The sequence below is a fragment of the Pelecanus crispus genome, chromosome 2, assembly GCF_030463565.1.
Source record: "Pelecanus crispus isolate bPelCri1 chromosome 2, bPelCri1.pri, whole genome shotgun sequence".
NCBI classification, from domain to species: Eukaryota; Metazoa; Chordata; class Aves; order Pelecaniformes; family Pelecanidae; genus Pelecanus; species Pelecanus crispus.
Genome location: NC_134644.1, coordinates 121,527,395 through 121,588,620, shown reverse-complemented (window position 1 = coordinate 121,588,620; position 61,226 = coordinate 121,527,395). Strand labels below are relative to the sequence as shown.

General features: G+C 40.1%; 1 protein-coding gene across 1 annotated transcript; it reads right to left on the bottom strand.

The window, feature by feature from the left end:
- Window positions 1–9,657: 9,657 nt before the first annotated feature.
- YES1 (YES proto-oncogene 1, Src family tyrosine kinase) lies at window positions 9,658–25,222 on the bottom strand. The gene is made up of 11 exons (XM_009480676.2): window positions 24,958–25,222; window positions 20,437–20,536; window positions 19,217–19,315; window positions 16,039–16,142; window positions 15,695–15,844; window positions 15,320–15,475; window positions 14,869–15,048; window positions 11,882–11,958; window positions 11,376–11,529; window positions 10,670–10,801; window positions 9,658–9,866 (listed from the first exon to the last, which is right to left on the bottom strand). The coding sequence occupies exons 1-11, from the start codon at window positions 25,220–25,222 to the stop codon at window positions 9,658–9,660; spliced, it is 1,626 nt and encodes a 541-aa protein (XP_009478951.1).
- Between the last annotated feature and the right edge of the window lie 36,004 nt (window positions 25,223–61,226).

The window sequence follows — 61,226 nt, the reverse complement described above, 5'->3', positions numbered from 1 at the left end:
TAACAGAATGACTGTGGGCTCTTTCCTCAGCTGATACGTTGAGAAGTAACCTTTTCCGACAGTCTATGAATTTGAAGTACGGCATGGAACCATTCACTTTGCACCCAGACCTGGGTGGCCACTGTCAATTTAGTTGCATGGCCATGTTTCATCTTATACTTGCATGTTTCCAGATGCTGATCCCTTCCTCCAAAAAATTATTACAAAGGGCTTTCAAGATGAAAAGTTGCTCCTGTATCACCTCCCACTCCACAGAGGAAGAAAACAGACCGACAGCCCAGAACACTGTTAAGGAGACAGAGGCCATCACATCACATCTCCTCTGAGGAAAACAGCATTCCTATAAACAAGACAGCCTTTACATAACATCCCCTTCAAGCAACTGCTGCATCTCTCAGAGTTGTTTTGGTACTTGCAGTCACATTCAAGTTCTCATTTCCTCATAAGGCATTCTGTTTCTGACAGTGAGATAATGGCAGTTGTGGTCCAGCTGTTTCAAGTCCCCAAGACTCAGAGCTGAGGCTGAATTCTGGTTTTTTTCCAGTCCCACATACCACTACTCAACATCAACATATATTCCTAGCAAGGGTTTTTATTAGGGTAAACCACACACAAATCATATCTAGCAAACTGCAGAGTGTCAGAGAAATGACAGACACAGTTTGAAGCCTCATGCCAAGCATCATTTTCTTTAGCAGCATGGAATAAAGAGAGTTTTAAGAAATATGAGACCATGAGTCCAATTCTGTGAGGTCTCCCCTGTTCAGGGTATTTGCTTGAGATCTGAGAAACCAGCGTCTGAACCTCAGTTTTGTAAGAACCTTTTTGTGTGATTCTGGGTAAGACACTTTATTTGCCTGTGCCTCAGTTCCTCTGCTGTTCCTACCTGCACTGTGGGAAGAACATCCCATCCCACTTTCCTTGGATGTGATAAATCATGTACTACAGTGGCTGAGACCATTTATGTATCTAGGCAGGTTGTACCAAGCACATTTCACTCATGACGACAGAAGGGTGTCCAGCATCTACTATTATAACAGACCAGGTGATACACAGACTCCAGTCTTAGGCTGACTAAAGATAATGATTTATCCTTAAAGAAGCTTAAAATGAGTATGTACTTGCCAGATTGCTAAGTGATTTTTTTAAAAAAGTAGATGTTTCTGTAAGAAACTATTGCAAAGGTAGATCGAAGGAGGAAAAGGCATGATATCATCATATCACAGGTTTTGTGGGTGTTCAGCTGATTGCTTAGAGGGTTTTGACACGTTCAGCAGTGTCAGTGAAACACCACACTTGAGTGGCAAAGAAGGAATTACTCATTCTATGGTCTAGGGCACAGACTGGCTGAAAGGGCACTAGAAAGCCCTTCTAAAGCACTGCTGCAAACCAGTTACATATGGAAGTTACATCCGGCACTAGAAAGCCCTTCTAAAGCACTGTTGCAAACCAATTATGTACGGAAGTTACATCTGGTACGAGAAGGGAGCAACGAGAACTGCAGAGGAACTCGCGTGTGTGCTCAACTGGGCACTGCCCGTAGAACACCATCGCAGCCGCATCCTGTCTTAGCAAACTGCTTTGCCTAACAAAAGCCTCCTGCCCACCTGCCTGTGGGTACCACGGTGTCCCAGGTGCGGCAGCCCAGCGAGCTGGGAAGGCGGATGCTGCTGACAGTCACTGCCATCCTCAGAGGCCGGGGTCAAGCACTTACCCACATGTGGGCTGTCTGTGTGGTGGCTAGCAGCACCCCAGGGCCACCTGGGCTAGCCCCGGGCTGAGCATGCCAGGGGCTAGCAGGGTTCCCCAGCTCAAACTCCACACTGTCTGCACATAATGATTGACACGCTGGCTTTTTGGCAGCCAAATGGCTGCGTGGAGCCCACAGGTTTTACCCAGTTTTTTACTTTTTTTTTTGAGTTGCTCAGGTGTCCATTGTGGGGCTGTCCTGGTTTCAGCTGGGATAGAGTTAATTTTCTTCCTAGTAGCAGGCACAGTGCTGTGTTCTGGATTTAGTAGGAGAAGAATGTTGATAACACGCTGATGTTTTAGTTGTTGCTAAGTACTGCTTATGCTAGTCAAGGACTTTTCAGTTTCCCATGCTCTGCCAGGTGCACAAGAAACTGGGAGAGGGCACAGCCAGAAGAGTTGATCCAAACTGCCCAAAGGGCTATTCCATACCATATGACGTCATGCTCAGTATACAAGCTGCAGGGAGTTGGCTGGGGGGCAGCAATCGCTGCTCAGGAACTGTCTGGGTATCGGTTGGTGGGTGGTGAGCAATTGCATTGTGCATCACTTGCTTTGTATATCATTATTATTATTATTATTATTATTTTGTTATTATTATCATTACTATTTTACTTTATTTCAATTATTAAACTGTTCTTATCTCAACCCAGGAGTTTTCTCACTCCTACTCCTCCGATTCTCTCCCCCATCCAACAGGGGCAAGGGGAGTGAGCGAGCGGCTGCATGGTGCTTAGTTGTTGGCTGGGGTTAAACCACAACAGGGGCATAATGGGAAATTATTCCAGGATTTGCTCAGGAAATCAGCTTTCCAAGCTCAAGGCCAGGAGTTGAGGTTGGTAGGTGATGCTAAAAGCTGCCCATCTGAAAGGAAATTCCCAGTAGACCAAACGCTAGATTCTGGCTGCTGCTTGGTCACAGCCTTCAACTTGATCCTGGATGAGTCAAAATACCTCTTCTCCCTCTGCCTTTATTTGCCATCCAGAGATAATGAAACTGAACTCATTAGTGAAGTGTTTGAGAGTGAGAAATGCTATCTATTAGGTAATAGGCTTGTTGGGTACGATGGCAGATGCCTTGGAAACCCCGAAGAGAGATGCTGCATATCAGTAGGTTTCTGCCTATCGCCTGGCATAACAGTGTCTGTCTTGGGATGAAGAACAAATGAGGGTTGTGCTATTTTGTCGATAAATCAAGAACATTTGCACAAGGCAGTCTGGCCTGTCAAAGTGGATGTGTATCCTGCTATCTTCCTGAATGCCATTTGTCATCCCCAAGCTGCAGAGAGGGTCATTCCTTCTTACCTTAATGATCAGTTGAACTCAGGGAGCATATCTATTGCTAAGTATACACAGACTTGCTCTTCAAAACACTTAGTAGCAGTCTGAAAAGGCTGGGGCCGTTCTAAGGACAGTGGCACCAGAGATTATATTTCACCTATTAGTAATCTACTTATTATAACCTTAAACACTGAAGCTATTGATTGAACTTCAGTTTCATATGGAAAAAAAATCTCTCCTTGCAAATGGCAGTCCTTTGATAAAGGTGGCAAAAAGATTAAATGCACAGATTTTGATGCAGTCACCTTAACAAATAACACTAAATTAAAATGTAAATGTGGAAACTATTTTGATTGTACTTGCAGTCTTTTAGCACAAAGGAAAGAATATACATTTAAGCTAGTCATAAGCCAATTTGAAACGCAGAGCCATTCCAGAAGTGAAAAAGGGTAATATAGAATGAAATAAAAACTCCAGTGAAAGTGATACAGACCTGACCTTGCTCTAATTTGCCAGACACCTTCCATTTAAAAAAGAAAAAAAAAAAAAAAAAAAAGATGGTACATAAGGCTGCTAAAGGCTTCTAATCTTTAACTGTGTGAATTGTCACAGGTGTTCATGCTATTACTGCACAGCCACATGATGGAGAAATAAAAACTGGTCAGTTGTGGTGACGAGTGAGCACCTAAGCTAGATCTGAGAGGAGAGGAAGGTGGGTAGGGGGATGTAAGGGATCTAAGTCATCTAGTCAGCAGCTTCCACTCTTAGAAATATGAGCCAACACTCTTGCCTTGTCTTGGGAACTCTTCAGGGCAGAACCACAGACTTGGCCTCCTTGCCAGGACTGAACAGAGGCTGCAATCTAGCATGGTCATTCACTGTTCAACAACACACCTTGAGCATCTCCGTGAGTGGCTTATTCCACAGTTGCTGGAAGAGCAGGGAGCCATCCTCGCTGTTTTCATGATGAAGTAGTCAAATGATTAGATGTTCTCCTTATTTGTGGTACTTTTATCATAGGAGTCATGCTGAACTGAGATTTATCCTTTTTTGTTTTCGAAAAAGCAGGAAAGCTTCCTTACCTAGCAAATACAACCCTGGTGCTTCCAAACATGGAAGCTGAGAGAAGGATCATCAGCCATGGAGCCCCTGGAAGGCTGCCCCAAATGTGTGGGTATTGAGTGAATGGTGAATGCAGCAGCTGGCACCCGTTGAGGTCCGGGAAAAAAGTTAATTGTTAGCATGCATGGGCTGGATTTTCAGGGCCAAGTGTAAGACGCAGATCTATCCATTTCCCCGTATGCACTTACCAGTAGCCTCAGCTAGAGGCTCAATAACCTAGCAGCAGGGCACAAAGGAGAGGGGTGAAGTGCTCCTACTGGGAGTAGCTTTTTGATAAAAAAAGGAATGCTTTCACAGCAGTCAGCCTCAGTGTTGGTGCATGACTGTTTCATCAAGAGCGTTTGTATTCAGGTTTCCCTTTTAAATTTCCAGTCTGTTCCTCAGACCCTGCTGAGTTTACCTACGTAACTGTCCTCTCTCCTTTAAGAAGAACAAATCAAAAGCAACACGATAGCTAACACATGTTTCTACTCACTTAAAGTAAATGAAATACTAAGGAGAGATGGGCAATGTTCTGTAAAAGTACACAGTGCTATGAATACTTTGATCCCCCAACAACAGCAGCTATTACAATTTGACAAAAAATATGCTTTTAAATTAAAAGAAAATGTTAAAAAAAAAATAACCAGTGTGCTACCTACAAGAAGCACATGTTTGCATGCAGAACTAACAAGGAAAATGAGCTCAAAGAGTAGGACCGGTAAAGAACATGGGTCCCATGGGTAATGCCTGAACTATGTTAAGTTCCTAGGCACGCTGTACCCACATGGAGAGGAAGGAAACCTGACACGAAATCCTACATCCACATACATCCACTAGGAAAGAAATGCTAAGCTACTTGCCAGTGTCTGAAATGCCATCACCCTGGGACTGAGCTCCAGAGGCAAGCATCCCTGCCAGTTTGGGATTCAGGGACCAGTATCTCTCTGGTTACAATCTCTGTATCATTTTTTTTTTTCTTAAGAGCTGATCAAGGTTCATTCTTACAAATGACAGCAGAACGATGCTTGGGACTCCCCAGGTAATATGAACGGGCTCTGCTAGGAACCAGGCAGGGTGAGCTGACCAGAACCACCACAGAGAACAGAAGCAGCATTAGCCTTGCTCCATTTCCACTGCGCACAAGGAACAGATGTTCCTCAGTTCCCCTGCATTTCTGCCTCCGTTTCAAAATAGGACAGAGAACAGATGACACCTGCTATACTGCACCCCTCAACCTGCTTCCCTCTGCCCTGTGAAGGAGAGCAGAACTTGGTACCTCAGCTGCTCACCTCTGTCCTTCTGTCTTGCTCTCTCCCTTTCCCTCCCCTATGCTAAAGGAGAAGCAGGGAAGCTGTTGATGTTTCTCCGGCTAACACTCTCCCTGTAAGCATCAGTAGGGAAGAATGCAAAGGAAAAAAGGAACCTGGCCCTTGAGCAAATAAGCATGTGGCTGTGGGTGAAGTCCTGCAGTGGGTTCTGCTCCCCACGAGCAACCTCTTAACAACCTCTCACACCTAACAACCGCCTGTGTAAGATACAGCAGCAATCGGGGATTCTGGGTCACAGCCCAGGTTTTCCACTGTAGGCCATTATATCAAAAATAGATAAAACCATCCCATTCCAATCTACCATCTCTTCCCACCCTGTCTTGAAAAGGTGTCCGTCACAGATGCACATGATAAGGGTTCCCAGCCCTTCACTGCCTGCCAGCCTCCTGCCGTGCCTGGAAGGTCAGTGGCAGCTTTGCTGCTGCATTAGGATCAGGCTGAGATCGGAAGGAGTAAAATGTGCTGCTGTGAAGGCACCTGCACTTCTAGGCATCTGCACAAATAGAGTCCAAGTACCTACTGCACAAGACAATAGCTATTGGATGAATCACAATTCTGGACTTTAGCAGTTATGCACCCAGACCTCCTTATGGTCCCCAAATCAGTTACTCAAATTTAGTCCTAAATTCCTTAGCAAGGTGTGAGAATTTGAGTCTCCTGTTTGCAATGTACTGCTTAGCTTAAGTGAGTGCTCCTGTGGTTTAAACCCAACATCACTGCACAGCTCTATGAAGTCTTGTGCGTCGGGGGAAAGTTGGCACAAATACAAACATCTACAGCATCTTCACAGAAAACTTAAAACCTGAGAAGTTTATTGGATTGAACAAGTCAAAATAAATAACAAAAGTGGGGGCTCATGAAGTTTAGTTGTTTATATTAATTTATACTCATTTTGGCTGTGGATAACGTGTTTTAGAATAAACAGTACTGTAGATGACTATGGGTAAGATAGCATTACAGCTTGTTTCTACCTATCAGGTAGGGGACTTTTTTTAAAAACAAAAACAAAACCAACCCCCCCACCTCCCCCAAAGTTCCAAACCTTTCCAAGGCTACTTTTCAGTGGCAAGAGCTACTCACAAGCCTAGTGAAACGACAATTCAGTGGTTGCAAGGATAAGAACAGATAAGGTTCTTTTCATAATGCTTTATGCTAAAATAGGGATGTATTTTATCTAAACAGTAGGATCATACACATTGTTATGTTTGGAACTTTACTCAAAAATAGTATGAAAATATTCTTAAAATACTACAGCTTGAAACAACGCATGACAGAAACAATCTGCAGGCCTAGCATGCAGAATAGGTATCACAAGGTTCTGATAGACAACAGGGAGAGTACAGGTTACCGGAAATTACATGATTGTTGTCATTAAAAACAGTAAAACATTAATTGCATTACAGGAAATACTAAAAATACAGTAAACTTTGCAGTTTGTAGGTTCTGTAAGAAGAATGGTTTTAGTGCTGTATTAGTTATTATTGAAACTCAAACAGTACTAGCTCCTTAACCTACAGTGGCACTGTATATACATGTCAGGATTTGCAGTTTGAGTTGTACCGGTCATTCAGACAGGCAACATTCAATGAAGCTGAGATAAAACATCAGCTATTGCAAGAACAAATGTATAAAATTCCCTGAAAAACTGCACAGAAGTCAACAGTGGCTGCTAATACCACAAAGCAAGAGAGAGGAAATGTCTTTGCCCTACAGCGTGGCAGTGACCGCCAGCTGAGAGTCTACGTTGGACTTACTCTCACAAGAATCCCAAGTCAGTCAGTCTGTCTGTCACAGGGGTTAGTTTTAAGTCCAGACAGAATTGTTCTAGCCCATTGCTGCCAAGGACTTCTGAACTGCTCTAGAAAATGTCTCCCTTTTCACAGCAATAATGCACACCATGAACTCAGCATCCTGTATGAAAGTACATTAAAATAGTTCACAGAGGATAAAAATACACCCAAAACTCATGAAGGTTTTATTCCCCTCCTTTTCCCCTCAATATGACAGCTACTCTGCTTTCGTCCCCCTCCCTCCTTGCCCCCCCCCCCCCAAATAAGCAGATGCAATCAAGGAGAAATTTATTTTTAACCAATTCTGCAAAACAGTTCAACAATGCCATACTTTATAAAAATACTTAGTTACATAATTAAACTTATTACTATTTATATAAAAAGTGTGAATGTGAATTTTAAACTCTGTTAGGGTAAGAACCACATCAAGGTCTTCAGGTGAAACAAATAAATTTTCATAAACATACAAACTCTTTTGGAGAAGTCTTATAATACACAACCATTTACAATGAACACGTTCATTAAGTTAGTGTTTTATTCCTTTACTATACAAGTGTTACTACAATGAACTGTTCCATTCAGTAATTAAAAATCCAAACAATGCCAGTGTCATTATTGGCATTTTTTATTATAACTGTATTAATACATAAACTCATATGATTGTGTTATTAATTTTAAAATATTTAGAAAAATTAAAATTCCATTGTATTTTGGGGGGTTTTGATTATTTTTGTGTGGGGTTTTTTTTGTTTTATTTTTGTTTTTCTTACATAAAGCCCTTTTAAAATTTGATAACCACAGATGTACAGGTCATGAGCGATGATGAGGGAAAATGAAAAACGATGGCACTGTTCTTACAAAGATATGTTTGGTAGTTGGATTCAATGTAGTGTAAACCTATGAAGAATGTTAAGTTTAGTACCAGAACTATATTACCAGCTTTGCTGAAATTCATTTGTTGGATAGCTTTACAAGGATAATATGAATTCCAACCTGGTAGCTCAGTAAGAGTTTCGTGTTTTGAAATTAAAGTACAGAAGCTTGATCAGAAATTCAAGAACCTCATGCAAATTATTGAGTAAAAGACATGATGTTATTGCTTGATATGTCAGTAGCCAAAGAAAATAAATCTAGATGTAGTGTCAGCTGGGCTGAACGCCAGCAAATTTCAATGTCACTATATTTGGACAATATTAAATATATTCTATCCCTTTAGTTTTTAAAATTTCACATTTTCTTTTGTTTATTTTTAGTTAAATAATCCTGTAGAAAGGGCAGAAGTGAGAAGAGCAACTGCGTGTAAGTGTGTCTTAATAGTCAAGAAAAGCAAAAGTGCAATCAAATCCCTGATCTAGTGACAGCTAGCATTTGTGGCACCCACCCTTGTTAACGCATATAAGCCACATACAACAGTACCAAACCTGTCTCTGAAAAAGGACTAAAAAGTGGCCATTTACCAGCTTCAGTCTCGCTTTCCTGGTGAGCTTTGTTCAGGTAGTCTTCCCATACAAAAGCTCGCTGTTGGATTGGAGCTTAAAAGATTAAAGGCTTTCCCCCCTTGATTGTATTACATAGCTTCAAGTTCAAATATCATCATACTTTATCAACACAATTTTATAAAATATTACCTCATTTTCTAATTACCTTCATTACTCTTAATTAGCTATGCAGAAAGAAAAAAAGAAAAATCTCTCATGCTACTTTCCAGTTATATTAATACAAGTATTAACACAGTGCATTATGCTCCCTAATTTCACTATTGAGGTCTACCATTTAAGATCAAGTTTGTCATTCACTGTTCCAATTTCTCTTTTCACCTGCCTACCCTAATTAAGTCCATGCAAGAGGAAGCTTAAAGATCAAGACTATCTATCAAATACAGTTGTACCATCTTTTTTTTTTTGGCAGGGGGGCGGGGGGGTGGGAGGTGGGGGGCACATACATCATTTTGAACACAGGGAGTTTTACAGAACTGGAATAGAATTGCTTGGTCCCACAAAGTTCTTCTGCTTCAAAAATGTCTTACCCCAAGATCACTAATTCCAGACAATTCCCTCTTCAGCAGAATGATTATCAAATGTTGGGAAAATAAAGGATTTGAGACATTGGTTTTTCTGCTATTGTTCACACCAACACTCATTTTTCTACCCTGTATTTTCAGTAAGCTTCCTTTGGACCCTGAAAATAAGTTGGGAAAGAGGAAAAAAATAAAAACATGTCATTGGTAAATTAGATTATAACACTTTAAAAGTGGTTTTGTGCAACTGCATTATGAAATTCCAGTTTGCCATTAAGAGCATGCAAAGTAGCGAAGATTTTCTTTCCTTTGATTCCTTATAGATGTCAGGAATTCTTTGCAAGTCTTTTACATTTGGCAGATTTGTGCATGTTATATAGACTGGTGGCTTATAAATTGTCTCCAGGCTGGTACTGTGGTTCTGTAGCAGTAAAGTAGTCCTCCAAGAAAGACTGTATATATTCAAATGTTGGTCTCTCGTCAGGGTCCTTCTTCCAACACAGTTTCATTAACTCATGGAGAGACTCTGGGCAGCCTTGTGGGCAAGGCATCCTATATCCACGCTCCACTTGTTCCAGAACCTCCCGATTCACCATCCCTAAAAGGAAAGCATGTTAGCTCTGAATGACATTATGCAAAGAACAATTTCCCAAAGTTTTTCAAGCGTCTCTCCAGCTGCAATGCACGTGAATCTACCATAACAGAGCCTTTAATGTACGCACTTTATAATGAATGAATTTTTTACATTTTGCATTAAATACATTTTCTGAAAATTATTTCATTACAGTGGTAATTCCTCAATACCTCGTCCTTCTTCCATTTGTACACTTCCTCATTTGTATACTTTCCCACTGCCTTGGCCCTGTCCTTTCAAAAAGGAGACTCGAGCACAAATACCTTCTGCCTGCCTTAGGTTCCATTCAAGGACCACTTAATTTGAAATCAGGCCAAGAAGATGGCATTTTATACCTTACAGAACTGCCTTACAAATTCCAGTCACAGCAAAATATCTGACAAAATATGTTACATACGTTTAGTTTCAAAAACTGGTCGAGCAGGTTCACTCTACTGATGCTCACTCTAGCGTGGGAAAACGTCAAAAGTAGAAATTTCAGGAACAGACAGATAGGAAAACATAAGGATACCCACTAATCTAAAATGAACAATCAGTCACATTTACAAATGCTATTCTCTTAAACCACTTTAAAAGTATATAATAGCTAATCTGTAAATAAAACAAAGTAGCTTTTTGAACAAAGGAACCCAGTGAAGTGTGACTAAGGTTTTGTCTCTGCTTGTCAACTGTGGGCTCTGAATGAAGGCAAAACGTACAAAAGGTAACTTCAGAAACACAGAATACAACAAAAAGAAAAAGAATAATCTATTACATTTTCCTCTTACCTGGATATGGCACTCTCCCCTTTGTTACCAGCTCTGTCAGTAAAATTCCAAATGACCACACATCTGACTTGATTGTAAACCGACCATACAATGCTGCTTCTGGAGCGGTCCATTTAATTGGAAATTTAGCTCCTACAAACATTGGAAAGACAGATACTCTATTTTCCCTTGCTTATGCATCATTTGCTTACAATTAAAAATATTTTAAAAAGAATACTGCCCTCAAAAAATTTTACATTTTGCTTTGGTGACAAAATTCAAGGTGGTTTAGTATTTTAATATTTCAAACTAGAAAGCAGTTTCAAACTAGGGCAGCAGCTACTGGCTACAATTTTTGGAAGCACTTAAGACATCTGGGACTCTTAATTAAATATGTTTCAAAAAGTGGGATGATCTTCAGAATCTGATGAGCAACCTTTCCTGAATCTCAGCTCTCTTCAAACTGTAGCAGGTTTTACCTGAAAAAAATAACTAAAAACATTTTTTTAAAACATAAGCAAGCTGCCAGATAATTTTGAACATTAAGAAGTTTACTAAAATTGCACTTCGGCGAGGGGGACACCTAAACGTAGCTGTGAAAGCACACTTATATGCATGATCTTTATTCATGCAGACAGAATACACAGACACATTCTACTAGATGTAATAGTTCTAAGTAATTTGAATTTAACTGGTCTTATTTGTTTAGTAAATAAATTGGTCTTACCTTGTCTTGCAGTGTACTCATTGTCTTCTATTAACCTTGCTAAACCAAAGTCTGCTATTTTACACACAAGATTGTCTCCTACAAGAATGTTAGCTGCCCGGAGATCCCTGTGGATGTAGTTCATTCTTTCAATGTAAGCCATGCCATCAGCAATCTTAAAAATAAAGTTTTGTTAAAGATTATTTTTCGTGACTATATACATTTATCCCAAGCATTAAGCTGTACCCCCTTAATTTTAGCTCCATTATCACTGTATAAGTATGGGAAGTATGGCATAGCAAGAGCTTGTGGCAGCACTGATTAGAGAGTGTCTGGCTATGCAGTATCTGCTAATTGTGAACCTGACTGTTTCTTTTTGACAAATTACAAACCTGCAACACAAGATGTAAGACAGAACAGCATACAATAGCCAGAGCGTTCAATATTTACATTTAGTTGATAACTCATATAGTTTCAAATCTCTTCCCTAAGCACAAAATACAGTTTTCTCGGTTTATACAATGTACCTGAGCAGCCATGTCGACAAGCTGTGGGAGTTTTAAGTATTTCCCTTCTCCTTCTTTAAGGAAGTCTAGCAAGCTGCCTGTAAAAGATGACACGTTTTGGGGGAAAAAAGAAAAAGGAAAAAAAATCAAAACATTAATTTGACCTGAAAACATGAATGAGATTTTTTTTCCCTAGACATTATGATTTACACATTCATCTCCAAAAATCTGTGTTTGAAAACTCATCATTTAAAAGAATACGTGACTCAATGACTCTGCCTGCAGTTGACTCTGCCCTGATAACTAGTTAGTGCAAGTTTTATCCAAGTATTTTGGAATCCATTTCAGTAATTCAGATAAATGAACACTAATAAAACAGACTGCCGCTTGATGATTATATGGCAATACATAAGGATTTTTCCTAATATTCCCGGTATCAATGCCCTTCCTAGTTGGACTTTTTTCCACAGTGAGATATATAATTAAAGAACAAAAAACCTACCCATTACTTAAATTTTTCTGTCAGCTCCAGTTATAAACTAGATAAATGATTCTGAAATCGTTGCTTTTATTTTGTTGCTTTTTCTTCCTTACAGGGGAAAACAAAAGTATTTTCCATTCTTTATGATACATTACCTTCTCTCATTTACATAATGCAATCATGTCCAGAACATTACAACATGAGTAGTATTTGAAAGTTCCAGGGACCTGCGGTCGTTTTAAGAAAGTAATCTTTACATGCATGGTAATACTTTGTCTCTGACATAACAGCTTTCCCTACAGGTGTTATTATGCCATAAGGGTATAGGAGCATGATCTCTAAAGAAATTGGTGAAGACTGATAAATAATCAGTCTCGTCACAGTCAAAATTACAACAAAATTACAAGTGTGGCCATGGCGGGGGAAAAAAAAAACCCACTAAACTACAGACCTTGCAGCGGATTCATGGCTGTAGCTGTGAATTAGATACCTCCAATGTGGTTTTAAGTCACTTGCTGTACTTTTGCATTGAAAGTAAAAGCATGGCAGGCCAGACCCACACTGCTGCTGATGCTTGTTGTGTGTGTTTGCACAGACTTTTTCCCATCTTGGTTCATGAGCTCAAAGGACTGAACAGGAGCACAGATTTCACACTGAGCTCTAGTAACCTGTCCACATGGGAAAAAATTTTGGGTACTGTGCAGGTCTTACCCACCTCTTTTCCTTGTAAAAAGGGAAAGGAAAAGAAAAGGAAAAAAAAAATTGTTCTGCTGACTTTCAAGTATGAACCACCAAAGAGGTTTTATGTTTTTTGGTAAAGTGTGGAAAGTTTTTCAAATGAAAACAGAGGCTTCCAATGGTATTTTGAATCCATAGCTTAGACAAACATGCAACTACTTTTCCAATTCTTTACTACTGCTTTTGCAAGGTAACATCCCAGTTGCCATTTTAATCTTTACTTTTTCTTAGGCAGAATGCTGTAAAGCATTTTTTTTCCTGATTGCCTTGCCAAAACCTGATTTCTGAACAAAGAAAACTGATTTTGCATGGCAGCTTTGAGATCTGACAGAGAGACTATCTAGTTGTCCTGGTTTTGGCTGGGATAGAGTTAATTTTCTTCCTAGTAGCAGGCACAGTGCTGTGTTTTGGATTTAGTAGGAGAAGAATGTTGATAACATGCTGATGTTTTTAGTTGTTGCTAAGTACTGCTTATGCTAGTCAAGGACTTTTCAGCTTCCCATGCTCTGCCAGGCACACAAGAAACTGGGAGGGGGCACAGCCAGAATAGTTGAGCCAAACTGCCCAAAGGGCTATCCCATACCGTATGATGTCATGCTCAGTATAGAAACTGGGGGGGTTGGCCGGGGAGGAGTGATCGCTGCTCGGGAACTGTCTGGGTATCGGTCGGTGGGTGGTGAGCAATTGCACTGTGCATCACTTGCTTTGTATATGATTATTATCATCATCATCATTATTATATTGTTATTATTATCATTACTATTTTACTTTATTTCAATTATTAAACTGTTCTTATCTCAACCCAGGAGTGTTTCTTGCTCTTACTCCTCCAATTCTCTCCCCCATCCCATCGGGGTAGGGGGAGTGAGCGAGCGGCTGTGCAGTGCTTAGTTGCTGGCTGGGGCTAAACCACGACACTAGTGGTGTTTAAGAACAACAAACAGAAGGAACTTTTTATATTTTCTATTCCTTTCTACCTTTTCAAACTTATACAATGCTTAAAAACCCCATCCAAGCAGGACACCCCACCCCCCCCACCCCCCGCTATTTGTGGCAGAGTACTGAACACAAGCAGCCAATCTCTTGGACTTTAACATTGCTTCTATTTCTTACCAGGACAGCAAAATTTCTCTGTGAGGTGAACAGAAGTCGGCATTTTCTAAAACTGGAATAATTGACTTGAAAATCTGCTGCTTCTTAACACTAATATACTTATGATGTTTATTTCTACATTCAGCCTAAATCTCTAAATCTCTGTTTCAGCAGCAGGGGGAGGGGGAAATGACATAGAGCAAGGGAAGAAGGATGAAAGACTGAAAACAAGGAGATAAAGGAGGGAGTATGGAAAAAAAACCCTCAGCCTTTCTAAAATTTACTATTACACTGATGGAAAAGAAAAACTGAAAAACACCCCAAAACCCAACTGATTCTGTCGCTGTGAGCACAATCTGTCTACAGGCAGGCATATTCTCATAATAATATTCCCAGCTATACCATCCAATTTAAATGTAACAGGCAGAATACACTAAAAAATGAGGAGAAAAAAATCCAATCTTGTACTTGGAAGATTAGCAAGAGTGACACAGATGTGCAAAAAATCATGCCTCCACCCACGAGCTAAATCAGAACTGCTTCAAGTAGGTCAAGCGTTGCTCATTTTAATTTAATCAAAATTACCACTTATACTCCAGTCAGCTTAAACCTAACATTAATTAATAACATTTAATTTGTTGCTGGGATCTTAAATAATCTTTTAAACGTAGTATCTTCAAACTATTCTGTCACACACCTTTTGTCATGAATTCAGTGACGATGTAGATTGGTTCTTCAGAAACAACGGCATATAGTGGAACAAGCTTGTCATGTCGTAATTTCTTCATGATCTGAGCCTCCTGCAGGAAAGCTTCTGGCATCATTGTACCAGGTTTTAGTGTCTTGATCGCTACTTTTGTGGTTCCATTCCATGTTCCTAGAGAAACAAATTAGATTTTATTCTTCCCTATAATACTGAAGAGATTTTCTGCTGAAACTGTTTGCTTTTTGCTTCTGTTTTGTTAGCTAACAGTATAAGTTAGAACTAGATTGAATATTATTTTCACCTTTATATGACTGATTGTAATTGGCACTTTTTCTCTTCAATTCTTTATCCGATTATCTTTTTAGATCCCAATACTGATTTACTTAAAATACTATTAACACATCCACATGAACAACTGAAAAGTGTCATGTTAAGCTCTTACCCATCCACACTTCACCAAAACATCCTTGGCCCAACTTAACTTCCAACCTCAAAGATTCTCTAGGAATTTCCCAGGCATCTTTTGCTAGTCCCTGTGTTTGTGGTTTCACAGTGGGACACACAGTTGTTAGCTTATGACACAGCCCATCAGCATGTTCTGGAAAATGGAAAAAAAAAAAGCTTTGTCGTTAAGCAGGGGTAAGACTATAACACAAAAGTAACATCCTAATGTTGATAAAAAGAACTAATCCATTTACTGTTGTTGAAACAAAGAAGAAATTTTATAATTGTGAATTTTAAAAATAAGCTACATACACAGTTCTTCTTCCTCATGATAGGCACAAGGTAGCAATGGGACACTAGAACTTGGACTTACCTCTGTAGTGTTTCACCAACTTCTGTAGAGATTCAAATTGTGCTCTGGTTGTGATATAGTATCCACCATTGTCAAGTTTTCTGATTTTGTAGTGTTTCACATTATCACCTCTGACCTCATCCCAGTCACGTATGGAAAGGGAGTAAGCACCTAGGAAACAAGTCATACTTGGTTCTTCACAAACAATTTAAAAACATATTTAACATATCTCCCCAACTGTCATTATACACATACATGTGTGCACATGCATACGTAAAATGTGACAGACAAAAATATGGTCGTTATGTCCATCTTGGGGGGGAGCGGGAATGGGAGAGAGAAGATATATACATAAATATACATACCTTTAGTGGTTTCACTCTCTCTTACTAAGAAAATACCACGCTGGTTCCCAGGATTTAAAAGTAGCCTTTCTGCATCCTTCCTGCCCATCTTACCAAAATACCACCTAGAAAATGTTAAGGAAACGTGTAAGTAAAAGCTTCCTATGATTTGGTAATCATAGAAATACAAGATTTCTAAATCTCAAGCATTGACTAGACTAATAATATCCCAAAGCAGTTACAGATCAACAAAACTAATGACATCCATATAATCAAAAGATTAAGGTGACCTATTTCTATATGCTCTCATTTCTATTGTTTGCAAAATACAGGTAAAGAGGCCTCTATCTGCAAGTACTGTTTTTCTGAAGGTTTAGCAATGGACATCAACAGTACTCATCACCAAAAGTAACACCTTCCTTCTGGTTAAGAAGTTCACAGGTCAAGCTGAATTGGATGACAATGAAATACTGGTAGTAGCACACTCGAAACACTGCATCAGCTGAAACTACCCTTCTCTAAGACATTTTGGCTATATGTTATAAAAAAATATTTAATGCAAAGTGGATTGTATAAATGTCATCAGATCACAGGTTCCTTCAGCTTGGAAGTGACCCTTGGGAGGTCTCTGGTTCAGCCTCCTGCTGCAAGCAGGGTCAGCTGTGAGATCAGACCTGGTTGTTCAGGACATTGTCCACTCCAGTCTTGAAAGCCTTGAAGGATGGACCCTGCACAGCCAACCTGGGCAACCTGTGCCTCTGCCTGGCTCTCCTCAGGATAAAAAGGTTTCTTGTTATGTCCAGCTGGAACCTCTGCTGTTTCAACTTCTATTGCGTCCTGTCCTTCTGTACCTCAGCAGAGGGAGCACCTTTTTCTACTGATCATTTAGAAACAACCCTGTGGTAGGTATCATTTGTCTCTGAGTAACACTCCATCTTTGTTGCATCATTCTGATACAGAAAGTACGCAGATGTTTTAAAACACCTGCATTTTTTCTTTCCTTAAGTTCTTTCACAAAAGGGATTTCTTCTTCTATGCTCCCAAAGTGTGCTCATCCTGATGAACAGCCTGCACATAGCTCTGTCCTGAGCCAGTGATAATTTTAAGGTCCATCTCCCGTGAATCCCCAGACTCTGGAATAACACTTATTTCTAACTATATTTTATTTTGATTGTGTACCTCAGAAGTCACAAAATGATGCAAAGTGTAAATTTCAAACATTTTCATTTGGGACTGTCATAGCACCAAGCAAACCTGGCTTCATGAGTGCTGGGAGAAGAGTAGTATTGGAAACTACTGCAAAACAATGGTTTTGTGGGTAAAACATTTTTTGGGGGAAAAATGTTGGTAAAGAGGGATCATTTTGTTGTCCTGTGAACAGAATGGCCTGTGCAATCACTTGGGGATTTGAAACTTATTCTTACCTTTTATTGTATTTGCAGTTTCACTGTTTAACTAGATATGCAAAGTTAGAATTGGGTATCAGAGTACATAAACTTGAGACAATTTGGATGTAACCTATAATTTTACTGAAGCAAACTTGAACCCTAGTAATTACTTCACATGAAAATGCCTCCTCCCTGGACTACTATGACAATTCACAAACTATATCGTAAAGTGTTAGTTTATTTCATTACCTGTAAAATAACAGTAGGGTTTACTTGTTGTTTGAGTTCTTTTGTTTTGTTTTGTTTTTTAATAAGCTTTAAACATTTATATTTTGACATCATTCAAAAGCCACATGGATAATATGGATCCCGTCACAAACAGCTTTTGATATATAGATGCCTTCAGGCTTAGAAAAGAGCACTTAAAGAAAATCCTAGCAATCTGGGGCTGCATATTGCTTTTGCACTTCTAACTCCAACTGCAATCATAACACAAAGTCTACAAACACTATCAAAGCCCAGGGCTAACAAATGAACTCTAAAGCAAATTAACTCTATTCCAAATGCTGTGGTGATAACTAATAAAATTAGCACTAGTTCTTTAAAATAAACTGACTTAAAAAAGCTTCCTCACTCATTACCCCTCACTCTCACCTCTAGTCATCACATAAACCTATGACGAACCCCACCATTCCATTTTCCCTGTCTTTAGGAGCAATACTTTCTTTGCAGAAACACTGCATTCTTCGTTTGCAAAGGGCCTTCGTTTCCATTTTACTACCACTGCTGTTGTAATGACAAAATGCTTTTATTGCATAGTTTAAAAAAAAAAAAAACCCAAACAACTTTTTTCCAAAAAAATTCTCAAGTCAATGATTTTATAAGCAGCTGAAACTCAAGTGCATAAAATAACAGTGCATCTTTGATGCAATCACTTTTCAATAGCAAAGAGCCGGGTGAGAGCAGCAGCAACATGCTAAAGTCTCAGCTTGAGATTCAGGAAACATCTTGGAAATCAGGCACTTTTCCCAGAGTGCAGTAGCAAACACAGAAGTGCCCAGATCATGCATCAGGGAATTGCTTATTGGCAGTACCATGCCTGTATATTGAAGCAAGAGCTATGGAGCTTTGTACTTCTTGTACTAATCCATTGGAACAAGTATCACCTGAAACTGCACCCCAACTCACAGTTCCTACAATAACTTTATGCGATTCTGTAAGCGCTCTAGGGTCTTTCTTTGTAAATAAATGTAGGAAGTACAGGTGCTGAAAGCAATACAATTTTCCCAATTCATAGTAGTTCTTAGTGTGCCTAACAATTTTGTCACCAAAAAAGTTGTTATAGATTAATAGATAAGCAGTAACTGTCCACAGAAATGTTTTTTAGAATGTAAGACGGACTGCTACCAGGGATGTAGATGATCTTGAATTAGCATTTGGCAAAAATAAGGATAAAAACCTAGAGTTGATGGTGTGTGAACTCTTTAGCTAAAAACCCATCCATTTTTGCTTTATATGAAATACAATGCACGTCCCCCAATCCTTATCTTCATTATTGCATTGCCCCATCCTTTTTCCTTTAGCCCTACATATAGCAAGCAGGCATAAAATATTTGCATAAGTGTCCACCTCACACTCACTAATAATTACACCTTTGACATCACCAAGTAGCACTGCTGTCTTTTATTTAGCAGTATTACCCTACCTGACCCTTAAATGTTACATATACTGAATTAAAGGAATAGTATTACCGCAGGGCACAAAGTGTAGAATGGATAATAAGAACAGATTGACAAGATATAATGTCTTACTCTTCTGCTTGAATGGAGTCTGCAGGAGCTACATAATTGCTTGGGATATAGCCCGTTTTTCCCGTAGCAATGGATCTTGCTTCCCACCAGTCTCCTTCCCTGCAATGAAACATCAGTTATCTCTTCCATATATGAACAATACATCATTCCGTAGCACCTATAACATCCTCACATATGAAAGGCAGGTTAAATTTAGGCAACATACTATTTTAATTACGAAGGCATCAAAAATAGTTTGTGCTGCACCTGAATACATTTTTCTTTTCATTGTAAGCAACATGAGGGCCTCTTAGTGGAATTTTCCATTTTAATGATTTGGGTTTTGGTTTGTTTTGTTTTTTAATATAAAAGGAATTTATCAATATACGCAAAATGCAAACCTACAACAAAACATTTTATGGCAGAGGTGTGTAAATAAACTTCCCAATTCTCTAGTCTTCATCTGTCTCTCCCAGATTATTCTGCCCGTATGCTGACAGTGGGCAATAAAGGAAGCAGGAAGTCAGCTAATAAAATTAGAGAGCTAGATGAATTATAACTGCTACATGTATGAATTGGAACTATCACCACAGCCAAAAGCTGCGTGTAAAGAAATCCCCAAGGAATAACCAATTATTTCCTTTTCACTAGACTTCTAGAAATCAGGCTGTAACGCTGCTGCAATTGAACGAGAATGTCAAACTAGTCATAAACTATCTGAGCATGGGGTTACTGTGGAGGCACTTCCACGGCAAGATGCCCCCGCCTACAGGCAGTGTGCTCGCCCCTGGCATTTGCAGTGCAGTGCTGCCAGCTGCACCCACCTCCCTGTGAGATATGGAAACCTGTCAGAGAGAATCTGCAAGGTGCAGAGCCTGGAATGGGACAGTATGTGTCTCCACCTCTGCTGCCCCAAAGCGGGTAGCTGTGCCTTGCTGGAGCAGGGAGTGGAAGGATGCCACCCAACCGAGGAGCAGAGGTTTGGGGCTGCCCCAGTCACTACAGTTCTACATCTGCACCCAAACCCTGACATCAGCCTGAAGGTTATTGTCTTACCAGTATCAATATTTTAACCCCATGCTTGTTGAACGTTGCATGCATTCAAGGTGGGGGGGGCGGGGGTGGGGTGGGCAGAATCAATCTACACTTCACTGAAATAGGATACACAGATTTCAAGAGGAATTGAGGATCTGTTTATTCCCAACAAGAACCAAGTGAAGTCTGTGAACGAGAACACTTACGTGTTATTTATTATCTGGAACCGTTCACCTTTCTTAAATGAAAGGTCATCTGTAGTTCTAGCTTCATAATCATATAAGGCCACAAATACAGTAACACCACCTTAGAAAAAAGAAAAAAAAACCTGTATGATATAGCGGTAACGTTGCAACGCTTGATTAAGGACTTGTCCATGAAACAACCCATCGATTTTGATTTGGAAGCAACTGAACACTCTGGGTTGCATCTCATTTTGGAAGCTGGATCAATAATCAGCTCATTTCTTAAGACAGAGGGAAGCCTTTAAACAGACACCCTAAAAATATGCTTCCACACCACAAAAGGCAGCTAGATACATCACTGGAAGCACATTAATAATTAGAGCACTTATGTACAGAAACCTGCACTACACGTCAGCAGTAAAAAAAGCTAGCTGCTTTATTAAGCTAGCTTCTTGTTAAGAAATGCAATTCTAGAAGATCCTACAACATGACAATGGTGAACCATCAGCCATTAATTTTCACAGAAGTAGTTTCTTGTTGAACATAGCTATAAATAACTGATGTGCTCCCAACTTCCTGAGGCTACACATCAAGATCTACTCAAGGAATTGAACCAGAAATAAAAGTATTCTGTTTGGGACAAAGACATTTCTCTGCTTTAGGACTAATGATTTTTTTATTTCCATCAAGTCTGCCCACCAGTGAAGCAGACCCTTGCGGAGGATGATCCATCAGTGCGTTCTAGAAAACAAGGACCGAGATACGTCACAGGATGAGGAACTGCACTCCACCAACCCTAAGGAGTTTGCTTCCCCATCCCACTTCTGGTATACGACATTTTGTTGAACATGTCCCACAAACAGGATACACGTGTCAAGAGACGGATGGTATGGAGGCTCCTATACTTACGGTAGGCAAGCATTTTCTATACTTAAAAGAACTAATCTATAAAATGGAGCTAAAAGAGAAAGAGGGAAAGGAGAACAAGCTGTATGAGATGTATGAGCAAAAATAAAGAACCATGTACCATAACTTGGAGAAAGTTAAAATAGAAAACTGCAGCTGGGCAATTCAGAAAGACTTTTTAAGCTCTAGAAATGTTATTTCATGGTCTAATGGACATTTAGGAAGCCTAATGATAGTCCAAGCAATAACTTGTTTTTAAACATATAATATTACATCTCTAACATGCACATATGTGTACCAGGATGTATATGGAAGACCACCAACAGAAACATGCTGCATCTAATTTTAGATCTTACAATTAACAACTGATCAGAAAGGAAGAATACATAATGCAACGGGTATTGTCTACATCTAATATTCTTTTGCAATGTACACTTTTTGATGTAAGAGCTCCTAATCACTTAAATATTTTCATTTGATTTAGAGTCTTCCTGTGATTACAGTCTCTCAGCAGGCCTCAGCTGGAAATGAATTTACAGTTCCTCTAGGAAAAACAGAACAAAAAATCACCACAGGAGGTTAGAGTAATTGAGGGGTTTTTTTAAGTGTGATTTATGAACTGAAAATGAATTAGAATGTTCCCTAGAAGTTAACAGTTTCTAATCTAAGTTAAAAATCAAAACAGTTCCACCAATTTTTGCCTGCATTATTACGTTACGGCATTATTACGTTACGGCATTATTTTGATGACACAAACTGCTACATGGACCAAGAAAATTGTGGGGTTACATATTATATTTGCACAAATAGAAACCAAATGCTATGGAAATAAACCATCCCCAGAGAGTTCTTCAGCAGATGAAGAAAATTAATATCCTCAAGTCACAATATAACAAAAAATTTTAACTGCATATAAAGAAACTGGGAGACTCCAAGAATTTCAAAACAAACTGTACAACATCTAAAAAGATATTAATGTGGGAACAAGAGAGAGATTAATTCCTCTAGAGAGTGTAGCACTAGTCAAAATGGTAGATTCAAATGTAAACCACGCAATAAGAGAATTATCAGTAATTCGCAATAAGAGAATTATCAGTAATTATCAATATTTGTGTACTCTTAATTATTTTTAAAGAAAGAATTGGAAAAGCTAACATAGAATCGTTGGAAAGTTTTGATTTCAATACTTCAGCTACCGTAAAACCTCTTTTTATTCTCACTTACAGGTGTTATTTATTTCATAGCAAAGAATAATAAAATACTTAAGGAGAACAGCATCAGCATAGAATATTTTAAACAAAAAGATACCACTCAAATGACTTCTGAAGTCTCTTGCAGCTGTTTTCTTTGTGAATCACTGCAAGGTGATCTAGTTTAGCTGTTCACGCTATTTGTGGTCATAATATTTCCCTTAAAGGTTATCCTTTCATTAGGTCAGTATTCCCATCCTCTAATCTAGGACTGGTTTTGGAGAAGAGACTTTACGTTCTTGTTCAGCATGAGGATTACAGAGTGCTAGGGTTTACACAGCTTCGTGGAAGGCAAGAACAGCAGTCCATTTTTCTGTTTTGATATTCAGTAATATTCTATGAACTCAAAGTATCTGATGACTGAGAACGTGTAATACAGGAGCAGTGTGACTAACTCAGATTTCTTCTCCTTTTCTGCTCTAGAGGAATAAAAGACAGCTCAACTCTTTTCAGCCTCACTACACGCCACGACAACAACCATATCATCCTCTTGTCAGACATCACTGATGGACTGGATGAGTACTACTGACCCTTACATCCTGTTTGACAAGCCCATCTATTCTCCTCTCTTGCGAAACAAAGGGCCACAGAATGTGAAGCAGTGTTTTATTCATCACAAATACAAAAAGCTTACAGCCGGATGGAGTTCGTCATCTTACTCATTCACAAAAACACCCAGTTTTGATTGATCTGAAAATCGGTACTGAACGTACCAAGCAATTGCTGGTGCAATTTTTTTTATTTATTTTTGAAGTGTGTTTGTTTGTGGATGGGCTGGTTTTACAAAATGAGAAGGAATAACTACATATGCAGTATCATTTTACCTGATCGCGAAACAATGGAAGCGTTCACCCCAAGCAGCCTGCCTGCTGATAACTGAACACACACTGACGGGCTATTAGACTATCTTTTCATGAGAAATCTCTCCTGTTGACTCTGGTCCAAGATATAACACACTGAACTACCAGCAGGAACAGGCAAGAGAACATCCCTTCTGGTCTCTGCAGCAAATGATTTGTGGTACCTGGTGGGGGGCTACATCCTTGATGTCTGGTAGTACCCAGGAGTGCCTGCACGCACTGCTGGAGATTCCCATGTGAACAAAGAACCAGATCTAGTAAGGAGAAATACACAGAGGCTCTTGGAGGAGATGAAGCACAATCAACTTCCCTCAGCAGAGCTAATGACTAAAAAGAAATGCTGCCCTTATTTCATTTCTGCATATGTTCATCCAAAATAGGGATTCAGACCTGACTCAAAAATTTTGAAACAGGATAGATACTCATTTTAATTATTTGTTTTTTAATGACTTCTCCAAAAGGGAATACGAGGTGATCATTACCTGACAATTCATAATTGGTTTCCTGAATTGCTTAATGTCAAGGTCACAGTGGGTTTTCATGGATCTCAAATTTCTTGTGTTTAAAAGATTTTAAATGCCACTGTAACAAAGCAAACATTTAAGCACTGTAATTGTGCTAACATTAGAGGTTTGTGGGAAAACTAGAAATAGACTAATAAGGAATTATTTATCATGTTTTGTGAAGTGTCTGTGCAAAGGTTCTAGAATAAATTACTCTTTCCTCTCTCTCTCAGAAAAAGAATAAATTACAGCTTCCTCTCAAAAATATCCAGCAAAACTACTGAAATTAGCCATGTGCACAAAAGCAACATTTTTGTTATGAATTTTTAAGATTTTGATATAAAGGTGGGTTTGTAACATCTAATGTGCATGTTGCTTTAAAATGCTGTATCTTCAGAGACTTTATATCTCAGCAAGAAGGTCTCTGTGCCTTGTAAATTCTATTTTTACATTTTCAACTTTGCTTTTAATATGATCACCAACAATGAGAATTCTGCTCTTTCATTTCACATATTTTTCATATAGTAAAGTACACAGAATAGACTGCATCTCCTGTTTAGCTTTATAAATTAACAGATTCAATGGTACATTAATATAAGTAACTTACAGCTAATCAAATAAGTCTGAAAATCAGTTTAAAATATCAATTTCCTGAAGTGTTTTCCATTTTGCACCTCTCCAAAAGTTTAAAGCCATTACCCCATGTGCATCCCTTCAACAATTTAGAACTTCTAACACAATTTTATCAACTACTCCCATTACTGCCTTTAATAAGTCTTAAATTTCTCTGTGCTGTGATCCTAAAAAACTCCCACAAAAACAAAAGCCAAAACACCCAACCCCCAGTCACTAGTGAATATGGGTTGAATTATTATCTGAGCAGTAAAGATATTGAAAATCAGAAATCCTTAAAAGGCAATTTATTTTCAATTTGCAATTTATTTTGTGTGGCAAGGGGTCACGGTATTTTTTTGAATGTGACTGTCAAGCTATAATAATAGCATCATTTTATGTAACACTCACCTGTTAAAGTACTAGGATATGGACTTGGCACAGCTGAAAATGAAGATGATGCTCCTCCAAAGGGTGTCATTCCTGAGGGCCCTCCAAAAGGAGTCATGGAATGACTATTAAAATTAACTGTTGATCCCTTTATTGACGGTGACTGTGTTGCTTGGCTGGAGTCTGATCCATAATGGCTGACGTGGGAAATAACAGGTTCTGGAGTATTATCAGTTCTGTATTTCATGGCTGGACCTTTATCTTCTTTGCTTTTAATGCACCCCATGGTTGCTTCTGTGAGGATGAGAGGAAAAAAAAAGAGTTCATCTCCATGTTGTGTCTTTTGATAGTTAACACAGAAGATTCCCAAAAAGTTACCACAAATGCTGATTTATCACTGTTTAAAAAAAACCAGAACAACCTCCAGCAATTGCTACCACATGCAGACTATAAACTCTGATGAAAAAGTGTTCTCGAAAAAAATCTAAGCCATTCCCAGACTAGGGAAGACCTTATTATTTTTCCTTACAACATCACATACTAACAGCACATTTGGATTATTCTTTATCCCAGTTCCTTGGTGGATTGTAAATGGTAAAAAAAGAAAAAAAAAGGGGGGGGGGAAGAGGGAATTGGGCAACAGACAAGGAAAAGACACTGAAGACTTCTATAGCAGGGTGGAAGGGGAAACATATGCAATAAATCCAGAGTCAATCATACGAAGCAAATCCAAAGCAATTACACGAAGAAAATGAGTGGGGCATTCCTGCTTTCTTTTTTAAGCACCTGTGCAATAAGGTCCTGACCTGCTGGTGGTATTACAACTAATGTCTTTAAAGATGTAGAGAATTTTTCATCCATTGCCAGGCCCCCAAATACAACTCTCAAACAAACCTGGGATATTCACGGCTACAGGACAGGGTTAAGCTCTAGAGTCTAACTAGAATTAGAAAAAATTTAGAAGAGTAATTACAACATCCGTAGTAGTTTAGAAACTGAACTGCACCTGGACAGGTGATGATTTGTAGCCCTGACAACTCAAAATTGCCACCAACTCCTACTACAGGCAGACTGTGCCAGCGCTGTTTACCACAGGGACACCTATTACCTGCTGATGGAGATAATCAGAGAGGAGACATGTCACCAACAATTAAAATGACTGCGTCTTAAGAAGTCACCACCTGCCATTTATCAGGTGGTGACAACTGATAGCAGGCATTTTCTGGCTTGCCCCAGCTGGGAAACAAATCAGGAAGAAAACAGGAGTGTCTATTAGATGAAGCACTAGCCTGGCATGAAAATTCCTGTATTCTTGGGGGGGGGTAAAAATCTACTTTAACTTCAAAAGTAGAAACATCCACAAAAATAGGGAATCAACTGCTCCACATTCTCTAACGAATCAGTTAAAAAAACATAAACAGGAGTAGTCTGAAAGCATTAAAAATACATCTTTTGACAACTACAACAGTTTCATGGACTCTAACTAACAATTAGGGAAACACAATGTTTCCCATTGTGTGTCTAACTATTTTTTTCCTTTTCAATTGTCTCCTACCTTGTTAACTATTACACACAGAAATATAGCACAAAGTAAATCCTACTAAACAAATACTGCCTTAATACAGTCACACTGAGAAAAACTAACTCCCTCTGTATAACTAACCATTACATTATTAAAGATACTGTAATTTCCTCAAGAACTGCGAATCGGAGTTCCTGGAAAGAAGGAGGTCCATAGCCGGTGAAACACTGTATGAATTTACTGCTCATAAAAATTAGGAATATTCACCCTGTCAATTCATCCCCTAATACCATAATGTAATACAATTACTGGTGCAGAAACAAGCAGCAGCAAAGTCAAATAACTGCATTTTTACATATCTTGTCTGAGAGTTTTACACAGAATAATGAATCATCACAAAAACACACATCCAATTTTTTTTTTATTTCTGATACTATTATTGCCAACTTATTAATTGTGCACAAACGTTAAATAGAGCAAGACTTATACATGCAAGACACACAAAGAATGTAATGTGTCTAAATACCTTACAATAGATGCCTTACAAGCTACAGTAGAAAAGCCAGTCATTAATTCACAATACAAATCAATCAAACACCCAATCCCATCCTTTTAATTTCTCTACCACTGCAAATAGACACTGTAATTCAAACCACTTTTTTTGGCCACGTGGCTGCCTATTGTGAATTCTTGCCTTACTGAGGCCTGTTTCTTTGATTCTCTTTAAAAAACTGCAAGCAAAGTTTTCTGCTAGCACTGAAGTCTAATCACCTTTGAAAATATGCCTTTGCTAACAGCACCAATTGCCTGCCTTTGGTTGAAAGTTAAGCATCATACCCAATTCAGAAGTTCAGCACACTACTTATGTTAATAAAGCAGATTAAGGGGAAAGGTATGAACATTTGTATCTGCCCACGATATTGCCGATTTGGTCAAATGGCTGGTGACAAGGCTACCCTGTACTGCAATTATAACTAGTATCATCCATACATGCTCACACACTTAAGTTGTGGTTAGCAGCAAAAAGTTGCCATTGGTATACCTGAGTCCTGCAAAGAAAACCCTTACTGAAGACTTGAATTCATTCTAGAGAAATATATTCATCCCCTCCCTTGCTTCTCCCCTCCGCACCCACTTCACTGCTAAGGTAATCTTCTTTCAGGGGTTAAAGAGATTAACAACAGAGATTCAATCAGCACTTCAAAGAGAAAGACATTCAGAAATAAGCAGACAAAAAATTAAAAGCTCTACTTTTATAACTGTACACCCACAAAACAAAATTAAGGAAGCAAACTCCTTAGGCTTTAAAAGTCAAAAACATAGGTGGAACTTACTATAAAATACTGTGTATGCGTTTATGAGAAGGAATTACAAGCATCAGGGGAGAGAAGATGACATAAACCAAGAGCAAGTAGTAGGGAAGAGAAAAATGATTGCCCACACTATGGGGGGGAAAAAACCCAACGACTTATCACTCTTTAGTCTTGTAATAAATTACTGGATAAAGAAAAAAAGTCCCTAAGCAGCCGGTATGCAATGTTGGATTTGATTATGCTGGTACTGTATTTGTTATTAAAAATTTATGTGACTGAAATAACTTACAACTATTTTCATCACCCTTTGTCTGACCAGCAACAAAATATTAAGGAATATATTGCTATCATGAAATTAATGTCTCTCTCTCTGAAGCACTGAACTCTTTTTAGTTCAGATTTAGTACAGATGAGAAGTTCCTGTTTGCTCTGTAGAAGTCCATCTATTCAAAGAAATGCTGGCCCAAGGTATGTTATTCACAAACCACTAATCCATTCCTATTAGTTAAATCATTCTTTTAGATCAGACTGGTGTCTGAAGCAAATTACTCGAGTATCTTCAGCAGCTTGTTGTTTCTTTGAAACAAATAATCTCCTGTTGTTTCTCATCAGCGTGCCCACACGTTTGGTGGGCGGGTTAGGAACCAGGTCTACCAGGAAACCATGTTCAGAAAGGTATGGTCTAAAAGCACAGATGCCTTGTTCTGCTTTCTAGATAAAAACACTCCTATGTTAGGCTGTTTTCAAGAAGAAACAGAAGCTAAAGTGATTACTGGAAGGACAGCTGAAGGTTAGCAGGATGCCCACAAAAATCAATAGAAGAATGAGAGTACTCCAGGAAGTAGTCATCAAATGATATTTTAGTGATATCGAATTTGACTTGGGCTTTTTGAAGAAGTCATACAAAGGGCAAAAGTTCATTGTGGTTTAATACTCTACAAACACCTCAGACAATGACAGAGGACCCTTAATAACCCTTCTGACAAACAAGAGAGTTCCAAGAAAGTCAATGCTGCCCTCTTATCTTCCCAACTCCATTTTATAGCAGAGTGCCAGATCACGAGGAAAGCTTTGTTCAACAACTGAAAAGTGTGGCCAGTAAAGTCTTCTTGGGGGTTATTTTCTGCTTTCCTTTCAGAAGGATGACCTACCAGCCCAAGAAAAATGAGTTTTTCCTCAAGAGCCATCATATGCTAGGATACTGACAAATGGTTCCCTCAGTGTGTCTGCAGCCTCCTCCATCTTCCCTGGAGAGATGGGTGTCACAAGGGAACCACTCATTTGTCCAATGTGTCTTTGCTCTTTCCAGTTGATAGTTACAGAAGTTATCTATTCACTGGGTTCTTGGGACACAAGGTTCTCAGGAATGCTTCAAGAAAGGTCTCCTACTGGTGTGAAGGAAGGTGCTAGGGCTTTCTTTGAAACCGGTGATTTTAACTCAGGGGGATAAACTGACAATCTGTTACAGCTAGCTGCCTCAGAGCAAAACAGGCGGCAGATGCCTCGAAACTCCATATTCATTTGTGCCCCCACACTCTACCCAGCGGCATCAAGATTTTGAGGGCCAGAGATTAGCCTCTGAAACCCTGAGACCAACAGCTGGGAAAGCCTCACATTTGTTTCACTTGCTGTCACTGATTTGGTAACAAAAAACAGGAAAAAATGAGGAGTTTCCTCTTGGGAGCAGCTGGAGGTATTCTTCTGATATCTCACTTCTGTTACAATTCAGCACTTCCCCAGATGCCTTCTGGAGACTTCATCATGACGTACGGCTGTGAGCGACAGCCACACGGAGCCGTCCTGACATGCCACAAAGGGAAAGACACTCTATTGAGTTGGTCTCTTTTCAAACTCTAGACTAAACTTGGGTACTAAAGCCATACAACAACTAAATGCAAGAGGTAGGGCAAAAGAAAAATCACTAAGGGGAAGGGTGGGTTGCAACATTTCATTTTACCATCCCTTTTGATTACTGAAACTTTTCATACAGCCAAAAAGAGCACATAAATAATTTTTCACTATGAAGAATTTTTTCACTATGAAATCAAGTTAGAAGAACAAGCAAGTCAAATCTCTTTCCAGAAGGATAAAGCAAGACTGCAAATACCCTCCTGCCTTAAAAAAAAAAAACCAAACAAAAAAGACCCTAAACCCAGTAACAAACACCCCATGCTACATAACATAAAAAAGCGTTTTATTTGAGGTTCACAAATTGCTAATAAAAAGATGAAAAAAACATTGAAGATTTCCACTGCTACTTTATCTTCACTTCTCAGTGTTAGAAAAATAATTTGTTTCGGTCAAGAGAAGTGCCTTCACTTCTCAAAAGTGAAACAAATGTCTCACAAAAAGATCCTCTTAACTTTCAACTGAAGTCATGATTTAAAGTTATTAAAATTTCATGCAATGATGAAGACAGGATATCCTGCAGAAAGTTGGCTAATGGATCCATTAACTGACAGCTGACTGTTCCAACAAGTGCAGAGCTGACTCCATATGTCACCGGAGACACACAACCTACACTGGCTTTTCGTACGCTAGGCAAACAACGCAGAGCATCCGCCAAACAGGTGGTTTCAGCTGGTGGTATTGAAAACTCATTCATTAGAAGTGACATAGACTGAAAGAAACAAAGACAACCAGAAAAGAGGCGAACAACCCCTTTGGCCAATACTATAACATCCAACTAATTCAGTTCATCTTTAAGAGATCACTGCTTTGGTATGAAAATATGAGTGAGCTTTTTTTTTTTTCCCTACAAAGCAATCCACCGTATTTGTACGGGAAAATACACTGAAGAACCACCGTGTGTTCTTTGCAGAGTATAAGCAATTTTTTTAAAATTATGCCATTTTTATCAGGTGATATCATTTATATTTTATGAGCTGTCATAAACTGCAAAGTTTGCTTATTTTACTATGAACAACCCATGGCATTTCAAAGAATGATGTTCTACTGGATTCAGTTTTATAATTAGCAATAACATTAGCATAACAAGACCTTAGATAGTCTGTATCATTATGCATTTAAAGTGCAACTGACATGACCTTGTAATTAATGATCTAATAACAAGCAAAAAGTGAAGACAAAGGAAGAAGCATTAAAAAAAAAAAAAAGACGCTGAAGCAAGGATTTAGGTTACTATAATTTCAACGTTTACCACATATCCACATGCAGTTCTATCCAGAAAAATAACTATAAAACAGCACTACTAGACCTTAGGTTGCCCATACACAAAAAATGTATTCAAAAGTAAGAAACATCCTCTTCATTACTGACTAACGCAATCTGAAATTTTTGACCCTAATGTTTCCACAGACCAAATCCTGCTTTCAACATGACTATACAAACATATTCAAGGAAAAATTCTGGGGCTACTGTGGTGATGCTTCTGATTTCATAGAAGCAGAACAAACCCCAGCATGTTTGCTAATAAAACTACAGCTAGCAAAACCAGCATAGCAAACAGAGGATGCTGCACAAAGAGAGAAAAAACAATGAGTATAAAATTGCTTTGTATTTCAGAGTTAAAAGCTGTTGCAAATATTACATAACTCCACTCTAGCTCGTGCTTTTTAAAGAAATCAGATTTTAAATTTGCATTAAATTAATGATTGAGACTGATCCTTCTACTGGAGGTGCTAGTTACCTGGCTGACAAGATCACTATAACAACTGTGCTCTGAGGGAATACCAGATCTCAAAACGCTACTTGGAAAATTAGGATAAGCAGGATTTGTGTGAAAATGAATAAGGTCCTTCAAGCCTTCATCTCATTCCACGATTTCTTGACTGTTTTTTTTGGAATAGAAGACAAGAAGCTTGATAGAAGCATGCTTCCTCTGAGTTTTGAATGGATTAGACTAGGAGACTTGCTCAGCTGTATCAGCCTTTGGACACAGTATCTATGAAGGAGACTGAGGATTTCCAGTCCTCCAATTTGAATGGTGTCAGACAAAGGCTTCTCTCCTGAAGAAACACCCTCTATCTTTGTTGGAACTAACAGGTAGGAGATGGAGCTGCCCCAGCAGGCAGTACAACCTTCATCCCAATCCACACCAGGCCCCACCAGGCGACTGCAAGGTCCCATTGGATGTCAGGTTGCAAAGTTGAAGGAAAAATTAACTACTGCAACAAAAAGTTCTAATAAATAAAGTGGAATTAAGGATTGTCAGTGAGGCAAAGTCAGGAGAGATGCGAGCACTCTTCAGATTTCCCTCTCAGTCACATCATCCTTTTATCTGGACTAAACATGTAGGATCTCCTCCCACTCACTCTGTATTTGGACTGCTGAATCTGTAGAGGCGGTCTTTAATACAGGCAAAGGCTGCAGGAGCATATTGGAGAAAATGATCATGTCAGGGATGACGCATGGCTGGCTCTGCAAAATACACACTCATAAAACTGTGTTTGTTTATTATCAGAGTTTACCTACACTATCTGAGATATTGTAGGTTTCCTTTGACCAGATGTTGTATGCAAGCATAGCAAGAAAAGGTGGCTTTTCCAATCCAGCTAGTAAGCATTCAGGAAAGACAGACTAGAGGTGAAAGCAAGCAAGCCTACTGTAATTTTAAAGACACTTCTAATCAGAGATCTGTTCAGTATACTGCTTTCAGTAGCGACCTTTGCCTCTAACCAGGAGCTCCTGCTTCACCATGGGCCTGAGCAAGGTCTGACAACAAATAAGGTTTTCTCTTTGTAGGAAGAAGCACCAGCAGCCAATGCCTTGGAAGATGAGACGAGCAGGATAAGCACAGACTGAGACTTCCCCAACCTCCATAGGTCTGTAGCTCAGGACGTCCACAGTCAGGTGGAGACTAAGAACTCAGCTACACAAGAAAAGTCCTACAGGTGTGACCTAGCTTAAACTCATGTTGTTATGTTGATGCAACATCTGCATAGGATTTGCATTCCAGTGTAAGTATGTCTTTACTTGAAGTGTTTTATGCTGCCTGGTTTAAGTCAGAATAATCATATCCAAGAAAATAAAAACAGTTATTACTACAATGATATAAACACCGTAATTCTAGACAAGGCTTCTGAAAACCCGCAGGAGGTGACTCAGCTAAGACCTGGACTGAGACCTTCCAAGTGTGACAGTAGTGACCTGACTTTTAGTCTGATACACCTGAACAAGGCTTCCTCACTGAAGCTGTTCAAGCAGCTGAAGCAGCACACTTCCATCATCAACCTCCTTGTCTTCCAGTTGCTCACACAAGCAATCTCCATTCAGCTGGAAGCCTACTTTGTGCACAAGGCAACAGAAAGCATGGAAGAAAGAAGATGCTAGGTGATAAAAACAAACAAAAAACTACCCCAAGCCCCAAACCCATCTGCAGTAGGCACAGAGCCTAGCTGGGGGTACTGTAGCTGAGGGTACCAGCTAGAGGGAGCTGCTTATAACTTTCACAGCACAGCAGAAAAAAAAAAATTGTTAATTTTAAAAACCTACCAACTGCTAAATAGAACTTTTATTTTAAGACAACTTGTTTTCAGGATCTATTCTGAATTTTCAGTGAGTTTTCAACCATATTGTTCATAAGCAGAGAGAGTGAAAAATAATTAAAATAATTTCTGCTTTTTTGTACATCCAACAAAAAAACTGCCAACAAACCTAAGGCAGAAGATGTAAAATGGGTACACAGCATTGATGGATTAATTTTCTTTACTCCAGCAGTCAAGAGCACAAGGGAGAGATTAACTGAAATATCAGAATTGCAAAAGCAATTTTATGTGCTGAAATATATAATACATATACACAAGATCATTTTTAAAATTGTGAGTTACGTCTAGCCATACAATTTCAAGCCTTTACCACACAAAGACATTTTCTCTGACAACAGATACCACAGACAAAACAACCAACACGTTGTCTAGACAGCATTACTGCTGCTCCATTGTCTTGAACATTAAAGTACACAGTCAATAAATAAATGCAAGCAGAAAAGGACAATTCATTTTTCTTCAGTGTAATGGCTATTTTTATTGATTTGTAAATAATTACAATTATCTTAAAAATTAAAAGTCTGCTATATTCAAGGAGTCTGGCCAAAGGTTGTTTCAGATTACAGTAAGATGCATGTCATACCTTGTCAAAGCTATCTAGCCTATTTCAGACAGGACTGAGGAACTGATTTGTAAATAGGATTCAATGAAAACAAAATCCTTCTATCTGGAAAACAGCAAAAAGTATGCCTGGTATCATAGAACCTTTTTATACCTTCAGTTTTCTATTTAAGTATATTATTTCTGAAAAAGATGTCTGCAAGTATTTTAAAAAGCAACTCTTCAATATTGTTTACTAAAGTAAACTAAAGTAAACCAACGTTCTGTCTTCTGGACCTCACAGCAAGAAGCATGCAAACTGCTTTCCCAAGGGACATCTGCATTACAGAAAAAGTGAAGTAAAACTTACATGGTAGAAGAGCAATTTGCAGCACTTCTGTTCTGAAAAGTTCTGTGAAAATCTAAGAAGTTTCTTCTTTCGAAGTTCAACTATAAACTACACTTGAAAAAAATGGACTACAAAATTTGCAAGCTCCCAGACATTCAGAAATACTGAAATTCATATGAATCTATAGTTTTTTTCATCTCAACTGGGCGTACAGCTGAAGTAGCAATTACATGTTAAGATGATAGAGGAATTCAATTATCAGCAAGAATCCAGCTGCAACTTCATTTGGTCTCAGTCACAGCAACTTAAAAGATGAGTAAAAAAAAGATTCTATAATAAATGACTGTTATATCCACCCAAATTATAGCACAGGAACACTGCTAGGGAATCTCATGGAATTTGGACTTAATTAATTTGGTATGTGAAAAACTGTTACTTTAAATTTGCACATACCTACTTTGTAGAGATGAATCTCCCCAGCTGTTTGCCAAATGTCACCCTAAATTGAAAGTAAATTCCCCTTTATTTTCAAGCTATTTTATCCAAATATAATTGACATGATTAGCATGTTAACAAGAATCAGTAATTAAAGCATTTAAATCCAATTACTGACAAAATGTTGCCGCTCATTTATGCAAGGGCCATATACCCACATCTCCTTCAGCAATTAGTTCTTTGCTGAACAACAGGGATTTCAAGAAGCCAGCTGGAAAATACCAACCTTTTGACTAGAACAAAAAGTAGAAGTATGTATAAACAATTACAACCACACATGTACACTGTTCTTCATGATTCAATAGCCTGTGTTTTTCCTTTGTACATAAAAAACAAGTGAAAAATACAATTAAATTGCAAAGAAATTCAAAATTAAACAAAAAGAGATGACACCTGCTAAATAATACCCTTAATCCCCTTACAAAATGGAAGAGCTGGATGATGTTTTAACTAAACAAGAATTATTACCCTAATAGCTATCACTACCGCTGTTACATTGCTTTCTATACTGACAATATAATAGTGTTCATAGGCAAGAAGACCAGGAGAAATTACCTTAATTAGTTTCTCAAGCATCTTGCACAAGAGAGGCCATAGGGCTGCCCTAAATTAATTTCTCTTATTTTATCATTTTGAATGTACACACATGCTCAAATTCGTTCAAAGTGACCTGTTATGGAAAGCCCACCCACACTGGACATGTCCTAAATTTTCAACACAGTAGCCACTAAAAGTACACGCCTCGTGTCCCATCTGAAGTTAACGCCAACACCAGCCAGCATTCTTGTTACACCTTTGCCTTGAGCCCTACCACCACCCCATTTCTGTTCCCTGCGTAAGCAAGTAGATCACAGCTCTCTCTAATCTTCCCCTTGGCAAGACTGATGCAGTCCCACTAAACTACAGTCTAGCAACTGGCTTTCCAGTCACTCCAACCACCTCTTTTTCTCCACGGTCACCCAGTTTTTTCCCTGTTAACAGGGATCACCAGGAACAGACACGGTATTCCAGGTAAGGGATATTTCTTAACTCTTCTTTCATAGAATTACATAATGGTTTGGGTTGGAAGAGACCTTCAAAGATCATCTTGTTCCAGCCCCCATGGCCATAGGCAGGGACAGCTTTCACTGATCAGGTCACTCAGAGTCCCATCCAACCTGACCTTGAACACTTCCAATGATGTGGCATCCACAACTTCTCCGGGCAACCTGTTCCAGGGTCTCACCACCCTCACTGTAAAAAATTTCTTCCTTATATCTAATGTAAATCTACCCTCTTTCAGTTTAAAACTATTACCCCTTGTCCTGTCACTACAGGCCTTGGTAAAAAGTCTCCCTTCATCTTATAAGCTTCCTTCGCATATTGAAAGGCCACAATAAGTCTCCCTGGAGCCTTCTCTTCTCCAGGCTGAATAATCCCACCTCTCTCAGCCTTTCTTAAGAGGAGAGGTGTCCTATCCCTCTGATCATTTTTGTGGCCCTCCTCTGGACGTGCTCTAACAGGTCCACGTCTTTCTTGTACTGGGGACCCCAGAGCTGGACGCAGTGCTCCAGGTGGGGTCTCTCGAGAGCAGAGCAAAGGGAGAGAATCACCTCCCTCAACCTGATGGCCACATTTCTTTTTACGCAGCCCAGGATACAGCTGGCTTTCTGGGCTGGAAGCACACACTGCCAGCTTATATCTAATTTTTCATCCACCAGTATCTCCAAGTCCTCCTCATGCCTGCTTTCAATCCATTCATCCCCAAATCTGTATTGGTACTGGAGATTGCCCTGACCCAGATGCAGGACCTTGCACCTGACCTTGCTGAACTTCATCATGTTCACATGGGCCCATCTGAGACTCTGGTATTTATTTTGGCAACAACCACTGTCCCTTATGATTCTCAGGTCTTTTTCAGTATTGTTTTAGAACAGGTATTTCCACACCCTGAAAGCTTGGCCCACATCCTTCTTGCTGGAAGTACAGTAATATGTTTTGCTGTATTAAACAGGCATGACTCTCAACTAATCTGGATTACCCCAATTGAGGAGCTGTGAGACAAATTTTGGGGAAAGAAAAAAAAAAATAATCCGTCATTCATCTTAAAACGGCGACAACAGGACACAGTAAAAGTCTCACCATTACCCTACTGTCCTGCACATTGCAAACATAGTGCCAGGTGCTTGTACAGTAAATGATGAACAGGGCAATGGAGTATTGGAGATAAGTGTAAGAAGCCCTGTGTGCATGGAGCTCAGCCACACAGCAACTCTACCTTCCAAGCTCATCTGCTTCTGAAGGAGAAAGACATTTCTGCTGCACCTCAGCAAGCACACTGCAGAAGGAAAGCACCCACTTTCCTCTTGTCTTGGGAGGCAGAACTGGCTTATTTGTAGGTTACACTCACTTGTCCTAGGCCAGGGGGTGGCCCCTGCAAAGTAGGTGTATCTGGTGTCTTCAACAGAAAAGTTTCGTTCCAAATGTGAGCATTTTGCTAGCAATTTTGTGAGCCCGCTACCAAAAAAAAAAAAACCCACCCCCAAAAAACCCCCAAAGCAAACATCTTAATTCTTTGCTTTCAGAAACAGTGTTACTTTCGCTCACATTCACGGTGTTTCATTTGCCTAAGGAATCAAAATACTCAACTCTCTCCAGCTCCAGACTAGCAATTAGAGTGACATGTACAGGGTGCACGAAGCCTGCAATGATGGCATGTAATGGAAAACCACATAGCGATCACTTCCCATTCCTTGTTGGTTTTCCTTTAGACTCATCTTCCGCTGATTTCTCCTCCATCACTTAAAACTGTTGAAAGGGCTTTACAGACAGTTCATAAAAGTATTTCTGAAAAAGATGTCAAAGAAAAGACAAACTTTTCCTGAGGGTTTTCTTATTTGATGGAGTGAAACAAAGGGGAACCACCTCAGCATTTCCTCTGATGGGGAGGTTTATTAAATACAGCTCAAAAAAATGGTTAAGTCTTCAGACACCTTCTAAGGATACATTAACATTAAAGATGACATCAATTTTCTGTTCATCTTTTCAAAAGGTTTTCCATATTAGGCAATGGGCCTTCCCTCTAATTTAGCGTTTTCCAGCTCAGGTTTCTCCCTACCATGCTGGCAACACAATCCAAGCGTGAACTAGCCAGCAACATGTAGAAACACGTTATCAGTCACTTCTCTCCAAATATGGGTGAAGAGAACAAAACTGGTAACTTCAGTAAGTTAGCCACTGTAGAGGATAGAAAATAAAACAGGAATAGGTGAGAGAAGTGTGTGAAGGACAGAGTGAAGAAATGCTAGAGCAACAACTAGAGTGCCATGAGTTCTCTTTTAAAAAAGAAACAGAATACCAGTAATCAACAAACAAAGGAAAGAGCAATAGAAAATAGTTTTGACATATTTCGTGTAGGTAAATACTGTTAACCTACAACAGGGTGCACCACAGCACAAAGACATCGTTCAGTTTTTATCAACAGGTTCAGATAATGCTCTTCTAAATAGGTAAGTAAAATGCCTTGGCCATTTTGTGTCTCAGTCATTCTGGTACCTTGTTTTCAGGAGTACACACTGTATATTTAAGGATTCTCTTCAGGCTAAATAACTATTGTTTAGTAGCAAATTTTCTTGTTCCTAACCAGTAAGCAGAGCTTTTAGCAATACTCTTTTGACTCCAAAAGTATTGCCAGAAGGAAGGACAATTTCCATTATAATTAAATGTTAAAGGTAGAAACACTGAAGGGTTGGGGGGAAGATTCAGCAGAAGCGTGCATGTCAAACAACTTATTCCTCGGTAACTTCCATGAGCTATTTAAATTTTGGTCACAGGTCAGAAGGATTTAAGTTATGAGTAATGATGAAGGAAACAACAAATTAACAATATTTAAAAAGAATGAATGCTGCCTAAGATAGAAACATTGCAGTGACAGAACTTATCTTCAAAATAAGCAGCATGCTTAAAAGAGCTGAAATATGTACCTCACTGCAGACTTGCAAGCTCCAACTGAAAATTTCAATAAAACCAAGTATTTATTGAAAACAAATTTAAAAAAATACAAACATTTAAAATAGGTCTATTTTATCATGTTCCCATAAAACAAGAGGAAAGGAAGAAAGCCTTGTTCCATGTCTCTCCTGGAGCGTGGGGGATAAGTGTTTTAAGTCCTTTATGTGATTTTCTTATTAATTTCAGTGTTCTGGTTCTTCTTATACTGATCTAAACTAATGGCTTACAAATACATAAAAACTTCTCATAAGCTTAAATAGGAAGCTGTATCTGAGAGAAAGTTAGAGGTGTTTCCTATCCAGCAGAAATAGGATTTTTTTGCTAAGCCTCAAATCTTCTAAACTTCAAAAATTCCGTAAGTCCTCACCAGTTTTATAAACTTAATGCTTCTAAATGTCATCTTTCAAGCAGGAAGTAATGTAATACTATCATCCCACAGGTTAGCTCTAAGAATCAATTTTGCATATTTTTAAACACTGTCTTCTAGACTAAACACAAAATGAATCTGTTGCAAAACAGGTTCTGCTGTTTGGAGCAATCTGTGGACTGCTCACTGCCAGAATCCACTGCTATTCACAAAGAATAGTATCAAGAGTGATAACCCCGAGGCTGAGCAGTATTAGTAGAAGTAAATACCTGTACCTTCAGCCACCAGAGGAGCGGCATAGTTCACTGGTGACTGGTCTAAAGACAGGTAAGATCTGCACAATACAGCACTAAACCCAAATACACAGTAAGAAGAAAGGACGAAACAGAAAGGAGTAACTTCCTTGGAACAGTCTATAGGAAAGGAGTAGGTAGCACTTCGTATTTCTACCAAATACTGGTTGTAACTCAACATGAAGAAGGGATATTGTCCCCAAGCAAAGTCCTACTCGATATGAAGTGGAGAGCTCAGTAATCGCTCCTTATCACACAAACTGACAGGTTTCCATTTCCTGCTCATACAACACCTACCACTAAAATTGCCAGACTAAGGATGGGGAGAATTATGCAGCCGCTCCCAACTGGTAGAGACTACTGGCTTTTTTATGTCCCCTCTTGCAGTGAAGGTATTTTTTTCTAGGAGTGCCTGGCAATTTCTATTTGACAAATGTTCTGCTAGTGTTAAGGAAGGGATGGCAATGTGCTTTATCTGTCCTCATATCTTCCCGTAGCATGTCATAGCTGTGACTTCCAACTTTTGCTTTTTTCGTTGGAGAGGTGAAAACTGTTTTACATGCTTGTCAGTACAAATAAGGAATCCACACAACATCTATACAGCATCCAGTTCTCCCAGTTCACAACCCCAATAATCTTTCAGTTCCAAGTTTCCAACCAGTGACTTCCCCTAAGTTCCTACTGAGGAACTCCTCTTCCCGCTGTGTTTGTATCTGGTGGAGGAAAATGTTTGAAGAATACAGGTTTCTATGATATACATAACCTGAAATATTGTCATGAGTTATTTTCTAATCCCAAACTACTTTTCTAGAATGTTCAGGCTGGTGTAGGAAATAAAATAAAAATAAATAAAAAAATACTCAAAGTAAAAAAAGCCCAACAAACTCGACAGAGCTCCGTCAGCCTTTGATATATAACTGAACATAAGTATAATTAATAGGATAGAAAAATATAAGTGGTACAATAGCAACGGGATTGTAATAATTTCTTATTTTTGATTCAGGTATAAGGATAGAGTCTGATGACACAATGTGATCAGTGTGATCATTAGGATAAAGTTACCACAAATTATGACATAAAAAGCAGAGTTCCCAAAAGGAAAGAAAAAGAATAGGAAATTGCCAGACAAGAATCAAGACCCATAAACAGGAAAAAAGAAGCAGGGGGGCAGAAATGAAGTTTTCAAGCATGGCAGAGTAAGCAAGCATGGCACAGCATGAGAAGTACTTAAAAAAGACACCAGTCATTCCAAGTGTCTGCTCCAGACAAACAGAAACAAAAATTAAGGAAGTTATCTGCACTGTCTACCTTTTGGTCCTGAAAATTTGAAGGCTGGATCACCTCAGACAGGCTTCCTGTACAACCAGTGGAGAGACACAGGCTCCTCTAGAGGAGCAATGATTTTACGGACACCTAAATATTTTTATATTTTTTTTTTATCCCTGACATTTAACAGGAAGTTTGGAGCAGAAAGAAAATTGTTCTATATGCCCTGCTTTTCTCATTATGCTAGTCTCTGTCATCATCCCCCCACCCCAAAAATCAAACCAGTTGGCAACAAGACTAGTCAGATAGTCTTGCAGAGCTAGATGCTTAGAAATTAGGCAACGTGAATATACCCTACTTGTTAAGATTCAAATCTGCCATAAAAGCAGAGCAGCTTCAAACAACACAAAATACAAAACAGGCTACAGAGTGTTGATTTTAAATCTTTGAAACCTAACTCATGGAAGAAAACAAAAGACTTCTACTCAATTGCTGTGCCAGTCAAGCTAGTGTCCTTTTAAATAATTCCCTAGTTTAAACTAATGACATTTATATTCAGTAATGGACTTCAGGTGGAATTCATCTTCCAAATTTAGACATCCATCTGGGGGTGAGATGAATCATGCAGTGAAAATGCTTATTTCTCTCTGCTGACTATAACGGGAGCCTACAGAACTAGCTCACGTATAGGCAGCCAAAGCTGGCATTCACCAACCTGTCTCCTGATAGCTAACGCTCAAGTTTACATTGCACAGCATGCCTAATGGTCGTCTGCTATCACTGAATCAAAAAATGAGGCTAGAAAAGTTTTCTTTCAACAAGGTGAGAGGCAACACTGCCCTAAATTAGCATCTGGAATTAGCTTAAGTTGTATGTAAACATTAGCAGTCACTATTTTCCCCTTGCACAACAGTTAAGAGGTCTGTTCATGGAAAAATAAGCACACCTTTCAAATAAAACCCCCACCCATCTGACATCTTTGTACTAATTTTAACCCCTGTTGAATATGAAAGAACTATTTTAAAATAATGCATCCCCATATAGAAAGCTATTCAGAAGCCCATATATTCATGAAATGATGCATAACTGGATGAAAATACATTACTAAGTCTACTAATTGCCTAAACAGCATAAACTTTAAGAATGTTTCTACAGAAAGCGGGGACTTCAGATTCAAAAATCAGTGACACAGTAAAGTATACTACTAAATGAAAATAATCTATGAAGATTGAACCAAACAGTAAAAATCTTCTGTGATTTGCACAGCTGCCATCTTAACAAAAGGAACAGGGCAGCTATATTAAATAGCAGCCTCTTGTTTCAAATAGTCTTAATCTTCTGAAATGCAGTATTTCTGTCCAGCACAATATCCTCTTAATATTACTTCTCCATTTACAAGTAGAGAGGTCCCTTGATTATTTCAATAGTCACTACTGCCACAAAGAAGTATACTTTTTATCAATAATTTTCAACAGAGAGATATGGGGGCTTAGCATGTCTGGGGGAGGGAAGGGCAATACAAAATCACCGCAAAGGAGCGTGAAGGGAGAGCAGAAATAACCAGCCTACAGACAGCCCAGACCATGCACTTGTTCGATCAATACCCACTCAAATACACCTCTTCCTTAAAACACCTCTTTCCCTAAAGGGCCTCTATTGTGAGAGGAGTGCATGAGAGACGTGATTGGAAGTGCATCCATTACATGACCACAAAAGTACTATGCAGCAGTAAGAGGACAAAATCATAGGAAATTAAGCCACCAACTGACATGTATCAGCAGTCCTAACCTTGCCCTGAACATGACCCTTGCTTCATAGGGATTTTATATTTTGGTGGCACATACAAGGTCACACAAAGAGAAGAATATGTAGCCAGTGGCCCTAAAGCACCCCCTAAATAGGGTAGCGCCCTTGACAGCTACTGGTAGAAAGGATTCTGGAAAACAAGTAAAAGAAATTAAAAAAAAAAAAAAGGTGGGGGGGTGTCGCATGCTTTACAACAAAGGAATGACCGTACGGAGCAAGACCCAAAGGTCCATGACCATTCAAATACCCCCTCACTAACAGCAGCCAATAATAGATACCAAGTGAAGCGTGTAAGAACACAATAAATATATGGTAATACTTCCCTAGAATACTCCCTGAGCCCCCAACAGCTTGCAGAAGCAGGATTTCCTGAACAAGAATAGGTATTTGCATTTGATTATTCTTCTTCCATTAAATTGCAGTTTCCCTCTGCACTGATGTAATGTTTAGCCTCCTTAAGTTCCTGAGGCAAGAAATTCTATAGCTTAATTACACGTTCTGTCAAGAATCACCTCCTTTTGTCTGTTTTCAATTCATCAGCTGCTAGTTTCATTAGATACCTCTTAGTGTGTGCATGCTAAAAAAAGACAAAGAATAAACACTCCCTATTTATGTCCTGTTAGCTACTGAACACTTTACAGGACTCTGTCACACCACTTCTTGGTTGGCATTTCTACCCTAACGAATTCATGCCGCTCCTCTTACAGAAATTGGTTCATATTTGCTCTTCCTTAAAACTTCAACTATGCTCTTTTTGAGAAAATAACAGGGTCAGGGGTGAGTGGAGCAGAACTATACAAAATAATTCAATTTTTAAATTATTTTTTAAACAGTTTAATCATTATTTGCCCTTCCTTTCCTACCCATTTCTAGTGGCAATAGTCAGCTTTGAGCTCATCTTTTGAGATGTGAAGGTAAGCTTGCTCCTCCCCACCTGAAAATACACCACATGAAGCTATTTACGGGAAATTTCATCTGCCACTTTAATGTCTGGTTGCTGAGCACTGTCAAGTCCTTGTGCAATGCTAGGGTCTGCCTTTGCATCTACTACCCACCAGTAAAGTCTGTGAGTTCACTTTTCTTCTGTATCTTTTATGAACTTGAATATTCTCCATTAACATAACCCTGGAGAATTGTTACCCAGGACCCCTCTCTACCCTGCTTACTCCACTTCTCCATTTCTTGTATTTTAGTCATTAATTTAACCACATAAAGTCCTCTTCCCCTATCCTATGGCTGCTTAGTTTCTTCAAAATTCTTTGGTGGGGGCCCTTGTCAAATGACCTTTGGAAATCCAAATACACTATTTCTGTCAGATCTTACTTACTCATGTGCTTGCCTTCAAAAAACCTCCAGTGAGTTTGCAAAACATGACATCCCTTCACAGCAGGCTCTTAACTCTTCCTCAAGATACTGTGTTTACCCATGTTGTCTTCATTATTATTTCGACTGATTTACTTAGTACAGTTGTTAGGCTTACTGATCTCTAGTTCTCCAGATCTCTCCTGAAACCTTTTACTTAAACAAAAACCAAACCATCAGTGTCACATGCAAATTAAAACATTACAGATCATACATAAATAAATTTATATCTCAACTACATGTTGCTTTTGTTGTTTACTGTCTGCAGTACAATGATCCTTGCTTGCTTGCCATTTGGAAAGCTGTACTTTGAAGTGCACAAGCAAGCCTCTCTAAAGAGATGTGAGTGTTGGGGTTTTTTCCTTAGAAGGTCTGAGCAGTATCTTTGGAAAGATCAGCACATGATAAAGATTTACTGTAACAGTAATACTACAAACATTTAGTTCTATCAAAGAACTCTCTTATCTTCATAAAAGATAGTTCCAAAGATATGTGCTCTTGTGTAGTAGTAGCAGCCATTCAACTATTTAATAGCTGTTCTAATTACCAGAAAACACAAATGAGCTTGTGAAAACAGTTATTCATTTGCAAATGAGATATTATTCAAAGGGAAGTATAACTTTTAATGTCTTGCTGGAAGACTGGAATTGAGAACTTCTGCAGAAATTACAATGACCAACCAGGCAACTTGAGACAAGGACTAAACCAAGTCAATTTTCAATATACACAAGTATTTTTATCCTCACCAATTGTGTAAAATTGCATTTTGTTTCACATGGTTTCTAAGTGCCCTCTAAATTTCAAGTCCAAGGTCACCCAATTTTTCTTCAGCATAGCACTTTCATCTTATTTTCTATTCATAAGTCCAAGGACAAAGAGTTGAAAACAAACAAGTCCCATCTCACTAAACTGATCAGGTGCCTTTCTGTGATGAAGGCTCACATGCTAGGTTTCATTGTTGCCGTATTTCTATTGATGATCTGTTAAACATAATAGTGTGTTTAAATCCATATGCAACTGTTTCAGCTCCTTTTTCACCTCTGTATTTTGTATTAGTCTAATAGACGTTTGTAGTTCTAACACGAACAGAACAGCAGCATGGATTCATCAATTCAGTATGTTTAGTCAAATGAAGGGAAAAGACCAAAACCAACACCTTATCACCATTGGTAGAGAGACCAACGGAGCAAGCATAGTGTTCACATTCTAACTTTTCACAGCATTAAGAAGAAAAAAAAATATTACATTACCACAGGTGTTGAAAAAACACCTTTTCAAATATGAGATTAAAACACTTCATTGACTTAAAAGCCTCTGGTGCTGCTCAGTCTTCCAGGCAGCAGAGAAGTTAACAGTATCCAAACTCCTCACCACTGCTACCATGGGGGTGGGGAGAGGACACAACACACAATAAAGCCATACACAGACTTGATATTAATAGCAGAAAGCAAAGAAACCCAAGAGAACAATGCAGTCACAAAGAGTTATCTCCCCTCTTCCCAAGTTGTCATAAGAAAGCTGGTAGAAAAAACAACAAAAAATTTGGCTGCTAAAACAAACACACAAACAAAAATATTCCGCCTTTCAACACCTGTGTTTTGTTTCATTTCAACTGGCACACTTACTGTTGTGGCCCTCTTAAATCCTTTCACGAAAATCACAGAACAGCTAAGTTGGAAGGGACTACTGGAGGTCGTCTACTCCACCCGCCATATCAACGGCAGCAAGTTGCTCAGAGCTGTGTCCAGCTGGGTTTTGTGTTATTGCCAAGGATGGAGACTCCACCACTTTTTTGGACCACCTGTTCCAGCATTCCATCACCCTTACACTAAAAAAACCCCACATTTTTTTCTTACATTTAAATGGAATTTCCTGTATTACAATTTGTGTCCATTGCCTCTTGTCCTGTCACTGGACACTACCGAGAAGGTCCTGGCTCTGTCCTCTTTATTCCATCCCATGAGGTATTTATACACATAAGGTCCCCCTGAGCCTTCCTTCCCTTCTCCGGGCTGAACAGCCCCAGCTCTCTCAGGCTCTCCTCACAGGAGAGATGCCCCAGGGCCTCAGTCATCTTACTGGCCCTTTGTTGGTCTCTCTCCACTATGTCCATGTCTTGCTTGTGCTGGGGAGCCCAGAAGCAGCACAGCACTCCAGGTATGGCCTCACCAGTGCTGAGCAAAGTGGAAGGACCACCTCCTTGACCTGCTGGTAACTCTTCTGCTAATGCATCCAGGACACCACTGGCCTTCTTCACTGCAAGAGCACACTGCTGGCTCACATATATCTTTTTCACCAGGACCCCGCCCAGTTCTTTTCTGCCAAGACGCTTTCCAGCCAGGCGGCCCCCGGTACGTGCTGGTACCTGGGGTTGTTCCTCCCCAGGGGCAGGACTGGACATTGCCCTTTATTGAACTTCATGAGGTACGTGTCAGCCAATTCCTCCGGTCTGTCGAGGTCCCTCTGGATGGCAGCACAACTCTCTGGTCTACCAACCACCCCTCAGTTTTGTATCCTCTGCAGACTTGCCAAGGGTGCACCTCCGTGTGACCGCCTGGATCAGTAATGAAGGTGTTACACAGGACTGGCCCTGGTATCAAGCCCTGGGGTACATCACTAGTGCCTGGCCTCCAGCTAGACTTTGTGCCACTCACGACAACCCTTTGAGCCTGGCAGTTCAGCCAGTTTCCAGTCGCCCGCACCGTTCAGCCACCTGGTGTGTACTTCATCAGATTGTCTATGAGGATGCCACAGGAGACCGTGCTGAAAGCCCTACTGAAGTCAAGATAAACAACATCCACTGCTCTGCTCTCCTCCACCCGGCCAGTCATCTCATCACAGAAGGTGGGTTAAACATGATTTCCCCTTCATAAATCCAGGCTAACAACTCCCAATCACCTTCATATTAGGAAGTTATTCCAGCTCCTGTTCTTCACCTTTTCCAATCTAAATATTTTTTTTCTGATGTATACAACACACTTACTCATTAACAGCTGAATATCTACTAACTGGGATGCCCTTAAAACAACTAACAATCTCACGGCGCTGCTTAACGAACTACTTATTCCAGCCAGGCACTGAAATAACAATGCATCTTTTTTCTCCACAAACGTATCTAAACTAGCAGCAATGTTGTTGCAGCTGTAATGGCCTAATGAGCTCAGAGAAGCAAGGAAAACACCCTCCTCCCTGCCCCCAAATACACTCACTACCATCCGATCACCATGCCTGTATGAATTTTTGTCTCCTTTAAACTGAGCATGTCGTTAATAGCATCCTTTCTACACATCTAGTTTAATTCCCATATTTTGTCAGGCTCTTGGCAGAAGTAGCTCCTTTTCTCTGACTTCCTGGCCTCCCTGAAACAGAAACATTAGGAATTTCAGGGACCATCTTCTCCATACGTTTTTTCCTTAAATTTTTTCACCTTCTCTCTTCCCTTCGGAAGTGCAGTGAAGACATATGAGACCCCAAGCTATGCTAAAAAAAGGCCTGTGCTTACACTTACTGGGGAAGAAAGCAAGCACAGCACCAAACCCTCTGAATTCAAGTGATGGTGTACCTAGAAGGTAAGCATCCTTTCAGCTTCCACTAAAAATGCATAAAAAAATTCTGGCCAGCAAAGCAGCCATGCAGTTTTCCTAAATTCTGTCCGGTTCTAATGGATAATCCAGTAGCTGGTTTGGCTAAATGGTAGCTCAGCTCTGAAAGCCTTACAGTAATGGCAGGCTACAGTTGTGGTTTTATACTGTATTATACATCTGACTAAGTGTTTCAAACACACGCTGTGGCATTAAACTGAACTGGAAGAGCAGATTACAACATGAATCCTGTATTCTTTCACCAATTTAGTGATGTACTGCCAAAAAAGAGTCCATTTTAAAAGCCGTGTTGTACATTTGGCCAGGACACGTCCGCTGTAGTTCCGACAGACCAAGGACGATCGTCTGACAACAGTTTCTGGGGTACTAACGCTCTCTGCAGCCAAGTGGTTGACTAAAATATTTTAAACAAATTTGGACATCCTCCCAATCAGATTATAACAATTTTCAGGCAGCTGAAGCCCTGGGCCAGTGCTAGTTGACAGCATCCATTTAAAAACTCTTTCACACTTGTGCAAAGTTAAATCAACTTGGCACCCTCTCTGGTAGGCAATTGTCTCCTTAAAGTATGAGCACTATTCATCCAAGTGAATTGCTGCATTAAGGGGACAGTTGGCTGGCATGGCCAGGACGGGACTGATTGACAATGCGCCTTAGTCACAAAGAAGTTGCAGCAAGAGTTTCTAAAAACCAAAAAGCAGTTAGGACCGTGAATAGATGAAGCTAACTGAAGACGACAAAAGTACAGGATGTTTCTGGGAAGATGCTGGTGGTTCAATAAGCTTCCTAACTATGACAAATCTTAAAACAGTTCTTGTATCTTATTTTGTAAATTTAGCACCTCAAGTGTTTCAGAGAATTTCAGTTTACTACTTAACCCCTTAACACCAGCTAAATATTGCAGCAGCAGTTATTTGTGGATGGTTTTCTTGCAGAGCTACGTATGCTAAACGCCTAAGAGCTCTGCTGATCTGCATTCTTCCCAGGGAGGGGATTTTATTTCAGATGTCAAATGCTAATAAAGAAACATGGAGCAGCATTTAAAGACTCATTCTCAAATTATTCTAAGGAGATTACAATGTTCCAGCCCTGCTTCCCTTTGTGAAACTTCAAAGGGAAAGTAGAAGAAAGCCATACAGTGCTTAGGTCAAAATAATCACACAGACTGTTGAATTAATTCATGATCCCAACAGATACCAGAAGCACTGAAAGAAAAACTTGATATGCAAAAGTCACAAACAATACATTCTACAAGTAGTGTAGCAGAGTATTACATCAGTAATCACTATATTTGAGTTCATTTTTCAAATACTGTTTCTTCACCATTTGTGTACACAAAACAGATACCTTTGTGTGAAGAATTAGAAAAAGATGCCAAAGGTGCCACTGTCTACTGTGGAGTCAGTGGGATTACTCCGGATACCACTCACAAACACACGGGAAAACATCCAGCCCAGCTTTTGGTGTAAATGAATTACCCTCTTCCCACCTCAGCAAGACTACGGAAAGCCACTCAGGATGCCAGCCTGATGCTGAAAATACAAACAAAGCCCCCCAAACCCCACCCTACTTATCACATAAAGCCTATTAAATTTAAATGGTACGTGGATCCCTTTCAGCTACTTAAGGATAAACTGCTTAAACATTTGCTAACAGTTTGGAAAGTGTTTGAGTTTTCTCGTGATAATTCTTATGCCACAGACAAAAGAGTTCATAAACAGATTCTAGCTTCGGTGAAATACCAGTAGTCAAAAATAAGTGACATCTTATTCACTGCTCAATGTGGTGAATTAGTATAACTGTACTATCTAACTGGAAAAAGGAAAACTTCTTTGATTCAACTGCTAAATTAACCTAGCTGTCTGAACTAACAGATCCAATTTCATTGCCTGTAAAGGCAGGCAACACTTCTTTGTTTTCATTTTACATTCCAATGAAGTCTACTTCAATAGAGTTGCCTCCACTTACCCCAGAGGACAATTTGGTCCTTTTGTGTAAAGCTAATCCAGCTCTCCCTGAAGTCAAGGGGAATTTTGCACTTGACTTCAGTGTGAAAAAGGATCAGGTCCTAGAACAGCAATGCTAAAATATCGCTGAATAAAAATAGGTTCAGATTTTTCCACTTCCTAATGAGCTAAAACCAAAAAACAACAAAAACCCCCAATTGATTTCATGAAACAAACAATTAATAAACGGAAAAAAGTCTAATTCCCATTTCAATTTAAAGCATCTGAAAAGTTATTTTACATGGCAACATTTTTTGAAAAATAATATAATCCATTAAAATTTTCTGACTGTAAAACTGTACAATCTAATGCATCTGCCTCATCCTTTCAGTTTCAGAGGAACTGAGGGGGAAAAAGTAACAATTCCCCAAGTCTAGGAAACACTTAAAGAGAAGCAACAGTTTAATGGCATCGTTTCCAAGCTGTAGAAATCATGCAGCAGTAACACTTAGAAACTTTTCAATTCCCTGTCAGTGCAGTTAGGGTTTCCTCAGGAATGTCTTACACTGTGATTAGTCCACTGGCTCAAAAGTTTTGGCAGGTTACCCTGTTGGCCTGAAGATGATTTGACTCAGACATCGAAATTATTTGGTTACCTGGGTATACTATACTACATATAATGCAGTAAACAATGTTTACTTTTAAGTATTTGTATAAGAGCAAAAATAAAATACAACAAACCTGCACAGCCGAATTAAGTCATATGGTAACTGACCACATACCATGTTATAATGGAAAGTTACCCTTCCGATGGCATTTTTTTTAACATTTAAAGTGGAGAAAGAACTCTTTTTAAAAATTGTAACATCAATTTATATTAAGACCCAAATTTACTGTTAGGATAATGTATATTAAATTTAAAAATTATTTAAACTATGTTGTTAGCCTCCAAAATTTTAAACAAGCTCAAACCACCAAACCAGCAGAGCTCATTCATAACCACCTGGAATCAGAATTTGAACACCTAAATACCTAAAGTAACATAAGCTGTTACAAGTGTAGAAGATCCCACCCCCAATTAATATTATTTAGATATCGGATTGTTAGAATCTGAGAAACATTTAGGGAAGACAAGGTTAAAAGACAGAGGAGAGATTTTTGTTCATATTTTCAAAGAAAATAAAAACTTGCAAGTATGAGATTATTCACTCTAACACCTTAGAGGTTTTGGTGACCAGAATTAATTAACAAATTAAAGCTAACATTCCCTTTTGTAAATAAATCCATCAGATTTAAAACAAAATGTGTTTTGCATTTAGAGTTATTGCCTTCTATAGCCTTATCTAAAAGGCAACATATTATTAACTTGTACCTTAAAATGTAGTGCTGGCTATTTATACGAGTTTCAATCAGAATTCCCATTCAAATGCCACCGAACACAAATTAGGAAGAAAAAAAAAATGTCTTCCATATCATTTGGGCTTTCATTGCTTAAATAATTATATATATAGCTTAAAAGAATTATTAAGATGCTTTATTACTACATTAAATACACATGCAGAAAATCCATGCCCCTGGCAAAAAGCTAACAAGATTAGTGTAAACCTAATATACAGAGTCAATGTATTTTACTGACCAGTAAGATCAGCCTCTTTCTGTGGGAAAAGAATGAAGCAGCACAAGTGCAAAACTAAGTTAAAATAACCATATAAAATCAAGGTGTCATGCTTGTTAATGTAAGTCACTTTGTATTAACTTGGCTACGGGTTCACCATATGTATGCACCAAATTTAAATAGTATTCTGAAGGTATGTCAGACTTAAGCCGGGGGGAAGGAGGGAAGGTAATCAGAGCCCTAGATTTAATAACCAATGCAAATTAATTCCAGAATATTTAAATACACCTACTTTGTATGAACAAGTCAAACGTTTCCAAGGAAATAATTTTTCTTCTATAAACTATCATTTGTCTCATTTTATGTACATCATGATAGCCTGAATCAATCAGTTCTACAGGTTTCTACAGTGTACAAGCTAAGAAATATTTCCTAAAATGAAAGGAGATTGATATCTTTAGCAAGTTACATAATATATATAATTATTCAGCAAGCTATTTTGAAAGCTTATCACTTTAAATAACCTCAACCACTATAATTTATGAATTGTTTCAAGTGTATAACTGTACTTAAAATACAGTACAGAACTGTACATGAAAGTAAAAAAAAAAGTATCCATATTATTATTGCATCTTAGCCTCTAAAGCCATATACAAGTCAGCATTTAATTATTGTGTCTTCTGAAGTTGAGAATTTTGTACTTGCATTTTGCTCACTCATTTGAAAACAACTTAAAAAAAAACCAAACCCAAACCATAACCCTTTTTTTCACCCCCTACAGAATATTAATACAATACTTACTTTTCAGGCTTGAAAAAGTGTGGCTGCTGAGAAGAGGAATTTCACTCAGAAGAATTTCCCCAAGTGACTAGTATTAACAGCTCAGGAATTACCGTGGTGTTCCCTTCTCTCTCCTTCATGGTTAATTGTTTTCAAAAGGGATAGTATTTTGCTCTACGCTTTAAGTGTTCCTGAATAGAGTATCTAACTTTACTATGAAAATAGAACTAAACATGGGTGTCCACAGTGAAACTAGTATACTCTTTTTCTCTCTCCAATACATGATTTCCAGTTAGGCACGGATCAGCTGATCTGGCCAACACTATTATAACCTTTAATAATCCTTTAAACAAATATTTAACATCAGTATCAGTTAAACAAACCCCTCTTTCTCTGCTTTCAGGACTTCGTCATTCTATTAATGCGTCTTCTACCTAGAACTTATGGGGACGACACCCAAAAGACCCCCAAACCAAAGAACATACTTTGGCAAGAATCCCAAATATCACATGCATTAGAAACCAGAGAGCACTCTTACAGTTTAAGATATTACTGCTGGAAGAAAACCTAAACACTTTTTATTTAAAACAGGCAGAATCACAACTGCCATCTGTGGCTGAAAGAATCCATTCTGAAATGTTCCCTTTAATTAAACTTCCTAAAACTTTTACTTGAGACATTAAGAATTTCTTCTGAATTGAGGGGCAAAAAAAAGAATAAAAAAGAGAGATATTTGCCTAGATGGACTTCTGGTCTGATTCATGACAGCTGTTCTCTCAGTAGGCTTTACTTAACTAACATGTGCATCAAAGAGGAGAAGCACTGTTAAGATTTAAGATAAAAAACAAACAAGAAAACCACAAGTCCTCCATCTCCATGCAGTATGGGACAGCCTTCTCACAAGAATGATACACAACTCACCTGGGCTAGTCAACAAGCAAAGCAGAAAATGGTCTTTGCCCTACGGATCTTACCTCAGCTTTGCATAAATCTGCATTACGAAAAAGGGAGGGGGGAAAAAAAAAAATCCGTATTTTCAGGTTCATTTGTCACTGAAGTATTGCAAAATTTTCTGTTAAGAGAAATTTCCTACAAGTGCATAAGATACACTATTACATATGTTTGCAGCTTCATAATAGCACCAAAATAAGTTCACGACCCTAAGGAAATGTGGAGTACTTCAACCAAACTACTGGAATGGGAGCTAGTCACAAATACTATGTATCAACAAAAACACCAGACTTAGAAAAACTGCTGGTACATTCTGTTTTCAGCTCAAGAAGTTATGGGAAATGGGACACAAAGCACTCGCTTTTATCACCATAAGCTTTCCTCCCATTTTATCTCACCCTTGCTTAGTCCTCACATGAATATAAATGACACATCTTTATGGATTTTTAAATGTGAAGTTTGCTATTAGGTTTTGTGCAGATTTTTAAGATGTTTGGAGACCACTTTCATACAAATTTCAGACCTACATGTCACACTTAATTCTCTGTTTCTCACAGATGAACCTTGTTAAACGTTTAACTGAAACACTACAAATTTTGGCTGATGTTTCTGAAGACCTCCATTTGGAAATCAGTAAGGTAAGATTTTAGTCTCAAACTGCAGACATTCAGAAAAACAGTATCAGAATCAAGGCAAAGAAAGGAGATACAAGAGAACTGAAAAAAATAACGTGGAAGAGGTACTACTTATTGATTTGTTTTAAACACTTTACAATGAAATACAGAACTTTTGTATTTATGTTCAGATTTCCTTCCTCAGCCACAGCTCTTTGTTAATGTTTTCTTTCCCACAGTTTGGCAAACGAATGCTAGTTTCAGATAAATGCATATTTTGAAAACAAGAATATTTTCTAGACATTAATTCTATATTCACTTTTCAGCAGAGCGTGCTTTGACCCAAACCTTAATTTAACAGTGTTGCCCATCTTTGAGGCACGTGTTCATTAATTTGAGCCTATTGAAAGACCAGCTGTTACGAGTCAGACCAATAGCCCATCTAGCCCAAATACCTCTGAGTCAGACCAGAGGTCCACCACTGGTCCCCACCATCTGAGACGCTGGGCAATACTGGATGCTCAGGAAGAGAATCTAAGAATCAGGAAAGCCTGTGGCCATGCTATCCTTGGCACAGTCTTTCAGCTTCTGGACTTTGAGGTACTGTTGCTGGCAAAAGAAGAGTATTTGTGTTAAACAAGCTACGCTGGTAAAAACCAACCAGAAACAGGAAGAGTGTGGAAAGGAAGAACAAAGTATATGGAAGGACTTTGGAGGGCTTTTTTTGATTCTTCTGTGGTTACAAGTGTTGGTCATGATTTTAGTTTCCAATAAAATGTTCTTGAAAAGCAAGAAGATACACGTAACAACTCAGACCTATTTCTCCTTTGTCACGTTTTAAGCATAAATATTAATTCTGTTATCTAACCATACTTAAAATAACTTATTCAAACAGGATTGTTCAGTATTAATTTGTTTTAAGTCTTCTTTTCCTGGCTGACTGCCAAAACAGTTATAATGCTATACAATTGCAATACACAAGAGATTCATAGTACCCTCTAATTACTCTTTAAACACCTCACACAAGCATTGCCTATTCTTGCAATCATGAGGGCATTAAGTATGTTTGAAAATTTCAAAACCTTTAGCCCAGGTACCACATTTTTCTTCCTGAAGCTGAACTTTACATGCACCATAAGAAAGTTTGCCTGAACTATGGGCAAACATTTGGAATGGGACTGAACACAAAACACTGGCCTCCACTCTGACCCTTCTTTTGCTATGGGGCCATCAGTCCTGGTAAGCATACCTGAGACCTGCCTGCATTTATGCTCCGTCATTCACACGATGAATAAAACACTGTTACTGTCTCAGTTTTGCAAGATTAGAAGGTGCTTTGGGCATGTGCAAACAAAAGAAATTATCCCCATTGAACCAGCGTCTTCCAATATGAAGACTGACTTTACATACCTGTTTAACACCACAAAACACTCCTGAAAGTTTCCCCAGAAACAGGTTGAAGGCCCTGACCTACAAGAATTTACCTGTGTGGGTGTGTTTACTCAACAACTTCATTGTCAATAGAAGTAAATTAAGTTATTCACTTCTGTAAGCCTGGTCTAGCTGATCCTAAAATCTGAACTGAAGGGGTGGCTCAAAGCTTCTGAAGAATCATTTATTTTTCCCAGACTTCTCTAGACTTCTGGTGTGAAGAAAACCACAGAAAGATGTATCTTAAGACACAGAAGTTTTTCATTCCCCTGACGTACCAATTTGAAAGACAAATTATTTGAAGTTCAGTAGCACCATCAGAATTCAAAATTTACGTAAACGTTTAAGGTATAGATGTAGTCACTATAGATACTTATTAGAGTCTCATATAACACCATTATAATAGCATTTGCCTTTCAAAAATACAAAGATAAAATACAGCCAGGTTAGCAAAAAAAGTTATCTAATTTCCTACACAACTTCGTAGAGTACTCAAGAAGCTGAAATACAGATAATGCCAGTCTGAGGTTCTAGCGGTCATTACTTCCTCATCACTCTCCAACCATACCCTGTTAACATTACCAAACACTACAGTCAAGAAAAAAAATCGAAACAAAGCCCCAGTCTTGGCTACAACAGTCAACACGGCCAAGGATCTGCTTACCGACGATCCCTATGGCAGTATCCCACTGCGCTGCGGAGCTCAGATACAAGCCAGGGCTAGCCGCGCTCGCAGGAGACCCTCAGCTCGAGGACTCATTCCAGCTGAGCGCGCCTTTCATCCACTGACTTTTGGGACACGGCGTGAAACCTGGTGCCCTTATGCAGGCGCCTACCCCAAGTGACAACAGAAAGAGTATTTCCGATCCTATTTCCAGTTATCCTTTACATTTTTAAAGAATATGTGTTTGAATCTAAAGGGAACAAAACTCATGCATAAGTAATAACGTTTACTTACTTAACTTCCAGCATTAACGCTACCATCATCTTGATCTCTGATCTTGCAGTCAGCTGTGCACGTTAACTTTACCTAAGGGTGCAGTCCCACTTGTTCCAAGAACTTGCTTCGGTGCCAGTTTCTGGTTTGATGCACTGTCACCATAAAGGATAAACCCCCATTGGTGGAAATGGCAGTAAGAATGACCTCTTAAAACCTAAAATTAAACTTGCCCTACAGTTACTTGACAGCATCTTTTCAATATGACTTTTTCCCTACTAAATTCAGCATACACATGGGAGTTTGTCCAGGTTTGCCTTCAAAACCTGGCAATTGATAATACAATCTGGAACCTGCCTCTTGAAGTCATTGGTTTGAATGCAGCCAGGAACTGTAGTGATTGAAAGAAGTTACCATATGGCAACTGTAAAGCAGTTTGTATTTAAAAAAAAAAAAAAAAAAAAAAAAAAATTAGTGGCTGCCACATCATAAAATCCATCACTATAAAGCAGCATCCTACTGGCATTCTCAAGGAGAACAAAAATGAAATAAATACCAAGACTCAAGCTATCTACCTGTATTCAGAGGTGGTTCCTCCAGGACAACAACTAAATCTTACTGTTACAGTAGTTTGATTATTGAGGGAGAAATGTAGTTTCTCAGTCTGTTCCATCAACTAGCAGAGGACTTCCAGTATTGGAAGCCCAAAGCCTTTTACGAGGGCTTCACAGAAGCCACAGACTGTGTATGCACGCATAGAAGGTGTCCTATCTGGAAAAGGCTGCTTGATGTGACGCAGCAGAATAAGCAGGCGTTCCTAAAGCGTTCTTTGTGTTAATACTGACATTAATTTTTAAATTAACATCAAGGTAGCTTACTCAAACTGTGATCAAAGTATGAGGCAAAACAGTTGGATCCAAGTAGGGGATACAGATGAAGGAACGTATTTAACTAACAGTTTGAACACAAGGAATTATCTACTGAAAATATACAGCTTTTGTCTGCAGACAGCGCATATATAAAAGTAAAACCATGCAGCTACTTTGTTCATAAAGTAAACTTTGACCACATAAACCGACATGTGCCACACCGCAGACTTTCACATTGCTGTCACATGACGGCCATCATTCATCAGTGAGCAGAGTGCCAATTTTATTCTTTGGGAGCTGCAAGAAGTACGCAAAGCGCAAAATAAAGAATACTCCTCTAGTGCAGAAACATAGTTCTCTGCTCTACTGCATGAATATCGACAAAAAAACCTGAACTGTGAGCTGCAGGTTTTCAATAATTCTGTTACACGGTACACAGCACCCCAAAGATTTATTAAGCATTTTTCTAGCAATTTCAAATAACATAGCAATTTAAATATACTTTTAATTTCGTTCATTTGTTTCATAGTCAAAGAACTGTTGTTAGGTAATAAATATTCCCCTGAAAATCTCTCTTCATAATGTGAAATATAGATTAAAGCTACCTTGGGCTCAGTACTCTCATGCCAAATGAAGTTCTTCAGATTTCAAAGAGCAGTACTGGGGTCCAGATATTAGAAAGTTATTGAAAACTGGACAAGTAGCTCTGTGAGCAGCAAAACCAGTGAGGCCCCATTTCCTGCATCAATTTCCAGCCTGAGATAAGTGTTGACGTGAACTCTCTGGTGTGCAGGTTAAGAGCTCTTTTTCTACCTGGCTCCTTTACTTTCATGAATTTTGTAGAAATTGCTCACCTGGGAGACCTCTGCTGCCAAATTTGTTTGAAATAGGCTAACAACCAGAAGAGTTATTAGAGGGACTGACAGGCACACAGGTGCTGCAGTTGCACTTGAGCTGCACCTCCTAAGAAAATAAAGCTAATGAAACCCGTGGAATAATTACTGGCAATCACTGCTACCAACTATTGTCACCATTCTACACGCCTGGTATCATTTTACACGCCTGGTATAGCTGGATATTTTTCTTTGAAATTCAGCACAGTGCCAGTGCTGTTTTCCTTCTGTTCCCATCACAGATGCTACCCTGTCCTGAAATTAACCCTGACACCCCAGCTGTGGGTGTCGCACCCATAGTCTCTGCTCTATGCCCATGTTCGGCAGGAACCTCCTATAGCTAAATTTTCAGACACACATCAGAAACAGAAGTGGAAGTGCAAAGTTTTGTTGTTTGTAAGGGAATAGTTCTTACATCTACAAAGCCTGCAGAAACACAGTTACGGCAAAACTGTACTGCCTACTGACAGACATACTGCAAGCATAACTGACAAGGATATTTTATTAGAAATCTCTCTTCAAGGGCTTACTTTCCAAAAAATGAAAGAAAGAGACTCTGAGGTAAACTTTCATATCTTGCTTCCCTGAAAAAAGGTCAATTTTGCTTGCAAACTTTGCCTGAAATTTCATTCAGTTGCCTATGAATTATTGAGCGAAAGACAATACACCTCCCTCGGCAACATACTCCCAAGTTTGAAAGTGGTTCTGTATCATTCTGCCAGTTAAGTAAATCCAAGCATCTATTTTTTAATTACCGACCAGCCTCTGCTTAGGGTTAAATCCAGCAGCTACGCCTGAATACACCTTCTTAACAGCCACGAGGTTTTGGAAATATTTATAACCTAGTGTTCCCAATGCAAAGCGGCCCGTACCCACAGCCATTCCAGACATCTGGAACGGACCATTCTGAGACGAATGCGTTAAACCCGTATGTTTGTAACGCCGTATAATGGAGAAGACACGGCAGCCCTTGGCCTGAGGGATGCGCGCACAACTTTACGCGCAGCAAGCCCGTGGGTCCGCACCGTGCGGAAAGTTCCGCGCAGCCTCCGCAAAAACGGGGGCTTGCGTGTGTCCAATGCATTTTTTTTTTAAAACGTAAGGAAGATGAGGAGGCTTGACGAAGTGCGATGATCGAACATTTAAATTAATGACTCAGAAATTTAAAGCAGCCGTGTTCCTGCTCGATGCTGGGCTACAAACCAGAACAGTGAGCCAAAAAAAAAAAAAAAAGTAATAGAAAATAATTCCACGCAGGCCAAGCTACAGGCGACTCGCAAAGCGATTTCCTGAATTTCGCCCCTTTACACCCCGCAGGCCGGCCGTGCCGAGCGGTGCCAGCACCCGGCTGCCTGCGCCGGGGAGCTGAGCCGGGGCCGGCTCCCGCCCCGCACCGACCCGGGCGGCCCCGCCAGCCGCGGGGAAGGAGCGACCGCCCCGCGGCAGCCAGGCGGGAAGGGGCCGCGGCGGGAGCCCGCCGCTCGGGGCCGGGGGGGCGCGGCGGAGGCCTCCCCTCACAAACTTGCCTCCCCTCCGCCCGCCCCCCGCAGCCAGCCCAGCCCCGGCCGGCGCGCAACGCCGCGGCCGCCGCCCGCCCGCCGCCGCCGCCCCCCGACCCCTCGGCCCGGCGGGCGGGGGCTCGGGCCCGGAAGAAAGTTGCCAAGAAACTTTCTGTAGAGGAAGGGGCCGGGGGTGAGGGCCGCTCCCCGCCCCCCCCCCGCCCCGGGGCGCGGCGGCGGGGCCGCCCGACGGGGAGAGGCCGGGGGCGGGCGGCCGGGGCCTAGCGCCTCGGCGGGCGCCGCCGCCGCCATCGCGGCCGCCTCTCCCGCGGGGCGGGGGAGCGGGGACGCGGCCGGGTCCTCACCTGCCTCTCCTCGGCGTGGCGGGTGGGAGAAGGAGGGGGGGAGGGAAGGAAGCGGGGCCCCCCCCGCTCCTCCCGGAGCCGCGGCGACCCGGGGAGGGAAGGGGGGGAGGAGGGGAAGGGAGGAGGGACGAGGAGCAGGAGGAGGGAGCCGGGCGCTCCGGTGCGTGCGGGGAGCCGGAGCCTCGCTGCGGGAGGAGGAGGAGACTCCCCGCCCCTACGGCCGGGCTCTCCGCCGGGCGCCGCCGCCCCTCCTCCGCGCCGCGCTTCCCCCCCGCCCCCGCCGCCGCCCCATGCGTCCCGGGCCGGGCTCGCCGCGCCTCCCGGCCGGGGCAGGGGCTCCACGCCCGAGCGGGAGGCCGCGGGGAGGAGGCGGGCGGCCCCCGCGGAACCGGGCTGGCGGCAGCCCCGGCCCCGGCCGCCTCCTCCTGCGCCGCTGCGCACGGAGCCAACATGGTGGAGGCGCGCGGAGCGGCCGCTCCCCCGGCGGCCCCGCGGTGCGGGGGTGGCGGGCGGGGAGCCGGGGCTCGCCCTGCGCTGCCCGGGGCCGGGCGTGGGCCGCGGCTCGGCCGAGGGCAGCCGCCTACCCCCCTCCTTGTCACCCCGGGGCCGGGTCGCGGGACCCTTGTCGGGGTGAGCACGGCGGGGCGGCTGAGCTGCCCCCCCCCCCCGCTTCCCGCCGCGTCGGGCGGGCGACCGCGGTCAGCCTCTCTCGACGGAGGAGCTGAAAGATTTGGGCAGCGGAGCCCTTCGGCGCGGTGTGGGAAGGGCGAACAAAAATAACTTTTAAAACTCCTCAGCCGGGCGTCTCCAGGCTTGGTAAATTCTAATTTCTTCGGGTCGAACGGATGCAAACGGAGCCCTGCGGAGCGCGGGGGGTGCCGGGGGCCGCGGCGGCGGGCGCGGAGCAGCGCTTGCGGCTCGGGAAAGCCCAGGGCTGCACCGCGGAGTAAACCTGTCGCCCAAACGCCGAGCAAACAAAGAGCGAGCCTGTAAATAACGCACCACTAGCTCCGTGGTATTTTATGGTACGGCTTTCCCACTCATCGCAATTCCGGAAGTCAAGCGGTTGGCATTTTAAGAAATAAAAAAAAAAAATCGGATTTGTGTCGAGGTGGGCTTCGCGGAGAAAGGTCGTTCAAATGCATCGAGCCTTCAGAGTTGCAGACTGCAGGAAGGAGCGAAAGAAAAGAAAAAAAAAAAAACCCCAAACCCTAAAGAACCAAAGTTATTGAAGTTTACATGGGCAAATCGGCAGTTCTCATTCAGCATTAGCTTTTACTGTTTTCAGCTCTTTAATAGTCAAATTTGGCACTGGACTAGGCGTTTATATCTCTTACCTCTTTATTTGGTTCAAAGGGTGAATATAAAACAGTAATTGTATTAATCACTAATGATAATTAATATATTTTAAATCTTAAAAAAAAAAAAATCGAAACAGGACGTCCAATTTATCTTCCAGGCAGTGCTGCAGAGTAAAGCCATTTGTATTTTTTAATTTAGGAGAAAGCAAATACATGTATGTATACATGTATTTGCTTTTACAGGACCATAAATACACTAAGCAGTTAACGAAATACAAAAAGGCAAAAGTGTTTTCATTTAGTTTGGAGACTGCATACCGTAAATCGTACTCATGTAATCCTGTTAGAGTGGTGGAGTTTATCTTGTTCCTGTTCTGTCAGGAGGCTAAATCACGTTATACAGAATTGATTTTTAATTTAGAAATCAACAGTGAGTTTTACAAATTGACCTGGGCAATGAATTACTTAACTGAGAAGGAGTGTTTGCAGACCGGTCGGAGCTCTGGGTCTGCCATGGCTTCACAGCACCGGCTGGGCTCATGGTAGTCCTGAGTGAGAGCAAGGTTTGACCTCCAGTGTCAGCTGTGGGGTTTTTATACACAGGCAAGCATTGCTGCGTGGTTAATTTTACAGCACAGCGGTAAAAACTTGTGTATCTGAAAAACAGAATGAGCCCT

Bases quoted from the DNA above. Each gene is read 5' to 3' on its own strand.
- YES1 (XM_009480676.2), bottom strand. From the start codon at position 25,222: ATGGGGTGCATTAAAAGCAAAGAAGATAAAGGTCCAGCCATGAAATAC. The intron at 15,845-16,038 runs GTATGTATATTT...CTTGTTTCCTAG, and splicing joins AGAGAGTGAAACCACTAAAG to GTGCTTACTCCCTTTCCATA. The intron at 9,867-10,669 runs GTAAGAGGAAAA...CTTTCCTTTTAG, and splicing joins GGGGAGAGTGCCATATCCAG to GGATGGTGAATCGGGAGGTT.